Source organism: Silene latifolia, chromosome Y (assembly GCF_048544455.1).
Source record: "Silene latifolia isolate original U9 population chromosome Y, ASM4854445v1, whole genome shotgun sequence".
Taxonomy (NCBI): Eukaryota; Viridiplantae; Streptophyta; class Magnoliopsida; order Caryophyllales; family Caryophyllaceae; genus Silene; species Silene latifolia.
In genome coordinates, this window is record NC_133538.1 from 222,856,988 (window position 1) to 222,929,076 (window position 72,089).

At 39.2% G+C, this 72,089-nt stretch overlaps 2 non-coding genes across 2 annotated transcripts; both read right to left on the bottom strand.

Moving 5' to 3' along the window:
* Positions 1 to 14,050: 14,050 nt before the first annotated feature.
* On the bottom strand, positions 14,051 to 14,157 carry LOC141636210 (small nucleolar RNA R71). Its single transcript, XR_012540837.1, has one exon. It is a non-coding gene; the product is annotated as a small nucleolar RNA R71 (small nucleolar RNA).
* Positions 14,158 to 35,111: 20,954 nt separating this feature from the next.
* On the bottom strand, positions 35,112 to 35,218 carry LOC141634807 (small nucleolar RNA R71). Its single transcript, XR_012539528.1, has one exon. It is a non-coding gene; the product is annotated as a small nucleolar RNA R71 (small nucleolar RNA).
* Between the last annotated feature and the right edge of the window lie 36,871 nt (positions 35,219 to 72,089).

A 72,089-nucleotide genomic window follows, 5' to 3' on the forward strand; every position in this document is an offset into this window, starting at 1 on the left:
TATCATGAAGATGATGCAAGACTCAAATTGGTAACCCAAGATTAAACCTTAAATTTTGGAATGATGAACGCAAAGAGTTATCGAGTACTCTTGAAACCATTAGATTGTTAATGGTATATGCGTATCTTGTATTCAAAGCAAGATATCTCGTACCTTTTGGTTGAAAAGGAGATCGAGGTTATAAATCATCGATCCAAAATAGGTTGATCATCATCTTTTACCAACGATTTAAGTTGACACTAGTGTGTTCACTTAATAAGTTAAATAGAGAAATCTTTGAAGAAGTTCAAGAGTTCAAAGAATCACGATTTAGTCGTGATGGGATTATCAAAGTGAAGACTTTGATATAAGCCAAAGGAAATGTGGTATAGTATCACAAGTTAATCTCTCTTAGCACGCATTATGAAATAATGTGTGGATGGATAAGAAATCAAACGCTATTCGATATGGTTTGGACTTCAATCAAGTTACTTTGAGTTACTTGATCCTTTTGGGGATTTTATCATTTTTGTCTAAATTATTTTTCCACTAAATCGAATCATATGAGATATGAAATGGTAAGGGTACCATGGTTGTAAGTTTTCACAAGAAACAAATGCTCATTTTTCCCTTTTCAATTATCACGAGCACGACGGGTTTGCGGCTCATGAAGCTGTCTTTCTAAAATACAAGTTTATTTCTAGAAGACAGAGTGGGAGAAATTATTCAAGAGCCACAGAGAATGTTATGTCGCAAGAAACTGGTCTTTCTTGGCTACATGAAACGTTTTGTGTAAGACATTGTTTCTTCAAAACCTAGGAGGTTAAATTCGTCACTTGTTAAAAATGATGAATTCATGCTACTTTTAAGAAACTAAAGAGCTTATAACTTACAAAAGAAATTGTTTGATTCAAGTTGATTACTTCTAGAAAGTAATGAACATATGACTTACATAAGAGTGTTTAAGTCACAACTCAATACAAGGCTTAGAGCCATGAAAATCCGAAACAAAAGGGCTTGATTAGTGACAAAGGGTTTTGCACTAATAAAGATATATTTCAAAGCAAGATTGGTTTCAAAGGGTTTTGCACTAATTGAAATGATTAAGTCTTTGGATCTTCTTAGGGATTGTGTTTCATTATGAGTATATGCATACAGCAAGTGAAACTAAAACCCACTTCTTCAATAGAAGGAATGTATTCAATACATGTCATGAGTTTTATAGATTCTTGCAATCCTAAGATAATGTGAAACTTAAGAGAGGATCTTAAGTAGGACATCAATGAGTTAGAATCAACATTTTGATCATGTGATAAAACATTTCTCGATAAGTCGAGAAGTTGTGTTTATACATGGAGTTTAGTGGGAGTTACGGAATTTTTAATTAGTCCGATATGTGGATGACATATTGATCATTGAGAATGATTTAAGACTTTTGGAGTATTATAATACATCTTGAATATCCGGATTTATGAAGATAAATCCACATGATATTAGCGTCAGTAAGAAGTTTTATGTTGATAAGATTCATGACTAGTTCAATTAAATTGAACATATTTGATTGATTTCATTTTCTTCCGCTGCCGAATCAATTAAAAAGAAATGATGTATAACACTTAATATGCTTTGAGTATGATGAATTGTTTTCAAAATCGAATTTAAGTAATCTTTACCAAGTAAGCCATAAAGATTACCCTTAAGTGCTTGCAGAAGCATTAAGGCTATGATGCAATTTTGTGTAAGGGTGTTACACAAGTGACAATTGACAATTGAGATTGCGCATGGTTTCCGACAAAACCATAATCAAAACACATTAGGATGGTTAAGATACCATTGTGGCAATGTTAATTAAGAAGTAGATTTTGTAGAATCGTTCTAGGCAATAAAGAACAATGAGAGATATTTATAACGGAAATTGAGTACACTTGCAATCATGAGATGTGCAAGAAGGATGAGTCCCGCACACTGTGAAAACAGTGGGAGCTATTCTTAGGCTAGAGGGCCTATGTCTTGATTGGATCTCGACACGTTCTCAGAAAGTTTTGTAATGCAAATGTAAACATTACGAAGGAAAACGAGTATGTAGTAAGGTTGAGTAAGGTACAACAAATTGATAAAACCTACTAACCAAAGCCTTCTCAAAGGCTAAACATGATGAGTCATGTCATTTCAATTGAATTGAAATGAACAACTACGTACAAGATCAAATTAGATTATAGAACATGAAATAGTAATCAGGCATTGACTATTTATATGTGATAATCGCATTTGTCGTTCGAGTTTTACTTTAAAACTCTTTTATTATACTTTGTTACATCCAAACGGGTTGTAGAGACAACGTTGAACCCCGTTAAAGTGAACCCGGATTAACATAGTATTAGCGCATAGTCGCTTGTATGAGGTGACGTCTCGAAGTGACTAGAGTGTGATGCGATTGATGGCAAGTTCAAGTGCCATAGAGTCATGTGAGATGACTAGTCGATCACATAGGCAGACTGTTAGGAACACTTTGTCGGGCCTTATGACTGCTTATAGAGTTCTGGCAATTTATATAGCCTGGTCGTGGCGAGACCTGCTATAGTATTCTAATGAGTCGATTCTTTTGACTAAATACTGTTCGCCTAAGATGACACAGTTTCAGATTAACTTTGATTTGTGTTACTACGACCTTCGTAAATGGGGTCAAATAGGCATATTTTGGGTTATTATGGTTGTTGCTAGTCGAAGGGAATAAGTGCGATAGGAATTGTCCACCCCCTTGTCAGGGTTAAAACAATATCTCAGGGCCACTCGAGGAGTAATAAACTGGAAATGCGTGGCCACGCTCGGAAGGTATCTATGATAGATAAATCCGGTCAATCAATTATTCTCCAGATCGAGGAAACCACTCTCGATATGATCACTTGCAAGTACAACCCGAAAGACACCTTGCATTGAGTGGGAGATAGTAATAGGACAAGTGAATTGGTGACGCACACTTGTCGAGGATAAGTGGGAGATTGTTGGGAAATGTGTCCTCAACAATAGTGCGATCACATGATTTAAATATCATTATTAAATCTCATTTTAAGAATACATGTGGGATGTAATATTTTACAGTCAACTGGTCCACACATATCGGTAATGATTGTTTGACTAGAGTTTGACATTATTGTCGACGACGGTGGTGATCAGTTGATCCCCTTAGGTCATACCTATAGGGAAATACTCTTAATTGATTATTTAATTAATTTTATACCGATACGAGTTAATTAAATTGCTTAAATTTGACGGATGATTTTGTGAGTATAATTTACGTATCTTATTGTAAATATGATTAAATGAGACACAGTCTAAGTAATCGAATTATTTTATTACTTAGATGAAATTATTGTTTAAAGAAACAATTGAAACGGTATGAATAAATTATAATAAATACAGAATGTTGTAGTTTATAATTCGGGAACACTTTTGGCACAAGTAATTATGAATTACTAGTCGATTTTGTAAATGACATATTTTATGAGTATGTTGATTTTTAATATGATAAAAATACATTGCATTGTTACATGTCATGTAACATGTAACACATAACAAAATTGACAAATGACAAAGTTAATATGGACTACCATTTTATATGGTAACCGAAAATTAGAAGGGCGTTAAGGGTTTGTATTGTTTAAATTTATTTTATTCAAAACACAATGATAACCCTAGAGTTGCATGCCTAACCTCTTGTAAAGAGCAAAAATGAAATGCATTGGGCATACTACCCAATGCATTTTTCGGCCATCCCACAAGAAAAGATAGAAGTACTTTTCTCTTACATAATTTTTATTCATTCTTTTCACCATATAATTTTCTAGTGTAAGAAAATGTATAATCTCTACAATATGTGATTTTTCTAGAGAAATAAAATCTCACAAATACTCCCTCTTGACCGAGTTTTTCAAGAGTAAAAATACAATTTATTTTGTGTCAATTTTATAGTAAAACTAATATTATTACTAGATCTAAATAATATTGGTTATTATGAGTTTTCTTGGGTATATGCTTTTGGGAGAGGTTCTAATTTGAACCTTGTTCATGCAATATTTGGAAGCTCAAGAACAAGTGAGTAGGTGAACTCACTTGTGCCCATAAATCCAAAAATCACAATGTAAGATGATGGTTTCTTCTTTATATTTTTTTTTTTGGTGAAATGTGAGTATGTATTATATATAAGTATCAAAAGACTTCCCCAATTACATCCATATCAAAAGTATCAACGAAAGAAAACCGGACTACATCAACAAGCATCAGGTATTTTCGAACCATCAAAGGAAACCCAAACAATTCCTGAGTTCCACTTCGTTCATTCCAGCTTTACCCGGTTTCTTCTTTATATTGTTTATTAGTTTGCATGCATAAGATCACTTATTAATTTTATGACAAATTAAATTAAAACATATATGAATATGTTAGTATATAGATCTACTTTTCCTTCAATGACAACATCTACCCTAATCCACTCATGACCTATTAAGCATACAAATTAAATACGGAAAAGTAATGGTCCACTAAGGGACATGGAGTGACCCGTTTTGTGCCTATATAGGGCACTTTGGTTGCTCATTTTTCTTTGTTCCAATTTTGCATGCTTCTCTCTAAAGTCTCACACAACCATATAATATTATTATTGTATTACTAGAGTAGTAATAAAAATAATATTAAGGGATTATAATTTCTAATAATATCTAGTTAATATCATTAGAAATATTTGGGCAAAATCTTGGGTGCAATTGATAGGAGAGTTTCTACTTTAAAACTTTGGAGGATCATCCTATTATTCATAGCTCATGAACAAGGTTGGAAGGAGTTCAACCTTGTGCCCATTTCCGTTTCATTATAATGTAAGGAAAATTCGTTTTCTCCTTTTACTTTTTCTTTTATATGTTTGCATGTAACTAGATCCACAACATCTAATTTAATTAGTAACTTAGATCTTTATTAGATGAGTCTAATAAGAGGATTTATGAACCTAACACCGCTGAGGAAAAAGACAGGACTTTCCGAGAACCGCTGAGGGAAAAGGCAGGACTTTCTGAGAACCGCAAAGTAGAAGGCAGGAATTTCCGAGAACCGCTAAGTAGAAGGCAAGACTTTCCGAGAACTGCTGAGTAGAATGGTAGGACTTTCCGAGAACCGCTTGAAGAAACTTGACTTTATAGAAGCCGAGACTTTCTGAGAACCACCGAAAGAAACTTGACTTTATAGAAGGCGAGACTTTCTGAGAACCGTTGGAAGAAACTTTACTTAATAGAAGGAGAGATATTCTGAGAACCGCTAGTAGGAAGGCGAGACTTTATGAGAACTGCTGATAATAATCAATTTGGTCGAAGGCGGGACTTTCTGAGAACCATTGAAAAATAATATGTTTGCGTCATCTCAAGCGCGTTTGTATTTTGATCGAGAAATATACAGGCTGTATACCAGCAATGAACTCTCGCTGGGGAACCCATCGATGATTAGGAATATCCTGATCGTCATGGAAGAAACCTTGAGCACCACTGCGAAAACTACTAGGGAATATCTTTACTGTCGCTGGGAAGAATGAAGACTCGGGCGAAGCCCCCAGCTGGAGCGAGCACTACTTCTTATACGCACTGGCATGGTAAGTAGCAACACAAGAACATAATCTAACAGGCAAATAGCACATAGCACATGAGGAAACACAAATTTTGATAGCTCTTCTCTATAAAATTGTTTAAAACATGAAATTTGAAATTTCTAATGCGTTATGCATATTCAATGCGTTTTAGTGACATGACTTGACACGACATCGACTCACTAGGTTGCAAGACAACAGACTAACGCAACACTGACTTAGATTTGGCGCGACACAGGGATGACTTGACAGACATTGCTTAAGTATGCGCAACCCCTAGCCAAGTGTGGGTGATAACGCGTATCAGTTCCAAAGGTAGAAGAATTTCAAGAATGATGGGGACATATAAAGGCAAGGCATAAGCCATAGATCAGCTGTCTACTGGATGTCTTTCGCCACCGTTTGATGTAAAACAGAACCCTCTTGAGGCACAATAACTTGGAGAATTGATCTAAGATCTTGTCATCGTCCGGACCGAGCACTAGCTTGAGTCAAATGAGACTTCAGAGTAAAAGGGAGGAATAAAGGAAAGGTGCCGCCTTGGAAGAGAAGCCCCTAGGATGAGAACATGACTCGGGAATTTGGTGAAAAGGGAGACTGGGCAACGAGAAGGAGCCCCCAGTAAAGAGGTAAAAATGGAAATTGTGGTTGGAAGGTTGAAATTGAGGTTAAAGGTTGATGGTTGGGGTGGTTGTATCCTTGAGGACTGCCTACGTATTCACGTGTAGTGAAATCAAAGATCATAGTTCTGAGCTGGCTTTGAGAATTTGAGGTCGGAAGTTGATAATTAGGATGGTTGTGCCCTTGAGGACTGCCTACGTATTCACGTGAAGTGAAATCAAACCAGATCATAGTTCTGAGTGTGTGCCTAATCTATGCTGTTAGGGCCTTAAACTGAACGGATCAGGAGGGTATATTCCTTTAGCGACTCAAAGAACCGATTTGAGAAAACTCTTCTCCCTGATCATAGACCAAAGAGGTATAATTAAGTTTATAAAAATTTCCTTATCGTGTGAGCACGGTTAATGGACCCTAAGGATGAATTGGGTATGTCTCGTTCTGGGTATCAATGTATTTGAAGACTCCATGTCTGGGTCAAGGTAAAACTGGATTGGATATTTGGAATGTGGAGCTCGGAAATAAGAGGCTTTGATGAATAAATATCTAGAGCTTGATTTTGTGGAGTTAAGGCTCGATGGGATTATGGCTTGGAAATGGAGTCTCCTGGCTTAATGTAGCCCGAGCACATAAAGGTAGGTTAATTGATGCAGGATCAAGTTTTATGTCTTGGCCCTAAAGGATGGGTATAATTGACAAGCTTGAGAGGATTCTCAAAATTCTTAACTATCTCCCTGTGACGGTCTCGAGAAGGACTTGGTGTGTGTGATGTGTGAAAGGCTAAATGAGGGTGCTAGCTGACCATCTTCATCTGTCTTGATTCTATATATACTTCAGCATTATTCTGTTCAGTATTTTATTTCAGGCTTGTTCTTGATTCAGATTCAGATTCTTGGTCTGGAATATATCTCGGCTTCTTTCTCAGATTCTTGATTCAGGTTTTTGAAGATAACTTTGACTATGGATATTGACATTGACTTGCTTAATTGAGCTTTCTTCTTTTGACTCTTTTGTCTTGAATTATGGGCATAACTGCGGCCTCGGATAAAGGCACCAGTTTCTCTTGATTGAGCCTTTGTCTTTGATCATGGCTTGTATTGTCTTGGATTTGCTTGCTACCATGTTTTTGGGTCAGACTAGCACCTTTGATATAAAACGGGTTGGTCTTTTGTAAACAGGTTGTTTATTATGGGGAATGGGCTTGCCTTCCGTCATGGATCGTTAACAAGGGAGATGGTCTAGATTCGTCCTAGAATCTCTTTTTGTGATAGGCTCGTCCTAAATTGGGTTGTGGCGAGAGAGTTACTATTGCCAGACATGGAATAGGTAAGACAAATGGACACGGAACCTCGGGTCCTTTACAAACTCAGAACGGAACATCGTTTAAGTGTACTCACATTGACTTGGCATGCAATGTTGTTCATTTTAAAATATCTCAAACCAATTCTTGTTGTCACGGGAAATGGTAAAGGAAGAGATAGGATAGAATGATATGTGGATTGATAATTGTACTTTTATTGAAATGATTAATGAATGTTTTTAACATAGACTTGAGAAGACATGACTTGTGGGACAACCCCCAGGTTGTCACCAGGAATAGAAATGAAAACTAAAACAGATACTGGAATAATTATGGGAAAGAAAGCGTAAGACTCGGACATAGACAAATTCTGACTCTATCTTAGATCTAGACTCGTAATCATCGGCCCATGCTTGAACGTTTACTCTTCCAGCAACTGGCTTCGGCATCTGGCTTTGAGCATTCATCCATTGGGCACCTCGTCCTCTTTGTTTGGGATGATGGGTAGAGAACAATCAAGAAGGGTTTCCTGACTAGTGGTATATCCATGAGGATTGTCTAGACTGCTTTGTGGGTTAAAAGTTGAGAGAGACAATTTCCCACTTTCACTCATATCTTGGATCATATGCTTCAAACATAAGCATGTTTCTGTATCATGTCCCCTACCACAATGATATTGGCAATATGCATTACTGTTCCATCTAGGTAGTATGTTTTCAGGGTCTGGAGTCGGACCGAGCAGGTGTAATTTGCCTTGTGATACTAGCATTTGCAACGCTGTTGTATAAGTGATGCCAAGGTTAGCGAATGCTCTAAGAGCCTGTCCCGTTCTTCTGGGTAGAGCTTCCATGAGTTTAGCTCTATCACACTTAATGTCAGTTTCAGCAAAGGTCAATACATGATACTTGACGCTCTCAATATTATCTTGGATAATATTTTTTAGTTTGTAGCAACTCTCGGTGTCATGCCCCCTTCCTCTATGGTATAGACAATACGAATTGCCATCCCAAAACTTAGATTTGTTTTATGGGTTTGGGGTTGGACCGATAGATTTGAGAAGACCTAGGAAAGATAATTTATTCAAAGCTAGGGCATAAGGTACGCCTATATTTGTGAATGACCTTGAAGAGTTGTTACATTTCCTTGACGAAGGCTCCATGAGGCTGCCTTTGTTGATTTTGATTCCTGGACGAGAGAGCTAGGAATAGGTTGCTCACTTGTTGCTTTCTCCTTAGGACTGTCAGGTTGAGGGTTTGTCTGGACACTTTTCATCTTGAGAAGTTGGGCCTCAAGCTTTTTACACATTTCATCAAACTGGTTCTTTTATGTTAGAATGCCAAGAGTTTAGGTTATCAATGGCTCTCTCTTACTTGGAAAATTTATTATTGAAGGCAATGAAAATCATGAGCATTCCACTTTGGATATCGTCTTCCTCAAGCACGTTGATATCTTCGTCGTCACAAGGATCGAGGAGATGAAAACAGTCTAGGGAGGATTCTTCATCATGTTTAGTGCTCCTAGACCCAAGAGGGTCGATCCTCTCGAATTGATCGACAGAAGGCAGCACTGGAAGCTTGCCCTCGTCGATCATATCTTGGATGGTGTGTTTCAAGAGAAACACCCTTCAATATCCTGACCAATACCTTGGTGATATAGTCAGTACTTGTTGCCCTTCCAGAGGTTCACCTACTTCTCTGAAGGTGGATTCGAAGTCGGTCCTATCGGATGTAACTTGCCTTGGGCAGAGAGTCACTTCAAAGCATCGGCATAAGACATGCCTAAATCAGAAAGCACCCTTTGATGCCTCCTAGGTTTCCTTTCGGCAGTTTTGGGCTTTCTAGGACGACGGTTATTGCAAGATGTAGGATTTGGACGACCTTGACCAGTGGTTTCTCGAGGTGGCGTGTTCTTTTTCACCAAATCATTCTAAAGGGTGAGGACGCAAATGCTCAAATTTTCCATTGTAGCTTGAAGTTGTAGGACCATGGCATAAACGTCTTGGAGAGACACGGTGATTGTGGCTTGAGCTGCTTCATGACTTAGTTGACTGGTGGAATTTGCGGGATTCCTACTCGAGAGAAATAATGCGCGTTACAACTAGATTCGACATGGGATCACGCATACTAAGGCGATTGATGTGACCATAATTGGCGCATATTTAGCCCCCGAATTACCATTGTTTTCATGCTTTTTAGTGCCTATTTGGGTCATTTCTTATCTTTAGTTCTTTGTTTTGCATATTCTTTGAGATTTTGATCCCTTGGTAGGAAAGGAGTAAGAATCTTGCATTTTCATGGCAAAACAAGGCTAAATTGATCATATTCAATGACCAAGCATCAAGGAGAGACAAGACTAGAAGGCCTTTGTACATAGCATAGTAGAAGAGCAACGTTGAGAAAAGGATCCTTGAGTCCCCAAGGAAATCCCCAAGGAATTCATGAAGAAAAGGGAAGAAAAGAAGAAGAAGAAAAGATGCTACCAGACAATCCGAACGGATTGTACACAATCCGTCCGTCCGCCCAAGCCCAATCCGAGCGTCCCTCAAAGGAATCCGCTCGGATTCCCCCTCGCCAATCCGAGCGTCTTGCCCAAGGATCCGCTCGGATTCTCCAGCCCAGATCCGGCCGTCCCAACTCCCATCCGCACGGATTTGATGACAAAGACGTTTTCATTCTTCAAGCCACGATAAGAGAAGCCCTTCTCTCGGAGAATACCGGAGTCTCCTTGCTCAACTTAAAAAGTGTAATTACTAGTTTAGCCCTTAGTTAACCCTAATGCATCCTCCCTAATTTTCACTATAAATACCCCATTAGTCTAATTAGAGGAGCATGTTCTTCTTATCAATAATTAGTGTAGTTAATATTAATCAAATCTCTCTTCAATATTGTAATCAAATATTAATCAAGTTTTAATCCAAGTTTTAGTTCTTTAATCTCTCTTGTTCTTACTTTATTTTGGGTAATTGAAGATTATTTGGGTTATTATTGGGAGATTGACAACCTCTCAATCTAGGATTCAAGTACTTCTATTATTCTTGCTTTATTATTGGAATCATTAGTAGGTATAATCTCTTAATCCCTTTTTAATTATTGCTAATTACTTTCATTTATTCATCATGTTTCATTATGTTAGTATGATTGACAACCTTTCTAGCATGATCAATATGATAATGAGTGAGTAGTCTCTTAGCTAGGGTTTAATGGGTGATTAGGGGAAACCAACATGGGGAATGATTCATGCTTAAATTAATATGCTTTCATATCTTATTTGCTTGCTTGTTTTGATCTTAATACATGCACATGTTATATTTGATGAAATGCTAAGCCTATGAATCCTTGCATTTACTATCATCTTCTATCCTTTCAACTTGACTTGTAAGACATAACCCAACTCGAGTCTTGTTAGACCATGCATGTGTTGAGTAGGAAAGATTAAGTCGACTTGTAGGTGTTGTACAATCTAATCGATTCGGCTCCGGACCCAAACTTTCCTAGGATTGTAAGATATAACCCAACTCAATCCATCACAACAATAATTGCTTGCTTATAATTTGAGAACATGTTTGTATGATCATATCCCATGATTCCCCTATGAACCCATGACACCCTAGTGCCTTTAATCAATTGTTTACACCCCTTATTTTATTCATCTTGCTAGTTTATTTTCATTGCTATTTTAGTTTAGTAACCTTCTACATCAACCCAATTTGTGACACCCCTTAGACACTACTAGTTACAATAGAATTCTCATTTCAATACCCGTCCCTTGGGATCCGACCTTTACTTGCCTCTTTACTAATTGTAGAGTTGTTTGTGAAGTATAAATTGTGTTTTGTATCGACCATTGACCAACGACCACATATGCTTAATTTGTGAAACGAAATGGACTCGATCAGCGATAAGAAAAAACTAGTACATTGTAATACCCCCATACACCAAGGTGCCTTACCAAAACCACCCTAGCACATGAAGATGCTACCATCTCGGTCGCCCGAGGTATAGTAATCAAAAGTGACCATTCCAAAACATACTTAAGTTCAAAAGTTAAAAGTGCGTACAACTTAAACCAAAACTGAAAATATAATACAACTTTGTCAAACAAATATTCAAACTGAAATAAAAGACTGTCATAAAGTGATGACTCTATCCCCAGCAAGATCCCGCGCGCAATCCAAGGCATAACTGCTAATCAACTGCTCACCATTCCCCAAATAGATCACCACAGTTTTTAAAAGATTTAAACGAGGTCAGTTACTGAATAATCAAAATAAGCAATACAGCAACATCTAATTACATAAGCACATTCCTCCAACTCCAATTCATCACCAATCACCTGACTACACACTAAAGTGTGTAAACCTACCACAGTACCCATCGCAACAGATATTCCACTCCGCCAGTGGGGACCGCACCCTTACCACCAAAGCCCCGCTCAAAATTGTAGAGCGAATAATCAATAACCATTAATGTGCACATCCCCCTTGTGACGGGAACCACAAGGGGCAAATTAAAGGCGTGAAGCCATTCCCGAAAATGACTCCACTCAGCCGAGGGCGCACCTCGCGAACCACATACAATTACAACCAAAAACCACAATACTGATAATCATGCCAATACTAAGAAATATAATTATGAACACAATGATAACCATGTAACTCATCCATCACATTAACTTAAATCATTTATTCAGTAACCGAGTAGGGCAAACCCTACTTGAAATGGAATCACCAACAACAACAACAGCAGATCAAAAAGGCTCTTCTACGAAATCACCTCCTATAACAATAATGCATACAATTTACGATCCACAATAAAAATTACACCAAAAACCCTCAAAATACCCAAATTAGGGTTTAGACAAATCTATTATACTGACATAAAAACAACATAGAAATCTTACCCAATTGATGACGATGCAACGGTATGAAAATCCCCAAAATTTAAGAACTCTAGCCCCTTATTTGATAGCAAAGAGGAGAGAATCGAACGTTGTAAATGTTTTTCTTTGAGAAAGCTCTGGGAATGAAAAGTAAAATAAAAAGAACTAACGACTCAAGCTTATAAATACCTCTCCTTCCTTTATTATCAAACCGGATGAAAAACCCCTAAGAACACATGCACTCGATCGAGTAACTAACGTACTCGATCAAGTACTGCCTACTCGATCAAGTTACCACTACTCGATCGAGTACACCCTGAGCAGAATGTACTCCAAAATTTGGATACAACTTACTCGACAGAGTATTCCTAACTCGATAGAGTACTCAAATATATGAATACCTGAGGTATTACTGATGTGACCATAATTGGCGCATATTTAGCCCCCGAATTAGCCTTGTTCCCATGCTTTTTAGTGCTTATTTGGGTCATTTCTTATCTTTAGTTCTTTGTTTTGCATATTCTTTGAGATTTTGATCCCTTGGTAGGAAAGGAGTGAGAATCTTGCATTTTCATGGCAAAACGAGACTAAATTGATCGAATTCAATGACCAAGCATCAAGGAGAGACAAGATTAGAAGGCCTTTTTACATATCATAGTAGATGAGCAATGTTGAGAAAGGATCCTTGAGTCCCCAAGGAAATCCCCAAGGAATTTATGAAGAAAAGGGAAGAAAAGAAGAAGATTTGTTGCTGACTGACAATCCGAACGGATTTTCACCAATCCGTCCGTCCCGCAGCAGCACAATCCGAGCGGCTTTGCCACAATCCTCTCGGATTCCCCCTCCACAATCCGCCCGGATTCCCCTCAATCCGCTCGGATTCCAACGCCAGAATCCGCCCGTCCCGACCCTATTCCGCCTGGATTCTAGCACAGCACGGATTGTCTTCTCCAAGCCGGGGACGGTGTTTAATTGATTTAAGATTTCTTTTATTGTTTTTAGTTGTGTCTTTTTCACCTTGGGGAAGTAAAACTCCTCAAGGTTTGTTCTAATTGTTTTCGAGTTGTTTGATATTTTGCATGTCTAGAAGGTTACAAAGAGATTTGTTACCTTTTGACCGTGAAATCGAAAGAACCTTGACGAATAATAGGAGACTTGTTAGGAGGAATTTGGGAGGTGTTGGTGAAGTTGTTTAACCCACTAGTGAGTTTGTCAATCCTTTCGCAATAGAAGGAGAAGAAAACCCATTAAACAATACCACACAAAATCCACCTACAATGCCTAAATTCTCGTCACACTCTATACCCACCGAGGAGGATTTACCAAATGGTACTCCTACCCCACAACATCTTACCGGAAACTTTATTGCCAAGTCCGCCTTCATTCAACTAGTTGAGAGGAGCCAATTCGGGGGAATGCCTAGTGAGGACCCTCATTCTCATATGGAAACCTTTTGCGATTATTGTGAAGCTATCTCTCAAACGGGCGTGACTCAAGACCAAATAAGATAGGTCTTATTTCCTTTTTCGTTAATCGGCACCGCAAAGCAATGGTTGAAGGGCCTTAATAAGGCCACCCTTGGAATAGATTCTTGGAAGAAGCTAGCTCTAGATTTCTACAAAAAATTCTACCCACCGGAAAAGACCAATATGCTAAGAACTCAAATTACGGGTTTTAAGCAAAGGGATGAAGAATCTTTGTATGAAGCTTGGGAGCGGTTCAAAGGTATTTGTCGCTCATGTCCTCACCATGGACTTAGCGAATGGTTTTTAGTGCAACAATTTTGGAATGGTTTATATGAAGATTCAAGGAACATTCTCAATATGGGATCAAATGGAATGTTCACCGAAGTTGATGACAATCAAACATGGAACAAGATTGAGGAAATGGCGGTCCATAATTCACAATATAGTAGGCCTCGCAAGGCTACTAGAGGAGGAAAGTATGAAGTGGACACCGTTACTCAATTGGGTGCTTAACTTAGTGCTCACATTGACACAATCAACTTGAAGTTTGAACAAGCTATGGCTAGACTTGAGGAAAACTCAAAATCATCGAAGCATCATGTCAATGCCATGACGGCATCCCCATCAATCCCAAGCGGGATATGTGAGAATTGTGGAACCTTGGGTCATGACTCAAGTGAATGTAGGGGAACAACCGAACAAGTTAATGCTTTCCAAGCTTACAAAAGTGGTACCCCTTATTCAAATTTTTACAATGAAAACACCAAGTTCCATCCAAATCTCTCATACAAAAGCCAAAATGTTCAAAACCCTCAAACAACATACACTCCACCACCCATGAGAAATCAAAATCAAAGACCCTTTTACAATCAAAACCAAGGCTACCAAAATCAAAATCCATACAATCACCAAAATGACCAAGGTTTTGATGTCCAAAAAGCGGTCCTCCAAATGCAAAAGAATCAACAAGAATTTTTCACCCAAATGCAAAAAGATAGCCAAGCAAAAGACACCACCATCAACAACATTCTAGCTCACACCAAGATGTTGGAAACACAATTGACCCAACTAGCATCTTCAAGCTCACAAAGACAAAAGGGGCAATTACCACCTCAAAGTAATCCCCCTAGACATGAAACGGTTAGTGCCATTCACTTGAGAAGTGGTACAAGATATGAGGCACCGAAGAAGCAAGTGTGGGTTAATATCCGTATACTACCCTTTAATTGTAGGACTATAACGCAAATTTCATATGTAATTTATAGTCATAAAACAAAATAACAAGGAAACGATAAAGATTAGAAATAACCTCGGGTCCTTTATAGTGCGGCGTAAAGAACAGAAATCAACAAAGATTTCCTCCTAATTGTTGCACCCAAGACTTGTCCGAGATATGCCCTTGTGCTAGATGATGTTCTCCGATTGCCTTGCAATATTGGGAGAACTGATGTGAGTTTTCTTGAGATGTGAGATCTCGGTTTCTACAGAGAAGAATGCTCTTCGAAACCCTAATTATTTTTCACTAATGATGATTAGGTTAGAAGGGAGGAGAAGCTCTCCCTTTTGTTCTCCTAATCTCGGCTAAACCGAGTCCATGGGGAGGTAATGGGCTTTTCCATTTCCTCTTCATTTTAACTCGTAGTCCGTACCCAAATGACTAAATGTATATGACGCGGTTTTTATAAATCGTCATCGGTTATCGGCTATTAAAACATCAACTAATAACACGGGTTAGTTGAAGTATTAATACATGTCCGACAAAGACGATATTGTATAATTATATTCAATATACATTAATTAAATATAAATCGTTTATATTTAATTTTACGAATTAACTGGTTAATTCGCCTTAGCCCATGATATTTAATCCGTATTAAATATAATATCTCAACATCACATATTTGACTAATTACTAGTCAAATGACTCGGACTAACTGGTTAGTCAAAATTGGCATCTACATGACTGTATTTTCATACTGTCACGTCTCTCAAACGTATCCTATAGGTGTGACTTTTAGGGACCGATTGATCACCGCATCATCCGTATGACAATAACGTCAAACTTATCTAGCAAGCCAACCGTTATTGATAAACGTGGATCAACGGATAATAATACCAAAGTATGCCCTTTGATCCTTTTAGAGGTTTATAAGTCCTTGCACTAAGCGTTAAGGACACCAACCCCAACAAGCTCCCACTTGTCCGTACAAGTGCATGTGCAATGACGTTATCCGCACTAACTGGAGGACACAAGCTCCAACAAACTCCCACTTGTCCGTACAAGTGTATGTGCGATAACCGATTCTCATATTCATTTAAAATTTCTCCCACTCAATGTAAAACAATTTGCAGATCCGGATCCACAAAGGTCGTATTTTACAATCGATCTGTATCTAGAGTGGTTTCCCCGACTAGAGAGTAACTTAACTGATAAAACGAATCCGTATCCGAGCATGGCCATGCATTTGATTCTGACTCCTCGAGTGGCCCCGAGAAATATCGAGTACTGATAAAGGCTGAATATTTCCTTCAACTCGAACTCCTTCCGATCTAAGCACAGCATGAAATGACCCAGAAAAAATCTACTTGGCCCCCTGTTACGGATGACCGTGAGAAAGAAACCAAAGTCACCCAAAATCTGCCTTAGTCTCAAGAGACAGTCGATAGTCAAAAGAATCGACTCTTAGGATCACCATGGAGGTCCTATCCACGACCGGGCACCGAATATTATAAAACATTTAGGACTCCACGTCGATGTCACAATTGTGTCCTACGAAATATCCGTATAAATCGCCACTGTGATTGGTCAGTCAACCGGTTGACTTATGGCTCGTTGAACCCACCATCAACCAACGTCACAAAATAATTGCCAGAGTTATCAGCTCATGTGGGCAATTAAGGACTGAAAAAGATATAATGTTCGTTCAGTTCACTTTGTGGTGTTCAAAATTTGTCGTACAAATCCACATGAAAAACAAAATATATATATAAAATATCAAAACGATGATGTCGTCATGCAGTACAAGAGAGGATGAATCGATCCATAAAAGAGTACTACAACTTAGGAACACGTTTAATTCCCATGGAATTAACATGCCCTTCATGCTTATCTTGTCGTAATGCTTTAGTGAGAGGATCTGCTATGTTATCATCTGTAGCAATCTTTTCTATCACTACTGTCTTTTGCTCCACGTAATCCCGGATTAGATGAGCTTTCCGTTGTACATGTCTAGACTTGTTGCTAGACTTGGCTCCTTAGCTTGGAAGATGGCACCACTATTGTCGCAATAGATGGTGATCGGGTCATTCGAACTAGGCACTACGGAGAGCCCATGTAAGAATTGACGCATCCATATCGCTTCCTTTGTAGCTTCAGACGCGGCATAGTACTCGGACTCGGTCGTAGAATCTGCTTTATGTGATTTGTTTCGAACTCTTCCGGTGATGCAGCGCCATTAAGAGTAAAAACGAATCCAGACCGAGATTTCGAGTCATCTCGATCCGTTTGGAAGCTAGCATCTGCAGAATCGGTTGCGCATAGCTTTTGTTCGCCTCCATAAGTCAATGCCCAATCTTTAGTCCTCCGGAGGTACTTAAGAATGTTCTTGATGTGACCAACCAATGTGGTTCACCTGGTTCTTTGTTGGAATCGACTTGTCATACTCAATGCATATGCCACGCCGGGCGTGTGCATATCATGGCATACATGATTGATCCTATAGCCGAAGCATAAGGAATCCGTGTCATGCGCTCTTTCTCTTCCGGTGTCTCCGGTGCCTGAGACTTGCTCAAATGCACCCCTGGAGCCATAGGAAGGAACCCCTTCTTGGAGTTAGTCATGCTTAATCTCTCTAGGACTTTGTCTATGTAAGACTCGATCGAGAGATAGCATCCGTCGTGATCTATCTCGATAGATACGGATGCCTAGAATTCTTTGTGCCTCTCCCGGATCTTTCATCTGGAAATGGTTTTTCAACCATACTTTCACCGAGGTTAAGAGAGGTATGTCATTCCCAATCAGGAGTATGTCGTCAACATACAATATTAGGAAGACAATCTTGCTCCCACTCGACTTGATATATAGACATGGTTCCTCGACAGATCGAGTAAATCCATTTTCTTTTATCACTTGGTCGAAGCGATGATTTCAACTCCGAGATGCTTGCTTAAGTTCATAAATGGAACGCTTAAGTTTGCATACTTTCTTAGGATGTTTTGGATCGATGAAACCTTCGGGTTGTACCATGTACAACTCTTCCTCCAAAAAGCCGTTTAAGAAGGCGGTTTTCACGTCCATTTGCCAAATTTCATAGTCATGAAAAGCGGCGATCGCTAAGATAATCCGAATGGAACATAGCATGACTACGGGTGAAAAAATCTCATCGTAGTGCAAACCTGGCACTTGGGTGAAACCTTTAGCAACTAGTCGTGCTTTGTAGATATCTTGTTGACCTTCCACAGAATGCTTTATCTTGTAAAGCCATTTGCATTGAAGGGGACGAACCTTAGCAGGTAAGTCAACAAGATCCCACACGTTGTTCTCATACATGGAGTCCATCTCGGATTGCATGGCCTCAAGCCATAGCTTTGAGTCAGAACTAGTCATGGCACCTTTATAGGTTGCGGGTTCACTACTCGTTAAGAGCAGGACGTCATCTATGTCATGTTCCTCGACCATACCGATGTATCTGTCTGGAGGAATAGAGACTCTTCCCGACCTCCTAGGTTCCTCAGGAATATTCACCGCAGCCGGGATTGAAGGAACAGGTTCCTCCAATGGTTGCTCGGTGTTTGGTTCTGGAATCTCCGACAGGTCGAAGGTTCTATCACTCTTTGCATTCTCGAGAAATTCCTTCTCTAAGAATGTCGCACTAGCCGCAACAAAAACGCGTTGTTCGGTTGGCGAATAGAAGTAATGACCAAGTGTTCCTTTAGGATAACCTATAAAGTATGTCTTGACCGATCGCGGGCCGAGCTTATCTTCAGGTCTCCACTTGACATAAGCCTCGCAGCCCCAAACCCGTATAAAGGACAAGTTAGGGACCGTTCCCTTCCATAGTTCATATGGAGTCTTGTCAACAGCTTTAGACGGACTTCGGTTAAGTATTAGAGCAGCTGACATAAGAGCATAACCCCATAACGAGTCAGGCAACACGGTGTGACTCATCATGGATCGAACCATATCAAGTAATGTTCGATTTCTCCGTTCGGACACACCATTCAGCTGAGGTGTTCCAGGTGGAGTTAACTGTAGGGCAATCCCACAGTCTTTGAGGTGTTGATCAAACTCGTGAGAAAGATACTCGCCACCACGATCCGAACGTAGTGTTTTAATCTTTCTACCTAATAGGTTCTGTACCCTATTTTGGTATTCCTTGAATTTCTCAAAGGATTCACTTTTGTGCTTCATTAAGTAGACATAGCCATATCTACTTAAGTCGTCCGTGAAAGTGATGAAATACCTATAGCCTTCTCGTGCGGTGATTGACATAGGGCAACATACATCCGTGTGTATGAGTCTTAATAGGTCAGCAGCGCGCATTCCAACACCTTTGAAGGAAATACGAGTCATCTTACCGATGAGACATGATTCACACGTGCCAAATGATTGAAAATCAAAGGCTGAGATAGCTCCATGTTTGATGAGCTGTTTTACGCGTTTCTCATTAATGTGTCCCATACGGCAGTGCCATAGATACGTTTGATCTTTGTCACCAACCTTTAACTTTTTATTCATTACGTGTAATATTTCCGTGGTCTGATCTAAAACATAAATTCCGTTCATGGAGCGCGCCTTGTCAGTAAATCATATCGTGTAATGAGAAAATGCAAGAATTATTTTCTATTACAAATGAAAAACCAAGTTTATCAAGTGCGTAAACCGAAATAATGTTTTTCGAAAGACTAGGAACATAATAACAGTCATATAATGACAACTCAAATCCGCTAGGAAGTTGGATCACATATGTCCCCTTGGAGATGGCAGCTACTCTTGCTCCATTCCCAACACGCAGGTCCACCTCACCCTTTACGAGGGGTTCGATGTTTCGGAGCCCCTGCACATGATTACACAGATGAGAACCACAACCAGTATCAAGTACCCAAGTTCCGTAACTTGCGTGGTTAATCTCAATAATATGAATAAAAGTAGAAGAAGAGGAAGACATACCAACGGGTTTAACACGACCTGCCTTTAAGTCCTCATGATAAACAGGACATGTGCGTCTCCAATGCCCATTCTTGTGGCAATGATGGCATTCCATGTTATCATTCTTGCTCTTTGTCGCGCCTGATGAGGTGCTCGACTCACCAGGCCCACTCTTACCCGAACCCGACTTCTTGAACTTCGCCTTACCTCTCGCTAGGTTTGCCGAGCTTTGCCCTTACCTTTCCCTTTATTCGACACAACGAGAACATCCTGTTTCATGCTCCCACTGAACTTCATGTCCTTCTCGGTCCATGTACGAGGAGGAGTGCAGTTCATGCGGAGTTTTCTTCAAATCATTCATATAGTAATTCGCTCTAAATTGCGAATAACCATCGTGGAGTGAGTGAAGAATGCGGTCGATAACAATGTTCTCGCTGATGTTACAGTTAAAGGTCTCCGGTTTTTCGACATTCTCAATCATGCCGAGAATGTGTGGGCTAACCGGTTGGCCCTTCCGGAGTCTCGCATCAAAGAAGCGAGTGGTATGCTCATAGGTCACGATTCTCGGTGCTTTCGAGAATTCCTTAGTGAGCGTGGTGAAAATCTTGTTTGCACCATGGGCTATGAAGCGTTTCGGCAAATTGGGTTCCATTGCAAAAATGAGTACGTTTTTAATCGCACCCGCTTCCATACAGAAATCATTAAACTTGGTGATTTCAAAAGCGGCTCTCTAGCCGTGGGACTGGGTTTGCCGGGATGGGCTCTAATAGATATTTGAGCTTCCGTCGCCAGCAGCAGACATTCCGTAATGCCGCTTCCCGTCCGCGAAGTTGGATCCATCATTCTTGATCGAGTAGACCGATTCATCCGATTCATGAAGATCCGAAGCCGGGACTCACGGTCCAATGTGGCACTTGGCATTGGGTTTTCGTAGAACCACCATTTGTTGTTTAGCGAGTTTAAAATCGTGATCTACACTGAAAAAGAAAGGAAAAACAAAACGAAATAAGCAACTCATCGAGGTGATTTAAGTCTATTTTAAAAATCATTTTAAACATGTAGACTCTCGCACTTGCATAATTGATCTACCTCAAGAAAGATACAAGTGATCCCAAGACTCAATTTCTGTAAATTGATAAGCCAACTGTTTAGCTAATTCTTCCGGAAGAACTCTTGGTCGACAGATTTCCATAAATCCTATCTATAGTCCACCATAATCACAGGATCGTACGAGTGACCATAGTGTTGAGATAAAATAGGTCAATCGGTTCCAACTTACCCGACGTATAAGGGGTCATATTATGCCTACCGACGAAGAAGGGACTCATTGGAGTTTGACCTATAAAGACCGTTCTCAATTTTAGTTTATACGAGGAAGATCCCATCAACAAAATTATAATTCATTTTAAGTGAACGAATAACTAGCGTCCGTCGTGAATGAATTTATTTGGATGATGGCTTTAAAACGTGTGACATGAGAATGTCAATGAAAACTAACTCGTGACCTCTATATGTGTCAGTTTTCATGCAATAAATAGGTGGTTTGGTTTTAGGCGGAATATGATGCATATTATCGTTACGAAAAATAAATAAATGAATGCAATACGTAAATAAAATTCCTAGTGTGGCCTATCCTAGTATAAGAACATAATACAACTTTGGAATCCACCGTTGGACCCGAAAAGCTTGTCTTGATGTTCCATCTTGATCCAAGTAGCGGGAGTGAGCATCTGGTCTCCATCTTTGGTCTTCTCAAAAAATTACAATTAAAATTACAAAATATAAACCTATTTACATTCTAATTAAAACTGTAATTACAAGTGAAAAATCCCAAAACGGAGATACGAGATCTCAAAATACAACCAAGACCGTGTTCCATCATTACGGTAACACGTTCTACTAAGGCCACACTAAGTTACAACCGTTTGTAAATTAAAATAAATACGTAATAAAAGGGCATTCACGGCATTCAAGATAAACGATAAATAAAAATGCATCAACTAAAAAAATTCATTCGTGACATAATTCCGTAATTATGTTAAATTTATCCAAACCACCTTTTAATGATTAAAATTCATGTGATAAAACCGCTTCTATCATTTAATTTTAATCCATTACAATCCGTTACTTTAAATACGCTTTAAAATAACTTAATGGTACGTGTGTGAACCGTTTCACAATCATAGCGAGTGTACAATATCCGTATAAAGTACATATTAAGGCCAAAAGAAAATTTAAAGCAAAAAGAATAAATTTTCAAAGCTATCAAAACAGAAATCCTTCGATCCAGGGACATAAGTGCTCGATCGAGGGACAAAAAGGGCTCGATCGATCAACGCAAGTCGATCGAGAGGGTTGCCAAACGAGAAAGTGCTCGATCGACTAAACTGGTGGTCGATCGAGTACCTTTATCGCCGAATCTACTCGATCGAGTACGAGGACAACTCGATCGAGCGGAGAGGGGTTTTGAAAGGGTCGATCGAGTACAACAGGGACTCGATCGAACAAAAACAAGACAGAAATAGCACTCGATCGAGTAGAAATACGCTCGATCGAATGCAAACATGGTTGAAACTTCAAAACCCTCGTGAAAACAGTTTGTCGAGACAAAATCAATTGCAATTTTGATCAAAACGCATCAAAACAAATTTAACAATTGACAAAAACTTGACATGTTGCTATAATCTCCGTATAAAATAACAACATGTAAAAACAATATGAAAATTGAAACAAAACAGCCGTGTAAAACATGAAACGGCACGGTTTTCAAGACAAAACAACAACAAGAGCAACCGTGTAAACAGGACACGGTTCCCAATGCAACCAAAAACGCAGCAACAACGAGAAAAAAATTTCGCCGTGTAAAAATTGGTGCCGAGACAAAATTTTTAAACAAAAAATCATCGATTCATTTCGTTTAATGAAAATTACATAGAAAAAAATACGTGGCCTCGCTCTGATACCACTTGTGGGTTAATATCCGTATACTACCCTTTAATTGTAGGACTATAACGCAAATTTCATATGTAATTTATAGTCATAAAACAAAATAACAAGGAAACGATAAAGATTAGAAATAACCTCGGGTCCTTTATAGTGCGGCGTAAAAGAAAGAAATCAACAGAGATTTCCTCCTAATTGTTGCACCCAAGACTTGTCCGAGATATGCCCTTGTGCTAGATGATGTTCTCCGATTGCCTTGCAATATTGGGAGAAGCGATGTGAGTTTTCTTGAGATGTGAGATCTCGGTTTCTGAGAGAAGAATGCTCTTGAAACCCTAATTATTTTTCACTAATGATGATTAGGTTAGAAGGGAGGAGAAGCTCTCCCTTTTGTTCTCCTAATCTCGACCAAACCGAGTCCATGGGGAGGTAATGGGCTTTTCCATTTCCTCTTCATTTTAACTCGTAGTCCGTACCCAAATGACTAAATGTATATGACGCGGTTTTTATAAATCGTCATCGGTTATCGGCTATTAAAACATCAACTAATAACACGGGTTAGTTGAAGTATTAATACATGTCCGACAAAGACGATATTGTATAATTATATTCAATATACATTAATTAAATATAAATCGTTTATATTTAATTTTACGAATTAACTGGTTAATTCGCCTTAGCCCATGATATTTAATCCGTATTAAATATAATATCTCAACATCACATATTTGACTAATTACTAGTCAAATGACTCGGACTAACTGGTTAGTCAAAATTGGCATCTACATGACCGTATTTTCATCTTTGTCACGTCTCTCAAACGTATCCTATAGGTGTGACTTTTAGGGACCAGTTGATCACCGCCATCTGTATGACAATAACGTCAAACTTATCTAGCAAGCCAACCGTTATTGATAAACGTGGATCAACTGATAATAATACCAAAGTATGCCCTTTGATCCTTTTAGAGGTTTATAAGTCCTTGCACTAACTGTTAAGGACACCAACCCCAACAGCAAGTTGAGGATGAAGTTGTGAGAGCTAGTGAAAAGGAAGAAATTTTGCAAAGCCCCAAAGAAGAGGAATCATCAAAGGAAGAAAGTTCAAAGAAAAATGAAGACAAAGCCAAAGAGAAGGAGCCCATTGTGATTAGACTTCCTTTTCCAAGTCGTCAAGCCAAGCCCAAATTTGATGATCAACTTGGAAAGTTCATGGAAATTGTGAAGAACTTAGAAGTCTCAATTCCTTTCACGGAATTAATCAATCACGTTCCGGCCTATGCAAAGTACATGAAAGATATTCTCACAAAGAAGAAGTCGATCCGGAAACTTGAGACTATCGCCTTCACTAAGGTGAGTAGTGCAATACTTCAAGGGAGTTCACCTCCAAAGTTAAAGGATCCGGGAAGCTTCTCAATACCGTGTACCATTGGCGACACAACGATCAACAAAGCCTTATGTGATCTAGGGCTAGTGTGAGTGTCATGCCGTACTCGGTGAGTAAAAGGTTGGGAATGGGAGAGCTTAAATGCACCAATATCACTCTTCAAATGGCCGATAGATCGACGAAGACACCATTAGGGATATGGGAAGATGTCCCCGTGCGAATTGGGAAGTTTTTCATCCCGGTGGACTTTGTCATTGTTGATATGGAGGAAGATTCCAACATTCCAATCATCTTAGGAAGACCTTTCCTACACACCGCGGGTGCGGTGATTGATGTGAAACATGGAGAGCTCAGTCTAGAAGTGGGAGATAAAAGCATAACTTTTAATCTTGACAAAACCATGAGAGCTCCTCGTTTGCATGAGCCATGTTTCATGATTGATCATTATAGCCGGAAAGATGAAAGGAAGAAATCGGAACTCCAATGGAAGAAGAAAATTGAAGATGCTCCATTCAAAGAGCAAGTGAATTGTGACAAGGAGAGCTTGCAAAGCTCATCAAAATCAACCAAGGAAGAAGATGATGGCCTCATTGGCCAAGAGAAGAAATTGGGAGAGTTGTCTCCATCTAAGCAAGAGATTTTCAATGATCAACTCAATGAAGTTTGTGGTCTTTGGGACGACGAATTTGAAGGGATCTTTAATCCCTACATTGGGCATGCCATCGATCATGATCAACAACAAGGGCCACGGTCTATTGAGGACCTCTACCATAACAATGAACAAGCTTTTGATTACTTCTTCAAGGTGTTGAGCAACATCAACAACACCTTGAACATGCCCCCTTGACATCTCATCAAGAATGAGAGTTTGGTGGAGTCCTCCCTAAACCACCACTTGTAAATATTTCTAACTCCCTAACTTACATTTCAATTTTTGTATTGCATTTTTGTCATTTTTGGATTTATTTTTACTTTGATCAAAATAATTGTCATATAAGAGAGAAATGAGGGAGGGACTAATAATTTTAATTGATGTGTAGTGCTTTACCTTAGTGTGGGGATGGCAATTGCCTAGGCTATTCATGCCTTAGTAGTGCCCCCACAACGAAGAACACAAGATTTGAAAGAAAGAAAGAAAGAATGATAAGGGAATGCGTTTGTGCACGGATGGAACTGAATCCGTGTACACAAGGACCAATCCGAGCGGATTCCTGAGAATCCGCCCGTCTGAAGAAGATCCGAGCGTCCTGCTAAGAAGACGCCCGTCTTGGGCTGTGTTGAAATTGCAAATTTCTTGACTGTCAAAGAATCCGAGCGGATTTCTGGAAAGACGCCCGTCTCACAGAATCCGTCCGTCTTTTGAAAAAGACGCCCGTCTCAAAGCTGAAGAAAAACAAAGAAAAATCTCTGGACTGAAATCCGTCCGTCCTGCACGAAATCCGCCCGTCCCATCTCAGAAGAATCCGAGCGGATTCCCCAGAATCCGCCCGTCTCTAGGCGGGATTTTGAAAATTTTGAAGCTGTAGAATCCGCACGGATTGCGCCCAATCCGCACGGATTGTCCCTGCGTCCTAAAATTGCCGAATTCTTTAAATACCCATCCCACCTTCATTCATTCATTCATTCATTCATAAACACTACCCATAACATCAAAACCCTCATCCTCTCCATCTCAAAAACAAAAACCCTCAACAAAATCCACCAAAATCAAATCAAACCATCTTTCAAACAACAAATCAATCACTCCATCTTCATTAACAATCAAAACCAAGAACAAATTCTTCAACCTTTGAATCGATTTTTGTTTCTATAAAGGCAAAGCCTTTCACCTTCAAATCGATTTGGGCATTCTACAAATTGAAGATTTTTGACTCTTTACTTGGTTAGTTCATCAAATGGCAAGAACAAAGGGAGCAACAAGGGCAACAAAGGCACCAAAAGCAAAGGCTCTCTCTCAAAGGCAAAAAGCTCTACAAGCAAAGAAAGCTTTGGCAATGGTGGTATCAACACCAAACTTGGTAGTGCAACAACAACAACAAATTCCTATGGAAGCATCACCTTCTACTCCGGTAATCGATCAACTCTTGCATTTTCCGGAGGTAACATTCATTTCCGATACCCATAGAAATACATTTGTCAAGTTTGCTATGAAACAAATCCAATCCACCAAATTTATTTGTCAAGATGCCTTAGAGAAGTTGGGTGTTCTTGAACAAACAAGAGTCTTTTTCAATGCCATGGGTTTGAAGAAATTGTTTGAAATGAAGGAAGTAACATACCCCTCCCTTGTCTTGGAATTCTTAAGTTCTTTAAAAGTGATAAAAGTTGAGAATAGGGAAAATATTGAGTTTCGTCTAGCTAACACTAGTAGACGCATTACCTTTCCGGAATTGGGTGAAATTTTGGGTCTTAGCGATGAACATAAATTTTATAAGCAATATGGGAAGTATGATCCCGAGCCTCTTTGGGAGGCAATCTCCGGGAAGAAATTTGAAGATTTTCATGCTTGTCGTGCTCTTTTGGTCCATCATCCGGGCATAAGAATATGGCACAAAGTTGTGGGAAATACCATAATTGCTAGGAAAGACACCAATCATTTCACGGGACTCGATTTTATTCTCCTTGAATCAACTTTGAATATTGGAAGAATTCATACCAAGCCTTACAATTCTTTGAGGCTATTGGTTGATAGATGGCTCCATGTAGATAGTGGGAAGAAGGGTCAAACCGTTCTTGTTAATGGCGGCCTTGTCACGGTCCTAGCCAAGCACTTTGATCCTAATTTCAATAAGGATAGCAAGTACAAGGCTAAGGATGGTGGCCATCTTATTGATATGTCCATCTTGATTAACAAGTTTAAGTGGGTTGCTCACAATCCCCTTGATACCAAGTATGGGTGGCTTACTAGTGAGGCTCGATCATTCACTTTACCCGCAAAGATTTGCCGTCTTAGTGTCCACCGGACCAACTATTTACTTCCCCTATCCGAAGAAGCCGAGTACATCATTCAACAACAAAAGGGTGATCATGAAACTCCCTCCTCTTCCATTGTTATACCACCTTACCCCTTTGTGTATGAAGAGTTCAAACCGCAAGGAGTTGAAATTGGAAAAGACTATGTCACTCTTCTTATGCAACCCATGCACAATCAAGCTTATGAAGATCGGAAGAATGCATATTTGGCTCAATATCCTGCCCTCCTACATCTAGCTAGGCAAGGACTCCTTGATCCATCTTGTCCTTTGCCTAGTTGGGCGGATAGAGAAGCCTTATTTCCGGGTGCATCTAGGGACGTGGTGGAAGACAATGAGGTTGTTGGAAATGGTGAAGAAATTGATGATAATATTGAGGAAGAAGCAAGTGGAGATGAAGAAAGAGATGGTGAAGATAATGATGAGCAAGATGATGGAGAAAGTGATGAAGAAAGTGCCAAGGAAAGTGGCAATGTGACCGCTTCTCATGAGGGAAGTGGTGATGATAATAGCATGATGGAAGACTAGCCTTGGAGACTCCTACACTCCCATGGTTTGTCTATATCTCTTTTTATTTTATTTCATTTTGATCATTGTTAGTTTAGTCCTAGCAACACCAAAGGACTCACACCTCGGTTCCATTGAGGTGTTCTTTATTGTTCCCATTTTTGAAAATCCAAAATGACAATCTAGTTTCATGCATAGCATAGTGTGTGCATGAACTATACCCATGCTTTGACATTAGCAATAGTGTCTTATTCGGTTTGGGGAAGTTAATGCATACACAACGGGAGGTAATCTAAATTATCCTCTCCGTCATAACAAAAACCATGCATCATGTAGTATAGCTTAGTGTAGAATTGCATTTAGTATAGAAATCATGCATCATCTTTGCATAATTTCCATCATTTTGGCCATTGAGGACAATGCCCATATTAGTGTGGGGATGGGAATTCTAACACTTAACTTTTATTCAAAAACCATAAAAATTGAAAAATTTCAAAAAAAAATCATAAAAATTTAAAAATTGAAAAAACCAAAAACAAGTTCATTTCCTTTGTATATATTGTCTTGTATATATTGTGTTTGTTTATCCTTGTTCACTTTGATTGACTACGCCACATCCGAGACATGAGGATATTGAAGACCGCATGGTATGATCTTTCCAATCTCCTTTTTCCTCTTTATGTTAATGACTATGTGGCTTTATTTTTATTGATGCGGTAAAAACAATGTGAACTTAGGATTGCATTTAGTTTATATGTCATATTAGTTGGTAGAATCATTTGCATTAGGATGTTTATATGTTAGTTGCATCATGGCATGTAGTTGCATGGTTAGGAAAATTTTACGAAACCGTCTATTTGGGAAGCTTGACAAGTGTATTTAGGCCCTAGTAGATGCTTTTTATTCTTAAGACTTTGCTTATTAGAATACTTGTAAAACACCCTAGGATGTGTCATGCTAGTATCCTTTGACCCATGGTTTAAGGCCTAGTCAAGAGTACCTTGTGGTGTGATAACTCCTTGGCTACCGTTTATTCCAAGGTGACCCTTGAAACCATGCATACTTCTATCATTCATCCATGTTCTACCACATTTTTGTCATCAAAGGGAATGGGCACAAAAAGAAATCAATTTGAGTCCAATGAAATGAAAAATGAAAGAAAGTTTGCAAAAATACATCAAAAGAAAAGAGGAGCAAAATAGAACTCCTAAAGCTTCAAATACAAGGCACCCTCGTTACTAATTGGGGTGACTTTGAAAATGTTCAAAAAGAAATGCAAAAAAAGTTGTCAAGTATTGAAATGCCAAAAATCAAAAGAAATGGCAAGAAAGTGTTCTCAAATGTCAAATGCCAATGAAATTGGGGGGAAAACAAAAACAAAGCAAACTCCCAAAGTGAAACTCAAATATCTATCGATCCCTTTATCCATCATATCCATTTTTGTGCATGGTAGAGAGGGGACGACCCTTCTTCTTGTCTAGGCAAGAGGGGGAATTACGCGATCCTCCAGTGTTTCTAACACCATAGGGAGTCTACTCTTGACAAAAGCATTTAACGATTGAGGACAAAGGTATCCTAGCTTGACACATTTTGGAGGTGATTTATTGGTATCCTTCTAGGCTTAGTAGTTTGAAGAAATTGTATCTATGAAGGAGTGTGTACCCTTGAATTGCTTCCCTTGTAGATAATTTCCGCCACTTAGATGAGGAAAGTGGCTATTCTTTTGTAGATGCATCCATTATTTGATTTTGTGTGCTTAATGTTTGGATGTGTCGCCATTTTGGTAAGACCCACCTTGCCTTGCAAGAAGGCATCCTACCTCATGGTTGTCTTGTTGTGAGTTGAAGGGGCGGAGTGAGACCCGCTAATTGTCTCATATCGGCTATTATTATTAGGTTAGGTTAGTATTGGTCCTAGTCTTTGTCACCTCTTTACTCGGGACGAGCAAAGGTTCGGTTTGGGGATATTTGATGTGACCATAATTGGCGCATATTTAGCCCCCGAATTACCATTGTTTTCATGCTTTTTAGTGCCTATTTGGGTCATTTCTTATCTTTAGTTCTTTGTTTTGCATATTCTTTGAGATTTTGATCCCTTGGTAGGAAAGGAGTAAGAATCTTGCATTTTCATGGCAAAACAAGGCTAAATTGATCATATTCAATGACCAAGCATTAAGGAGAGACAAGACTAGAAGGCCTTTGTACATAGCATAGTAGAAGAGCAACGTTGAGAAAAGGATCCTTGAGTCCCCAAGGAAATCCCCAAGGAATTCATGAATAAAAGGGAAGAAAAGATGAAGAAAAGATGCTGCCAGACAATCCGAACGGATTGTACACAATCCGTCCGTCCGCCGAAGCCCAATCCGAGCGTCCCTCAAAGGAATCCGCTCAGATTCCCCCTCGCCAATCCGAGCGTCTTGCCCAAGGATCCGCTCGGATTCTCCAGCCCAGATCCGGCCGTCCCGACTCCCATCCGCACGGATTTCAGATGACAAAGACGTTTTCATTCTTCAAGCCACGATAAGAGAAGCCCTTCTCTCGGAGAATACCGGAGTCTCCTTGCTCAACTTAAAAAGTGTAATTACTAGTTTAGCCCTTAGTTAACCCTAATGCATCCTCCCTAATTTTCACTATAAATACCCCATTAGTCTAATTAGAGGAGCATGTTCTTCTTATCAATAATTAGTGTAGTTAATATTAATCAAATCTCTCTTCAATATTGTAATCAAATATTAATCAAGTTTTAATCCAAGTTTTAGTTCTTTAATCTCTCTCTTGTTCTTACTTTATTTTGGGTAATTGAAGATTATTTGGGTTATTATTGGGAGATTGACAACCTCTCAATCTAGGATTCAAGTACTTCTATTATTCTTGCTTTATTATTGGAATCATTAGTAGGTATAATCTCTTAATCCCTTTTTAATTATTGCTAATTACTTTCATTTATTCATCATGTTTCATTATGTTAGTATGATTGACAACCTTTCTAGCATGATCAATATGATAATGAGTGAGTAGTCTCTTAGCTAGGGTTTAATGGGTGATTAGGGAAACCAACATGGGGAATGATTCATGCTTAAATTAATATGCTTTCATATCTTATTTGCTTGCTTGTTTTGATCTTAATACATGCACATGTTATATTTGATGAAATGCTAAGCCTATGAATCCTTGCATTTACTATCATCTTCTATCCTTTCAACTTGACTTGTAAGACATAACCCAACTCGAGTCTTGTTAGACCATGCATGTGTTGAGTAGGAAAGATTAAGTCGACTTGTAGGTGTTGTACAATCTAATCGATTCGGCTCCGGGACCCAAACTTTCCTAGGATTGTAAGATATAACCCAACTCAATCCATCACAACAATAATTGCTTGCTTATAATTTGAGAACATGTTTGTATGATCATATCCCATGATTCCCCTATGAACCCATGACACCCTAGTGCCTTTAATCAATTGTTTACACCCCTTATTTTATTCATTTTGCTAGTTTATTTTCATTGCTATTTTAGTTTAGTAACCTTCTACATCAACCCAATTTGTGACACCCCTTAGACACTACTAGTTACAATAGAATTCTCATTTCAATACCCGTCCCTTGGGATCCGACCTTTACTTGCCTCTTTACTAATTGTAGAGTTGTTTGTGAAGTATAAATTGTGTTTTGTATCGACCATTGACCAACGACCACATATGCTTAATTTGTGAAACGAAATGGACTCGATCAGCGATAAGAAAAAACTAGTACATTGTAATACCCCCATACACCAAGGTGCCTTACCAAAACCACCCTAGCACATGAAGATGCTACCATCTCGGTCGCCCGAGGTATAGTAATCAAAAGTGACCATTCCAAAACATACTTAAGTTCAAAAGTTAAAAGTGCGTACAACTTAAACCAAAACTGAAAATATAATACAACTTTGTCAAACAAATATTCAAACTGAAATAAAAGACTGTCATAAAGTGATGACTCTATCCCCAAAGCAAGATCCCCGCGCAATCCAAGGCATAGCGCTAATCAATTGCTCACCATTCCCCAAATAGATCACCACAGTTTTTAAAAGATTTAAACGAGGTCAGTTACTGAATAATCAAAATAAGCAATACAGCAACATCTAATTACATAAGCACATTCCTCCAACTCCAATTCATCACCAATCACCTGACTACACACTAAAGTGTGTAAACCTACCACAGTACCCATCGCAACAGATATTCCACTCCGCCAGTGGGGACCGCACCCTTACCACCAAAGCCCCGCTCAAAATTGTAGAGCGAATAATCAATAACCATTAATGTGCACATCCCCCTTGTGACGGGAACCACAAGGGGCAAATTAAAGGCGTGAAGCCATTCCCGAAAATGACTCCACTCAGCCGAGGGCGCACCTCGCGAACCACATACAATTACAACCAAAAACCACAATACTGATAATCATGCCAATACTAAGAAATATAATTATGAACACAATGATAACCATGTAACTCATCCATCACATTAACTTAAATCATTTATTCAGTAACCGAGTAGGGCAAACCCTACTTGAAATGGAATCACCAACAACAACAACAGCAGATCAAAAAGGCTCTTCTACGAAATCACCTCCTATAACAATAATGCATACAATTTACGATCCACAATAAAAATTACACCAAAAACCCTCAAAATACCCAAATTAGGGTTTAGACAAATCTATTATACTGACATAAAAACAACATAGAAATCTTACCCAATTGATGACGATGCAACGGTATGAAAATCCCCAAAATTTAAGAAATCTAGCCCCTTATTTGATAGCAAAGAGGAGAGAATCGAACGTCGTAAATGTTTTTCTTTGAGAAAGCTTTGGGAATGAAAAGTAAAATAAAAAGAACTGACGACTCAAGCTTATAAATACCTCTCCTTCCTTTATTATCAAACCGGATGAAAAACCCCTAAGAACACATGCACTCGATCGAGTAACTAACGTACTCGATCAAGTACTGCCTACTCGATCAAGTTACCACTACTCGATCGAGTACACCCTGAGCAGAATGTACTCCAAAATTTGGATACAACTTACTCGACAGAGTATTCCTAACTCGATAGAGTACTCAAATATATGAATACCTGAGGTATTACTGATGTGACCATAATTGGCGCATATTTAGCCCCCGAATTAGCCTTGTTCCCATGCTTTTTAGTGCTTATTTGGGTCATTTCTTATCTTTAGTTCTTTGTTTTGCATATTCTTTGAGATTTTGATCCCTTGGTAGGAAAGGAGTAAGAATCTTGCATTTTCATGGCAAAACGAGACTAAATTGATCGAATTCAATGACCAAGCATCAAGGAGAGACAAGATTAGAAGGCCTTTTTACATATCATAGTAGATGAGCAATGTTGAGAAAGGATCCTTGAGTCCCCAAGGAAATCCCCAAGGAATTTATGAAGAAAAGGGAAGAAAAGAAGAAGATTTGTTGCTGACTAACAATCCGAACGGATTGTCACCAATCCGTCCGTCCCGCAGCAGCACAATCCGAGCGGCTTTGCCACAATCCTCTCGGATTCCCCCTCCACAATCCGCCCGGATTCCCCTCAATCCGCTCGGATTCCAACGCCAGAATCCGCCCGTCCCGACCCTATTCCGCCCGGATTCTAGCACAGCACGGATTGTCTTCTCCAAGCTACGAAGAAAGAAGCTCTTCTCTCAGAAAATACCGGCTCCTCCTTGCTCAACATAAAAAGTGTAATTACTAGTTTAGCCCTTATTTAACCCTAATGCATCCTCCCTAATTACCACTATAAATACCCCATTAGTCTAATTAGAGGAGCATCTTCTTCTTATCAATAATTAGTGTAGTTAATATCAATAAAATCTCTCTTTAATATTGTAATCAAGTATTAATCAAGTTTAATCCAAGTTTTAGTTCTTTAATCTCTCTTTTGTTCATCCTTTATTTTGGGTAATTGAAGATTATTTGGGTTATTGTTGGGAGATTGACAACCTCTCAATCAAGCATTCAAGTACTTCTATTATTCTTGCTTTGTTATTGGAATCATTAGTAGGTATAATCTCTTAATCCCTTTTTTTAATTATTGTTAATTACTTTCATTTATTCATCATGTTTCATATTGTTGGTATGATTGACAACCTTGCTAGCATGATCAACATGATAATGAGTGAGTAGTCTCTTAGCTAGGGTTAATGGGTGATTAGGGGAAACCAACATGGGGAATGATTCATGCTTATAATTTGAGAACATGTTTGTATGATCATATCCCATGATTCCCCTATGATCCCATGACACCCTAGTTCCTTTAATCAATTGTTTACACCCCTTTAATTCATCTTGCTTGTTTATTTTCATTGCTATTTTAGTTTAGTAACCTTCTACATCAACACAATTTGCGACACCACTTAGACACCACTAGTTACAATAGAAATCTCATTTCAACTCCCGTCCCTTGGGATCCGACCTTTACTTGCCTCTTTACTAATTGTAGAGTTATTTGTGGAGCTATAAATTGTGTTTTGATTCGACCGTGACCAACGACCACATCTTAATTTCTGAACACTTAGCGGGATAGCATCAAAAATGGCGCCGTTGCCGGGGACGGTGTTTGTTTGATTTAGATTTCTTTTTATTGTCATTAGTTGTGTCTTTCTTCGCCTTGAGGAAGTAAAACTCCTCAAGGTTTGTTCTAATCATTTTCGAGTTGTTTGATATTTTGCATGTCTAGAAGGTTACAAGGTGATTTGTTACCTTTTGACCGTGAAATCGAAAGAACCTTGACGAACAATAGGAGAGTTGTTAGGAGGAATTTAAGAGGTATTAGTGAAGTTGTTCAACCCACTAGTGAGTTTGTCAATCCTTTCGCAATAGAAGGAGAAGAAAATCCATTACACAATACCCCACAAAATCCACCTACAATGCCAAAATTCTCGTCACACTCCGTACCCACCGAGGAGAATCTACCAAATGGTACTCCTACACCGCAACATCTAACCGGAAATTTTATTGCCAAGTCCGCCTTCATCCAATTAGTTGAGAGGAGCCAATTTGGGGGGATGCCTAGTGAGGACCCTCATTCTCATATGGAAACCTTTTGCGACTATTGTGATGCTATCTCTCAAACGGGCGTGACTCAAGACCAAATTAGATGGGTCTTATTTCCTTTTTCCTTAATCGGCACCGCGAAGCAATGGTTGAAGGGCCTTGATAAGGCCACCCTTGGAATAGATTCTTGGAAGAAGTTGGCTCTAACTTTCTACAAAAAATTCTACCCACCGGAAAAGACTAACATGCTAAGAGCTCAAATTACGGGTTTTAAGCAAAGGGATTAAGAGTCTTTGTATGAAGCTTGGGAGCGGTTCAAGGGAATTTGTCGCTCATGTCCTCACCATGGACTTAGCGAATGGTTTTTGGTGCAACAATTTTGGAATGGCTTATATGAAGATTCTAGGAACATTCTCAATATGGGATCAAATGTAATGTTCACCGAAGTTGATGACAATCAAACATGGAACAAGATTGAGGAAATGGCGGTCCATAACTCATAATATAGTAGACCTCGCAAGGCTACTAGAGGAGGAAAGCATGAAGTAGACTCCGTTACTCAATTGGGTGCTCAACTTAGTGCTCACATTGACACAATCAACTTGAAGTTTGAACAAGCTATGGCTAGACTTGAGGAAAACTCAAAATCATCGAAGCATCATGTTAATGCCATGACGGCATCCTCATCAATCCCAAGTGGGATATGTGAGAATTGTGGAACTTTGGGACATGACCAAGGTGAATGTAGGGGAACAAATGAACAAGTGAATGCTTTCCAAGCATACAAGAGTGGTACCCCTTATTCCAACTTTTACAATGAAAACACCAAATTCCATCCAAATCTCTCATACAAAAGCCAAAATGTTCAAAACCCTCAAACAACATACACTCCACCACCCATGAGAAACCAAAATCAAAGACCCTTTTACAATCAAAACCAAGGTTACCAAAATCAAAATCCATACAATCACCAAAATGACCAAGGTTTTGATGTCCAAAAAGCGGTCCTCCAAATGCAAAAGAATCAACAAGAAGTTTTCACTCAAATGCAAAAAGATAGCCAAGCAAAGGAAACCACCATCAACAACATTCTAGCTCACACCAAGATGTTGGAAACACAATTGACTCAACTAGCATCTTCAAGCTCACAAAGACAAAAGGGGCAATTACCACCTCAAAGTAATCCCCTAGACATGAAACGGTTAGTGCCATTCACTTGAGAAGTGGTACAAGGTATGAAGCATCGAAGAAGCAAGTTGAGGATGAAATTGTGGAAGCTAGTGAAAAGGAAGAAATTGTGCAAAACTCCAAAGATGGAGAATCGTCAAAAGAAGAAAGTTCAAAGAAAAATGAAGACAAGGCCAAGGAGAAGGAGCCTATTGTGATTAGACTTCCTTTTCCAAGTCGTCAAGCCAAGCCCAAATTTGATGATCAACTTGGAAAATTCATGGAAATTGTGAAGAATTTAGAAGTCTCAATTCCTTTCACGGAATTAATCAATCACGTGCCGGCCTATGCGAAATACATGAAAGATATCCTCACAAAGAAGAAGTCGATCCGGAAGCTTGAGACTATCGCCTTCACTAAGGTGAGTAGTGCAATACTTCAAGGGAGTTCACCTCCAAAGTTAAAGGATCCGGGAAGCTTCTCAATACCGTGTACCATTGGCGACACAACGATCAACAAAGCCTTATGTGATCTAGGGGCTAGTGTGAGTGTCATGCCGTACTCGATGAGTAAAAGGTTGGGGATGGGAGAGCTTAAATGCACCAATATCACACTCCAAATGGCCGATAGATCGACGAAGACACCGTTAGGGATATAGGAAGATGTCCCCGTGCGAATTGGGAAGTTTTTCATCCCGGTGGACTTTGTCATTGTTGATATGGAGGAAGATTCCAACATTCCAATCATCCTAGGAAGACCTTTCCTACACACCGCCGGTGCGGTGATTGATGTGAAACATGGTGAGCTCACTCTAGAAGTAGGAGATGAAAGCATAACTTTTAATCTTGACAAGACCATGAGAGCTCCTAGTTTGCATGAACCATGTTTCATGATTGATTTTTTATAGCCGAAAGGATGAAAGGAAGAAATCGGAACTCCAATGGAAGAAGAAAATTGAAGATGCTCCATTCAAAGAGCAAGTGAATTGTGACAAGGAGAGCTTGCAAAGCTCATCAAAATCAACCAAGGAAGAAGAGGATGGCCTCATTGGCCAAGAGAAGAAATTGGGAGAATTGTCTCCATCTAAGCAAGAAATTTTCAATGATCAACTCAATGAAGTTTGTGGTCTTTGGGACGACGAATTTGAAGGGATTTTTAATCCCTACATTGGTAATGCCATCGATCAAGACCAACAACAAGGGCCAAGGTCTATTGAGAACCTATACCATGATAATGAACAATGGACATGCCCCTTTGACATCTCATCAAGAACGAGAGTTTGGTGGAGTCCTCCCTAAACCACCACTTGTAAATATTTCTAACTCCCTAACTTACATTTCAATTCTTGTATTGCATTTTTGTCATCTTTGGATTTTTATTTACTTTGATCAAAATAATTGTCATGTTTGAGAGAAAGTGAGGGAGGGACTAACGATTTCAATTGATGTGTAGTGCTTTTAGCTTAGTGTGGGGATGGCAATTGCCTAGGCTATCCATGCCTTAGTAGTGCCCCTACAATGACGAACAGAAGACTTGAAGAAAGAATGAAAGAACGGTATGGGAAATGCAGTGTGCACGGATGGAACTGAATCCGTGTACACATGGGAAGAATCCAAGCGGATTCCTGAGAATCCGCCCGTCTGAAAGAATCCGAGCGTATTGCAGAAAAGACGCCCGTCCTGAACTGAGCTGAATTTTGAAAATTTCTTGATCGTGGATCGAATCCAAGGCGTCTGTGAAAAATCCGCCCGTCTTGAAGAATCCGTCCGTCCTGTAAGAAAGACGTCCGTCTTTGCAGCTGAGGAAAACAACCAAAATTTTCTGGACTGAAATCCGTCCGTCTTCAAGCAAATCCACCCGTCCCGTGTTCAGCAAATCCGAGCGGATTGTCACAAATCCGCCCGTCTTTAGGCGAGTTTTGCAAAGTCCAGAAGGAGCAGAATCCGCACGGATTGGGCAGAATCCGCACGGATTGCCCCTGCAGATTCGAAAATTTCGGCCTCTTTAAAACCCCTCCCACCTTCATTCATTCATTCATTCATTCATAAAGACTACCCACAACATCAAAACCCTCATCCTCTCCATCACAAAAACAAAAACCCTCAACAACATTCACCAAAATCAAATCAAACCATCCTTCCAACAACAAATTAATCACTCCTTCCTCAACAAAAATCAAAACCAAGCACAAAAATCTTCAACCTTTGAGTCGATTTTTGTTTTCATAAAGGCAAAGCCTTTCACCTTCAAATCGATTTGGGCATACTACAAACTGAAGATTTTTCATTCTTTTCTTGGTTAGTTCATCAATGGCAAGGACTAAGGGAGCAACAAAGGCAACAAAGGAACCAAAGGCTAAGGCACTCTCACAAAGGCAAAAGGCTCTTCAAACAAAGAAAGCATTGGCTATGGTGGTAGCAACACCAAACTTGGAAGTGCAACAACAACAACAAACTTCTATGGGAGCAACAACACCTTCCACTCCGGTAATTGATCAACTTTTGCATTATTCGGAGGTAACTTTTATTTCCGATACCCATAGAAATACCTTTGTCAAGTTTGCTATGAAGTCATTACAATCCACCAAATTCATATGTGAAGATACCTTAGAAAAATTGGGTGTTCTTGAGCAAACAAAAGCCTTTTTCAATGCCATGGGGTTGAAGAAATTGTTTGAAACAAGGGAATTGACATACCCCTCCCTTACCTTGGAATTTTTAAGTTCTTTGAAAGTCACCAAAGTTGAGAATAGGGAGAATCTCGAGTTTCGTCTAGCTAATGTTAGTAGACGCATTACCTTTAGGGAATTGGGTGAAATTTTGGGTCTTACTGATGAACCGAGTTATTTTAAGAGTTATGGAAAGTATGACCCCGAACCTCTTTGGGAGGCAATCTCCGGGAAGAAATTTGAGGATTTTCATGCAAGTCGTGCTCTTTTGGTTCACCATCCGGGCATAAGAGTCTGGCACAAGGTCGTGGGTAACACCATAATTGCTAGGAAAGATACCAACCATTTCACAAGACTTGATTTTATTCTCCTTGAATCGGCTTTGAATATCGGAAGAGTACACTCCAAGCCTTACAATTCTTTGAGGCTCTTGGTAGATAGATGGCTCAACATTGATTGTGGGAAGAAGGGCACGACCGTTATTGTCAATGGCGGCCTAGTCACACTCCTAGCTAAGCACTTTGATCCTAACTTCAATAAGGAGAACAAGTACAAATCAAAGGAGGGTGGCCATCTTGGTGATATGCATACTATGATTTACAAGTTCAAGTTGGTTGCCCATAACCCCCTTGACACTAAGTATGAATGGCTCACTAGTGAAGCTAGATCGTTCACCTTGCCTTCGAAGATTTGCCGTCTAAGCGTCCACCGGACCAATTATCTACTTCCCCTTTCCAAAGAGGCCGAGTATATCATTCAACAACAAAGGGTGATCGTGAAATGCCCTCCTCTTCCATTGTCATACCACCTTACCCCTTTAAGTATGAAGAGTTCAAACCGGAAGGAGTTGAAGTTCGGAAAGACTATGTGACTCTTCTCATGCAAGCAATGCACAAGCAAGCCTATGAAGATCGGAAAAATGCCTACTTGGCTCAATATCCACCCCTCCTACATTTAGCTAGGCAAGGACTACTTGATCCATCATGTCCTTTGCCTAGTTGGACGGATAGAGAAGCCTTATTTCCGGGTGCATCTAGGGTCGTTTTGGGTGACAATGAGGTTGTTGGAAATGATGAAGAAGTTGATGATAATATTGAGGAAGAAGCAAGTGAAGAAGAAAAGGATGGTGAAGATGATGATGAGGAAGATGAGGAAGAAAGTGAAGAAGCAAATGACAAGGAAAGTGGTAATGTGACCACTTCTCATGAGGGAAGTGATGGTGATAGCATGATGGAAGATTAGCAAGCCTTGGAGACTCCTACCCTCTCATGGTTTGTCTATTTCTCTCTTTGTATTTTATTTCATTTTGATCATTGTTGAAGTAGTCCTAGCCCCATTAGAGGACTCACACCTCGGTACCATTGAGGTGTTCTCATTCTATTGTTCCCGTTTTCAAAATCCAAAATGACAAATTAGTTTCATGCATAGCATAGTGTGTGCATGAACTATACCCATCCTTGGACATTAGCAATAGTGTCTCACTCGGTTTGGGGAAGTTAATGCATACACAACGGGAGGTAATCTAAATTATCCTCTCCGTCATAACAAAAACCATGCATCATGTAGTGTAGCTTAGTATAGATTGCATTTAGTATAGAAATCATGCATCATCTTTGCATAATTTCCATCATTTTGGCCAGTGAGGACAATGCCCATATTAGTGTGGGGATGGGAATTCTAACATTTAACTCTTATTCAAAAATCCAAAAAAATTGAAAAATTTCAAAAATCATAAAAATTTGAAATTTGAAAACCCAAAAACATGTTTATTTCCTTTTGTAGTCTTGTATATATTGTCTTGTATATATTGTGTTTGTTCTATCCTTGTTCACATTGATTGACTACGCCACATCCGAGACATGAGGATATTGAAGACCGCATGGTATGATCTTTCCAATCTCCTTTTTCCTCTTTATGTTAATGACTATGTGGCTTTATTTTGATTGATGCGGTATAAAAATAAGAATTTAGGACTTGCAATTAGTTTATATGTCATATTAGTTGATATAATCACTTGCATTAAGATGTTTATATTAGTTGCATCATGGCATGTAGTTGCATGTTAGAAATGTTTTGAAAAATGCCTACTTAGGAACTTTGACAAGAGCAACTAAGCCATTAGAAATACTTGTTCAACTTAAGACTTTGCCTACTAGAATGGTTGTAAAGTACCCTAGATAGTGTCATACTAGTGTCTTTTGACCCATGACCCAAGGCCTAGTCAAGGGTTTGCATGTGAGTCACCTATCCAACCCCGTGATGCGATGTGGACTTGGTTAACTTGTCTAGGTGACCTTTTTTGACCTTGTGGTAAGGCAACCCAAAAATATTTTCTATCAATAAGCTTGAAGTGCTCATTTCAAAGAAATTTTGTCATGTGGAAGTAATGTAATGCCAAGGAAACCTCAAATGTTATGAATTGTTGAAAGCTGAGAAAGTTAAGTTGTTTTGATGGAGGCGTACCACTTCGATGTGCTTTGGTGTGGGATCCATTGAATTGGGCCCCCATACGGTTGTGAATTTGGCCGCCCAGAGATAGAGTGACTATCACCCCGAAAAGTTATTGTCTAGAGGTTAACCGGTTGCCTAATAAGCGATTGGCGAAAGCAAAGGACACTAGCCCGGAAGGGACAAACCCCATCATAAATTTTTGAAATGTGAAAGTGAAATGAGGACAATTTTGAATACTAGTCATATCCACCCGTTGTGAATAAAGATTTGAGCATTTCATTCCCAAAAAGCCTTTTGTCAAGCCACTTGGTCGAGCTTGGGACGATCCATGACCTTTACTTTTGTAGAGAATTCGAGACTTGTCATATCATATGCTACTAGCATCATAGGGATCATCATTCCACCACCATCCGATCACTCTTGACGAAAGCATTTGGAAATTGAGGACAAAAGTAGTCTAGTTTAACACCATTTGGAGGTGATTTAATGCCATCCTCTTAGACTCAGTAATTTGTTGAACTAGTATTTGTGAAGGATTACATGCTCTTAAATTTGTTCCTCTTTAGTGCCTCCGCCACTTGATGAGGGAGTGGCTATTCTTTTTGTAGATGCATCCATTATGTGTTTTTGTGTGCTTAAAGTTTGGATGTGTCGCCATTTTGGCAAGACCCACCTTGCCTTGCAAGAAGGCATCCTACCTCATGGTTGTCTTGTTGTGAGTTGAAGGGGCGGAGTGAGACCCGCTAATTGTCTCATATCGGCTATATTATTAGGATAGGTTAGTATTAGTCCTAGTCTTTGTCACCTCTTTACTCGGGACGAGCAAAGGTTCGGTTTGGGGATATTTGATGTGACCATAATTGGCGCTTATTTAGCCCCCGAATTAGCCTTGTTCCCATGCTTTTTAGTGCTTATTTGGGTCATTTCTTATCTTTAGTTCTTTGTTTTGCATATTCTTTGAGATTTTGATCCCTTGGTAGGAAAGGAGTAAGAATCTTGCATTTTCATGGCAAAACGAGACTAAATTGATCGAATTCAATGACCAAGCATCAAGGAGAGACAAGATTAGAAAGCCTTTGTACATATCATAGTAGATGAGCAATGTTGAGAAAGGATCCTTGAGTCCCCAAGGAAATCCCCAAGGAATTTATGAAGAAAAGGGAAGAAAAGAAGAAGATTTATTACTGACTGACAATCCGGACGGATTGTCACCAATCCGTCCGTCCCGCAAATGCACAATCCGAGTGGCTTTGCCACAATCCGCTCGGATTCCCCCTCCACAATCCGCCCGGATTCCCCTCAATCCGCTCGGATTCCAACGCCAGAATCCGCCCGTCCCGACCCTATTCCGCCCGGATTCTAGCACAGCACGGATTGTCTTCTCCAAGCTACGAAGAAAGAAGCCCTTCTCTCAGAAAATACCGGCTCCTCCTTGCTCAACTTAAAAAGTGTAATTACTAGTTTAACCCTTAGTTAACCCTAATGCATCCTCCCTAATTTCCACTATAAATACCCCATTAGTCTAATTAGAGGAGCATGTTCTTCTTATCAATAATTAGTGTAGTTAATATCAATCAAATCTCTCTTTAATATTGTAATCAAGTATTAATCAAGTTTTAATCCAAGTTTTAGTTCTTTAATCTCTCTTTTGTTCATCCTTTATTTTGGGTAATTGAAGATTATTTGGGTTATTGTTGGGAGATTGACAACCTCTCAATCAAGCATTCAAGTACTTCTATTATTCTTGCTTTGTTATTGGAATCATTAGTAGGTATAATCTCTTAATCCCTTTTTTTAATTATTGTTAATTACTTTCATTTATTCATCATGTTTCATATTGTTGGTATGATTGACAACCTTGCTAGCATGATCAACATGATAATGAGTGAGTAGTCTCATAGCTAGGGTTAATGGGTGATTAGGGGAAACCAACATGGGGAATGATTCATGCTTAAATTAATATGCTTTCATGTTTTATTTGCTTGCTTGTTTTGATATCAACTCATGCACATGTTATATTTGATGAAATGCTAAGCCTATGAATCCTTGCATTTACTATCATCTCCTATCTTTTCAATGAGACTTGTAAGATATAACCCAACTCGAGTCTCATTAAACCATGCATGTTGTTGAGTAGGGAAGATTAAGTCGACTTGTAGGTGTTGTACAATCTAATCGATTCGGCTCCGGGACCCAAACTTTCCTAGGATTGTAAGATATAACCCAACTCAATCCATCAAAACAATAATTGCTTGCTTATAATTTGAGAACATGTTTGTATGATCATATCCCATGATTCCCCTATGATCCCATGACACCCTAGTGCCTTTAATCAATTGTTTACACCCCTTTAATTCATCTTGCTTGTTTATTTTTATTGCTATTTTAGTTTAGTAATCTTCTACATCAACCCAATTTGTGACACCCCTTAGACACCAGTAGTTACAATAGAAATCTCATTTCAACTCCCGTCCCTTGGGATCCGACCTTTACTTGCCTCTTTACTAATTGTAGAGTTGTTTGTGGAGCTATAAATTGTGTTTTGATTCGACCGTGACCAACGACCACATCTTAATTTGTGAACACTTAGCGGGATCGCATCAATTACATACATGAAGGGACAAGTATAAGGACAAGACGCGGATACTCGATTTGATTGTGAGTTCGTGAAACGTCGTGATTGACTTTTCGTGTTTGAACTCACGGTTAAACCTGGCAAACAGGCCGTGTTGTGTCATGTTCGTGTTTGTGTCAAATTTAACCGGGTCACTACTACCTCAACCCTAACCCTACCCAATTACATAAATGAGTCATTCGTCTCAACCCTAACCCGACCCATTTAAGTTTTCTATAACCCAACCCGACCTGTTTAAACCATTTATCTTTAAGCAGGTCACTTTTAATCCACTTAACCCGTTTAACCCAATAAATTAATGAAATAAACTATGTTTTATAGCCCTATTATCCCTTATCATTCTAATGAAACCATGAAAATAAACCGTAACAGACCGGGCACTCGATCGAGTACCGATGACACTCGACCGAGTACATCCTACTCGGCCGAGTACTTACCCAACTCGGTCGAGTGCCCCTAAATCAGTAGCCTGACCAACACACTCAACTAGCGCACTTGGTCGAGTACGGCCTACTCGACCGAGTACTCAACATCCAGAATCGAGGAGTATTACAAATTTACAGCAAGGCAGATAATTTTTGGGTCAAATGGGTGAATCAGGTTTATATAAAAGGGACTGACCGGAGTCTTACCAACCTAAATCTCACATGAGTTGGAAGACTATTTATAAGGTGAAAGACACTTTTTAGAATAGTCATTATCATCGTCTCTAGATGGCTAACCCAAAAAGGTATTTTGTCCATGAGGGCTGTAACTGGATTAGAGTGAAATATCAACGAGTTGGATGGTCTAAGCTAGTTTAGAGCAAGTGGTCTTTGCCTAAACATAGCTTCATGGTTTAGCTCTTGGTTAGGGATGATATAAATGTGAAAGATAAAACTTTTCATACATGACATTTGTAATGTTGATATATGCAGTATGCTGTCACTTTGGTAATGATAAAGAGACAAGTTTTCACCTGTTTCGGCCCTGTTCTTATTACAAATTGCTTCCGGGAGGAATGGTAGCAAGATTGAAGATCAACGTTCCTCCTATTATTTGGATTGGTTGGAGAAAATGTTCGTCTTAATAAGGGTATATGCTTGTGTGTCTTCATGGCAGTTTATTACAACATTTGAAGACAAAGCAACCAAACTAGATGGAAGCTATCATTTAGAAGCCTAAAGTTGTGCTGAACTTTATCAGCAGACTTATACAAATCAGAATCCAGTATTACAAAGTTAGGCTTACAAGAGATGATAGAGATTGGATCAATTCCATTGCCTTAGTGTAATATCATGGCGTTGTAATTTGATTTGTTTTGTATGAAAAAGAGTTAATGTAGCTTGTAATAGTCTTGGTTTGAGCTTAATGAAATCCTTACATTTCATGGAAAAAAAAAGAGGTGAGGGGAAAAATAATCAACTGAACAAAATTCCAAAATATAGGGGGTTATTTAATTAGAATAATTCAAAGTATGTCTCATCTTCTCAAATTAATCCCACCTATACTTTAACCCATATTAATCCGATCTTTACACTCATTTTTCTTATACTACACCAGCCTTATGTTTGAATGGTTATAACCGGTGAAGAGTGAATCTCTCTAGGTTTCTTTAAATCTTCATCTTCTTCAGTCTGTTTCTTCCTTCAATGACCTTTTTACCAGTAAACCCAGGAGAACCTAATCCTAATTTTTTTACCTCTTTATTTGCATGACTCGAATGATCTTAATCCTATCTGTCTTCTACTCCTTCCACTACTTTCACACACACACTCATATACTTCAAATATCTCATTGAAACATTAATTATTTCCCCCAAATTTCTCAATTCAATCAAAAACCCATTAATTATTTCTTCAAACACTAACTACCCATTACTCAATTTCCCCATAAAATCTAGGGTTGTAATAATTTGATTTTTCTTTAGATTTGTTACAGCCGTTTTACTTTAGTAATTTTCACATATCTACTCTTTATATGTTAGTGAATAGTCGAATGATCCACCCATGAGTCGGAAATATTTTATTCCGTAGTTTTCTATAGATCGTTTGGATCGTTTTGATAAACTGTGAGTGGCCCATTGTTTGGGACAACTGGACATGGTTTTGTAGAAAAACCATTTGAGACCCATGGTTTATAAGAAACCATGGTCTCTCTCCCATGGTTTTATTAGAGAAACCATTGGAGTACAAGATTTTCTTAGAGAAAAATAGTGTTCTCCTAGCCCTATAAATAGAAGGCTTTTGGGAGGCATTTAGATCATCCAAAAATCACACAACTAAAATATATCTTTCTCTTTCTCTACACAAGAGAAGGGAGGTTCTTGGATTGTGAAGCTATAGGTATTGGTCCTAGTGATTGATACCGTCGTAGAGCATCAAAAACTAAAATTTATAATCCAAACAACTACTATAGATAGTGGCAGTCAGGGTCGAACCACAAGGAGGCAAGCAATTTAAAGTTGTCCAATTTAAGTCTAAAGTAACAATTTTGGGGGGTTTTATTTGAATAATTCTATAATTAAAGGCAATAAAATTAAAACTAAACTAAAGCAAATAAATGAGCAATTAAAGAAAATAGATGAAATCAAATATTAAAAGGATGATAAGATGGTCGGTTCGCTGTAGTTTCGACGGCAGTATCCTAGGTAAGTCCGAAATAATCATGTAAGACGGGAGAATAAGAAGTCCTCTCGGTCCATTCTTAACAGGTAGCATCTTTCGATCTAGCTACGGGTCCCTAAGTATCACTAATACTGACTCTCGCCCTGAAAAGTGATTCTTAAAAGCCTAAATTTTTACCTATCTTTCGATCTAAGTATAATTTAGTCGTTTCAATTGGTAGTCTAGTTCTCTCCCCTATCTTTCGGTCTAATGGGTCGGTCAATTACTAAGTATTCAACTAGTCGCGTGCACTCGATTTGTCAAATTAAGCAATTTAATCAATTAAAACAGAGCTGATCTTACATGAAGCGGTCGATCGACCATCTAAGCCGGTCGATCGACCAACGGGCTCAGTCAGTCGACAATTGACATCAGTTGATCGTTTAAGACCCGAATCAGGTCTACGAAATCTACGCCGCCTACACTATAGGTCCCCTACATCTTAGCACGAAGGGTTTAGCTACTCATGTTAGAATTTATAACAACAACGAAATTAACAATTAATGAAATTGGATGCATGATTAAATAAATTAAGCAAATAAGATGCATAAACGAAATAAGGCTTTGGGAAACTACTCTATGCAATCCTAATCTATGAATGAATAAAAGCAAACTTAAATCAAGGAATCAGAATTACCGAATGAAAGCAGGAAGAAGAATCCGAAAGCACGAACTTTATTAACGAAAATAAAGCTAATTATATTGAACGTTTATTAACTAAATTCTAATCTATGAAATCTGATGCTAAAAACTCGATATTGAATCCTAAAAATTCGATATTTGTTCTGAAACATAGGTTCACGTTATATAGGAGTATAGCGTGACTCTTATTCCTAAAAACCTAATTACAATTGGGCTTCTAACTCTCGTCTTTAATTTGCGTCAGAGTCGTTGTATGGTCGATCGACCACTAGGCCCAGTCGATCGACCAAGCTTCGCTGAACAGTAGCTTCTGAATTGATTTAGGAATCGTGCTCTGGTCGATCGACTAAGGGCATCCGTCGATCGACTGCTTCAACAGGTACTTTGCTCCAAAAGCCTCGTAAATTTGTCTTTCAGGCTTCGATACGCGCACCAAGTTCGCTTCCCGAGTCTTTAATTCACGTCAGGTCCTATGCATAGTACTCGGGGACGGATTCAGCTCATTTTCCGCTGCATTCTTCCCATTTCTGCAATATTACAAAAAACACGAAAGTAGACCGAAATAGGGAAAATAGTAGCATATACTACATAATTGAGCTCTGAAATGCGTGTAAAATAGGGTGTAAAACATCATATTTAGGACACGCATCAAACTTCCCCAATCCAAATCCTTGCTTGTCCCCAAGCAAGAACTAGACTTGATCTTAAAACCTAATGGAACGCGTTCATTCTCAGAGCTAAATGAAAACTGCAAAGCCTAAACCAGTTTAATGCTAAAAATCAACAATCAATTAGTAATATGAATCATGCAAACGAGTTATGTAGTCGTTAAAAAATGCTGAACTTTAAACTATAGAGACTTATCATATTGGACTCTCACGGGTCGCTCAAATCACTCAATAAATACAGGCGAATATATGTATAGTTAGAAAGAAGTAATATTTGTAAAGACTCTCACCTAACTACAACTTATGAAAACATGTCTGCAGTCTAATATGAAAATAATCACTACAACCGTACATATGCATTCCAACCATTAAACACCATTGACACATGTCGAGGATACAATTTGGATATGTGAGACTATGGGTAAGAAGGGGCTAAGACGAATTTGGTAAAAACAGAGTTATAAGCCAAGCTAGTAACTAAGATAACCAAATTAATAAATCATTCCCACTTCTTGCTCAAGATTAAACGATAAAGCGGTGCTAATAGTAAGCACAAATCTCACATTCTCTATACAAACTTAATTCCCCAAATGATATTAATTGCAACATGGGAATATAAAATCACCAACTAATGAAGATTCAATCATGTGATTTTTTCTCTTTTTTTTCTCCTTTTTTTCTTTTTCTTTTCTTTCTTTCAACTTTTCCTTTCTCATCTTTCTAATATCATCTCAATAAGAGCATATGCAACCAAAAATGAAGTAACAATCCCAAAAACTAAAACTACTAGCTTGATAAGGGCATGCTAAATATAGGATGTAGTTAATAAGACAAAAAGGCTATTTTTGGCAGTGTGTGGCTTACGGGAAAAATGAATAAAGGGGTGGCCTCTTCCACATGTGTCAACTGACCACAAACCCGAATGCATACAAGTATTAAGCAGATTAAGTTCATATTTATGCATATTGATATAACATGTCTCATAAGGAGTACTACTCACATTCCTAAATAAACCGGTCATGAATGTCCCCAGTTATAAGGCTCTAAAACTCAGAATATAATGTAGTTTGCCAAAAATCTAAGTCAAGTCTCAAGATTCAGCGAATAAATTAACGAAAACTCGTAGATATGCAATAAGACTCTACCAATAACATGTCATCATTGAACTACTACCGTTCCGACTCGACCTACATGCTAGAATAAACGTGCAAATTTTTTGAATTTTTGAAATATTTCAACTTTTTTGAATTTGGATTTTCTGTATATAAGAAGAAAATAAACAACAATGCAAGACAAAAATGTAAACGTGAATGCAAAATAGAATGAATGCAACGCAAAACCCTTCCCCAAACCAAATCACACAATGCCCTCATTGTGCAAAATCATATAAGAAAATAATCAAGGGAAATGGGAATTTGTGATAATATTAACTAAAAAGACATGAGGGAGACATGGGGAACTCACAAGAGTTTAAGCGCAGCAAAAGGAAACCTCCCCAAACCAGCGTGAGCTAGGAGGTTTCAGTAGCCATCAATGCTACCATAAGATACCTGAAAACACAAAAGTACCGCGCATAATTCCGAGAAAACAACTAAGGAACGAGAAATATGTGCAAAAGAATAAAAATAGAAGAAAACGGAATCAGCACAGGAGGTGGTCGATCGACCAAAGGTATCAATCGATCGACTAGAGCACCTTGGAACAGTGCCTCTGGAGTCCTCCGCATCAGTCGATCGACTATGGGGTCCAGTCGATCGACTGGCATAACTGACGATTCTCCCTCTTTTCTTCGAATTAACTCAATGAATTGAGTTAAGTTGGTCTAATAACTTGCAATTGCACATAAATACAGCGCCCAAAATTGCGCAAACCCAAAAGTAACAGTCTACAGTCTTATAAAATCCTATGGAAACCAAATAAAGCGAAGTTTCGCGCACACCAAAACAAAAAATAGTCTGACAAAAAATAGTAAATAAATTGTTTTAAAAAGATTTGATCAACTAATAGTTGATCAAGAATGGCCACGGAATGGCCCACTTGCTCGGCTTCTGGCTACAAGAAGTAGCCTCTATAGTGGTTATCCTCTCAGCTGCACTACTAACAATTCCAATATCCGCAGAACTCAACAGATCAATATCTCTAACATCTTCCCAATCAGTGACCTCGTCTAGCTCGTCAAAATCCAAATCGGACTCCGTCACTTTGACTGGCTCCTCATCCGTTACATAGCTCAGACACCCTAGACCGCTTCTCTGCATAATGAGCCCTCTCACAACTGGAGCAACATGCGGCTCTAAATTTCCCAAACCAGCTCTTGCAACAGTCAAAACAAAAGGACCTTCCTCCAATTTGCTCCCAATTTGGGGCGGAGGTGTTATAGCAGAATTAGGCATAGGGGCAGGCATATCAGGCAACACAACATAAGATGTAACTACATTGCAAGTTACTGGGTACATAGCATCCTTCTTCTTATAGGTCTGGGCAAAAACAATGCACTGTTTTCCTACCTTAAAGGTCAATGTCCCTGAGCCAACATCTACAACTACACCAGCAGTGTGCAGAAATGGTCTACCGAAAATGATAGGAATGTAAGCATCCTCGAGTATATCTAGCACAATGAAGTCAATTGGGAAAAAGAACTTTCCTATTTGCACATGAATGTCCTCTAAGACTCCTAGAGGCTGGACCGTAGAACGATCAGCCATCTGCACTGTCATGTTTGTAATTTAAAACCTAGTCAATCTCAATTTCTTAGCAAGACTTAAAGGCATAACACTAATACTGGCTCCTAGGTCACACAATGCCTTCTCAATAGAAAAGGTGCCAATATTACATGGAACTGAAAAACTACCAGGGTCTTCTAGCTTATGAGGTGCAGTATGAGTCAAATAGAAAGATGACTCCTTAGTTAATGCGACAGATTGCACAGTATCAAGTGACTTCTTTTTAGACAACAGCTGCTTCATAAATTTCATATAGGCAGGCACTTGATTAAATAATTCTAGGAAAGGAACTTGCACATTTAAACTACGAATAACATCTTTAAACTTGTTAAACGATACCTGTTCCTTTGTCGGCACCAATCTCTCCGGATAAGGGGTTGTAAGAAGCAACTTAGCCCTCTCCTCTAGGTATCTCATACCAACATCAGTGGACTTAGGCTGAAAATTCACTACTTTGTCCTTGTTGTAGCTCGAACCTTCTTCAGACCGTCTTAGGAATGAACCATGCATTAACCGTCGTAGAGTCATACTTTGGAACCGGAACTGACCCATCAGCATTTGGGTCTTGTCTCAATAACGTCGGAGTCGTCGTACCCCGAAATAAGTAGTCCCTCAAGTTATCTGGCATTGGAGGACGAAAAGGTTCACAATCAGACATATCTTCAGTCGATCGACCAAAGTGGTCAGTCGATCGACCAACTGCACTGTTGCTCAAAGTTTCTGTTTTGTAACTGACTCGCCACTGTTCACCAGATGCGGTCGATCGACCAGGTGTGTAAGTCGATCGACTGATGCACCTGGTTATCGTCTTTTTCTTGCTACTGTTCATTTCAGCCTTTTTCTTACTCGGTTCCGCCTCATCTTTTTCAGTAACATCTTCGACCATTGTGGGCCCATCAAGGGTAGACCCACTCCTCAAAGTCATCGCATTTAGAGTCTCTTTTTGATCCGGCTGCGACGGTAATTGCCCCGGAGCTCTAGTTGCACTTTTTCTTTCTAATTGGGCAATTTGGCTCTCCAACATTTTTGTAGAAGTCTCTCTAGCTAGAGACTCCTTTTGCAGCAAACCCGACAAAATCTGAACCATGTTTTTTAATTCGAAATATCAGAACTTTGAAATTGCTGCTGCTGAGGTACATAAGGAGGCTTTTGATACTGCTGCTGCTTATGAGGGGGCACATAGTTATGCTGCTGCTGCTGCTGTGGTGGACCTAGATTAAGAACATTCTGGTTAGTCCACCTCAAATTGGGGTGGACATTAGAGGGATCGGGATAAGCACCAGTCGGCCTAAAATGTTGACAGGTAGCACATGTTTCATTCGAACTGGAACAAAACTCCGAAACATGTCCCTCTCCTCCACATCTTTTGCATGTAAAGGGACCGTCTAAAACTGCATTAACTTTATATATCCCACCTTTTTGGGATCCCCAAAAATCTAACTTGTCGAATCTCACAGTAAGGGCCTCTATTGCAGCTGTAGTAGGAGATTCAGCTGCTCTTCTCTGATTCCCTCTAGAATTCCCATGCTCAGCTTTATGGGTGGCCATATCTTCAATAATCTTCCCCCCCTTAGTCTCTCCACTATTTTCATGGAATCTGCCATTAGCTGCAGCATCCAGGATAGCCCTCTGATCATCATAAAGCCTATTATAGAATTGATTACATAGGAACCATTACTCGAACCCATGGTGCGGAATAGATGGCACCGATCTCTTGAAACGGACCCATGCCTCATGAAAATCCTCATCAGAACCCTGTTTAACGCTTGTGATCTGAGCTCTAATCGCATTGGTCTTCGTTGCAGAGAAATATTTTCTTATAAAATGCTAGGGCCAGCGAATTCCAATCAATAATCCCATTAACAGCTAGATCCAGATCTCGGTACCACTCCCTAGTAGCATTACGGAGCGAGAGTATGAACATCATCTCTTTTATCTGGTCCTGGGTCACACCTACTGGTGGGGTATGGAACAGCAGTAGTCAATGAATATCTCCATATGTTTAGCTGCATCTTCATTTGTAGCTCCCCCAAATTGGTTTCTCTCAACCAAGTTAATGTAGGACAGTTTCGCTTAGAATTTTCTATCCGTCCCAGCTGGCATCGCGAATCCCTTATAGAGATTCTCAGATTTTGGCTCGGAGTGACTGGCTATACTTGCTTCTTCAGCCATATCTGGAGATGTAACGGTCTCAGCTGAAGAAGTAGAAATAGGAGATGAAGGTGGATCCTCCTCAAATAACTCGTTCTCGTAATAACTGGACAGAGTACTCAGCTCTTCCTCTGTCGGCAATACTCTAGATGATCGTCTCAACTCACGCAAAGTCTTCTCGATCTCAGGATCTAATGGTAGTAATTCACCACCCTGTGACCTGCGCATAAGAGGAAACTACAAGTAGAATATGAGAACGGTTTAAGGAACAGATGTCCCTTAAACTAAGAAAAAAGACTAAAATAAAAACAACTAAAAATTAAACCATTGCCTCCCCGGCAACGGCGCCAAAATTTGATACCGTCGTAGAGTATCAAAAATAAAATTTATAATCCATACTACTACTAAAGATAGTGGAAGTCAGGGTCGAACCACAAGGAGGCAAACAATTTAAAGTTGTCCAATTTAAGTCTAAAGTAACAATTTTGGGGGGTTTTATTTGAATAATTCTATAACTAAAGCCAATAAAATTAAAACTAAACTAAAGCAAATAAATGAGCAATTAAAGAAAATAGATGAAATCAAATATTAAAAGGATGCTAAGATGGTCGGTTCACTGTAGTTTCGACGACAGTGTCCTAGGTAAGTCCGAAAGAATCACGTAAGACGGTAAAATAAGAAGTCCTCTCGGTCCATTCTTAACAGGTAGCATCTTTTGATCTAGCTACGGGTTCCTAAGTATTACTAGTACTGACCCTCGCCCTGAAAAGTGATTCTTAAAAGCCTAAATTTTTACCTATCTTTCGATCACAGTATAATTTAGTCTTTTAAATTGGTAGTCTAATTCCCTCCCCTATCTTTCGATCTAATGGGTCGCTCAATTTCTAAGTATTCAACTAGTCGCGCGCACCCGATTTGTCAAATTAAGCAATGTAATCAATTAAAACGGAGCTGATCTTACGTGAAGCGGTCGATCGACCATCTAAGCCGGTCGATTGACCAACGGGTTCAGTCGGCCGACTATTGACATCAGTCGATCGACCAAGACCCGAATCAGGCCTACGAAATCTACGCCACCTACACTACAGGTCCCCTACATCTTTGCACGAAGGGTTTAGGTACTCATGTTAGAATTTATAACAACAACGAAATTAATAATCAATGAAATTGGATGCATGATTAAATAAACTAAGCAAATAAGATGCATAAACGAAATAAGGCTTTGGGAAACTACTCTATGCAATCCTATCGGTCTGGGTCACACTGCTGGTGGGGGGGTATGGAACAACAAATAGTCAATGAATATCTCCATATGTGTAGCTGCATCTTCATTTGCAGCTCCCCCAAATTGGTTTCTCTCAACCAAGTTAATGTAGGACGGTTTCGCTTCGAATTTTCTATCCGTCCCAGCTGGCATCGCAAATCCCTTATAGATATTCTCAGATTTTGGCTCGGAGTGACTGGCTATACTTGCTTCTTCAGCCATATCTGGAGATGTAACGGTCTCAGCTGAATAAGTAGAAATAGGAGATGAAGGTGGATCCTCCTCAAATAACTCGTTCTCGTAATAACTGGACAGAGTACTTAGCTCTTCCTCTGTCGGCAATACTCTAGATGATCGTCTCAACTCACGCAAAGTCTTCTCGATCTCAAGATCTAATGGTAGTAATTCACCATCCTGTGACCTGCGCATAAGAGGAAACTATAAGTAGAATATGAGAACGGTTTAAGGAACAGATGTCCCGTAAACTAAGAAAAAAGACTAAAATAAAAACAACTAAAAATTAAACAATTGCCTCCCCGGCAACGGCGCCAAAATTTGATATCGTCGTAGAGTATCAAAAATAAAATTTATAATCTATACTTTGACTATAGATAGTGGAAGTCAGGGTCGAACCACAAGGAGGCACGCAATTTAAAGTTGTCCAATTTAAGTCTAAAGAAACAATTTTGGGGGGTTTTATTTGAATAATTCTATAACTAAAGGCAATAAAATTAAAACTAAACTAAAGCAAATAAATGAGCAATTAAAGAAAATAGATGAAATCAAATATTAAAAGGATGCTAAGATGGTCGGTTCACTGTAGTTTCGACGACAGTGTCCTAGGTAAGTCCGAAATAATCACGTAAGACGGTAAAATAAGAAGTCCTCTCGGTCCATTCTTAACAGGTAGCAACTTTCGATCTAGCTACGGGTTCCTAAGTATTACTAGTTGTAACACCCCGTAATTTCGGACCGTTATTATATTGCGGAAGTAATTTATTAATCAAGTTGAATTTAATAATAATGTATTTGAAGTAATAATAATTCAATGAAATATAATTCTATTATATTTTGAAGTAAAGTATTTATTTTGATAGTTTCGAAATGTTTAAAAATAGTTTAAACCATGTAAAAACCTTTTATTTCGAAATAAGGGCATATCGGGGAAAATGGCAATTCTTGTGAAAATTGGGCAAACGATTTTGGAAATGGGTCATATGAGTACTCAATCTTCTTGTAATCTCGTGTTTAAGGACTTTGACATTGTCGGAATTGGCATTTGACGAACGGTTCTAATTATCGTCGAAACGAGCCAAAACCGACTAATGAAATTCCGCCAAAAATCCCGCTCCTCTCCTCCTTTTGGGCGGCACCTCTTCCCCCTCCTTCCCTTTTGATTTTTCTTTTCCCACATCATTCTCCTTGAACATTCTAAAATATTCTAAACCTAAAACGCCATTTTTATACTTAATCCTAAGCTTTCTAAGCTAATTTTCATCATAATTAACTCATTTATACTCCAAATTTCATAAGAAATTACATATTTGGAATCCTATCTTCATTTACAACATCCTAGTATGTTTTAAATTCAATTGCCCTAAATTTATTTTATCCACCATTTTTAGGGTTTTGTTTATAGTGCTTATAATTGTGTTTTTATTGTTTATTTAGGTGAGGATTTAGAAGACGAGTTTGGAGACTCGTACATAGTTGAAGATAGTGGCTAGCTTGCATATTAGGGTTTGGTGTTGAAGGTGCTAATTGCTCATTCTTAGCTAAAGGTAACATATTTCGAGTTACTCGACGAATAAATGTCACATTATTTGTTTTCTTGTATGATTTTGTGAATGTTATTTGAGTGGTTTATTTCACATGAAAATATGGGTTAAATTCATGTCTTTTATAAGTATAAGTTCACATATTAGTATGGAAATGAAATGGGAATGATTAATTGATGCTTAAAACGGTGTTAAAACGAACAAAAACGGAGAAACGGAGGATTTGGGGTGGCGGCCCAATTGGCCCGGCAGGCCCGTGCAGGCCCACGGCAGCCCTGGGTTGGCCCGGGTCGGCCCGTTGCTTGTTTTCGCGATTTTTCATCCGTTGTTCGTCGTTTCGGGTTTATTAATGTTATATTTAGTATAAGTAACATATGGGTAATCTTTTGAAATGAATAATGTTAGAAGTAAATATAATGTTGATGGTAAAATCATGCTTATATTGGTAGTTTGCACATGTTAGGATAGGTTATGAGATGAAATTGTAATGAATATGCTTGAAATGAATTTTATAGCGATAATTGCAATGTTTGGATGATTATGCCGAAAACTGAGTCCTTAGTCCCTTTGACTGAATCGATGTCAGTCAATTGTGTGATTGGTCAGCCGCGATTGAACCCGTACCTGTCGCAGGGCTGGGGTTGCGGGTAAAAATTCGGTTGGATGAAATTATTGTGTGAATTGGATAATCGGCCTTATTCTTATTTTAGGCCATTTACTATGTTTTTATTTCACATGTGTTGTTGGTTGATTTGAATGGTTTCTTATATTGTAGAAACGGCCCTAGATTCCCTGAAACCTTTAATATTGTTAATATTGCTTGAAATGGAATTGGTATTGAACACTTCTTGCAGGTTGTTGTGTTTGTCATAGATAGGTCTTTATAGTCTTTGACGAGTGTATGTTCACTGCTTAATAGCCTTTGTGTTCCTGACTTGGTGGGTTTATGTCCAAGTTGGGGCATGACCTCGTTACTTATTTTGAGAGTAAGTGGTCAGCTTAAGTACTAGCCAACCCTTTGGTGGACTCCTTAGGGTACTCACATGGTTTTATAAAATTGTGGGTCTTGGGTGCGGTGGTGTGTATCCGCATGTCTAGGTCTGCGCAGATTTAGGACTAGGGTTGTGTTGTGTCTTGGCCATGTTTTTGTAGAACCTCTGAGCCAGGATACCGGTTCGATTACCTTCCCTACCTCGTGGTATAGACTCGAGTTACAAAGTGACTATTGACCGTGCTAAGAACTTATGTCTGTCTTTAATATATTGTCCTTTCTTGTATGGTGATTTTATGAATTGTAATAGGTGAGATGCAAGCCGGTTACAATTGATAAAGTTTGGATTACCGTTTGTTATATATTTCACATGATAGCTTAAATAGGTCAGTTTAGTGTTCATATGTTAGAATACTCGAAAATTAAATTATTTATGATGTTGTTACATGTTACATTAAATATGACATTTCGTGGCTAGGAGGACTCGAAGTTACTCCCCACTGAATTGTGGCTTTCGTGTTTGTATAAAATGCGATTGACAGGTTGATGATGTTTAGATGGGGTACATGGACGAGCTAGCGAGCAAAAGAACCTTGGACTTAGTTTGGTTATATTTTGTAGTAAACCTTTAACCATATGGTTGTGTTATATTTTGGAGGGACATATGTCTCCCTCTTTTACTTTGGTTTGTATCACTTTATTCTCGCGTCTTTAGCAATGTTATGTAAATTAGTTTTTTAGTATTTGCAGGTTTTGGCACTCTTCATTTGGAAATGTTTGTGAATGGTTTAGAAAAGTTTTTAAAATTACAGGTTTTATCTAGTTGAACCAATTACAAACATATCCTGTCAGTTTTTCTGTAGAATTTACGTGTTTATTTAACGCTAAAAATGAGGGTGTCACAGTTGGTATCAGAGCTTGTTGCTCCCGACGCACGTTTGTGCACCCCACTTAAAATCACTTGACCTCCAAATAATGAACTTGAGAGATGGGTAGGATGGGTAGATTTAGGATTTGATGTGGTAGTCTGTTTGTGATTGCTAATTGTTAGGTACTAATTAAATTCTATGTTTTGCAAGATGGCTCCGCCAAGAAGAGTTGATGATGCTATTTTACAAGCTCTTACTCAAATCCTCCAAAACCAACAAAATCAGCAGAATCGACAAGCTCCTCATCCTCCCCCGCCTCCTGAGGGTACTCCAGGCACCTATACTTGGGTGGCTAACCAATTAACCCGAATCAACACTCCCACTTATGGTGGAGAAATTGATCCAGTTGCTCTTACGGGGTGGTTTAGAGAGTTAGAGAAAAGCTTTACGTTGTATGATGTTAAGAAGGAACATAAAGTGAAGCTGGCATCTCACTTCCTAGTACGAGAAGCAGATCGATGGTGGTCTATGACTGGGCCTACCGTTTTATCTGAACCGGGTTTTGACTGGGAACGTTTCAAGGAATTAGTGGAGGCCTGATTCTATCCGCAAGAACTTCAACAGCAGAAGTTGAAAGAATTCATGGAATTAAAGCAAAGAAGCCTTCTTGTTCAGGCCTTCACTGATAAATTCAACGAGTTGGCTCATTATGCTACTAGATTGGTGAAGGATGACAACGAAAAAGCTTTCTTTTATCTTGAAAAGCTCTCTCCTAAAATCAAAAGCATGGTCCGCCGGGACTCCACCAGCTTTGTTTCAATTTACAATGATGCTTTATGGGTGAGAATGCCTTTGAAAGACATCGAAAATGAAGCTCGTGCAACCAGTTCCAGTCTTGGCAAGAGGCCTTTATATCCACCTTCTAGGCCCTATACTCCTTCACCCAGGTTCACCTCTTCTCCCTCTTACCCAAACAAGAGGAGATTTGATCCTACTGTGCAAGCTAACCGGGGTGGTCAATCTTCGGCTTTTAACAACAATAAAAGTGCTAAAGACCGAGTGTGCTATAACTGGAAGAAACCAGTACATCCTGGTAAATGCTTCGTTGATCCTATCATATGCTTTTATTGCAACAAACCGGGCCACAAGGCCAATGTTTGCCCGGAGAAGAAGGTGACGGCTCCTACTACTCCTGCTGCCCAGAGAGGCCGAAAGGCCGGATTTTTGTCATGAGCCGAGCAGAAGCAGAGGCACACCCTGATATCATTACGGGTACATTTTCTATTTTTGATGTTCCTTGTTTGGTACTATTTGATACGGGTGCTTCTTTATCTTTTATTTCAATGAAACTCTCCGATAAGGTATCACTTGAATCATCACATGGAGAAAGCACATTTATATCCTTACCCTCTGGTGATGTCTTTTCCTGTTCAAAAATCTATCCGGGAGTTCCTATCTCTATTGCGGGATCTATATTTCCAGCAAATCTTTTCCGATTTCCGCTTGAAGAATTTGATGTCATTTTGGCATGGATTGGTTACATACTTATCATGCTCGATTTGAATGTCGGGACCAGAAAATAATTCTTACAAGCCCTTCAGGTCAGCGTGTGTCTTATCAAGTGGTTAAAAGACAAACCGGTGCTAAATTAATTTCTGCTATGAAGCTTGTCAACGCGATGAAAAAGGGTCATCAAGCCTTCTTGTGTATGGTGACTACTTGATTCTTCCCTCTCGCCTCCTAAAGAGAACGTTCCGGTGGTATGTGAATTTCCGATGTTTTTCCGATGAGTTACCGGGAATTCCTCCTGAAAGGGAAGTTGAATTTACTATTGATCTTATTCCTGGTACCGGCCCTATTGCTAAAGCTCCTTATAGACTGGCACCGTCTGAAATGAAAGAGCTGAAGGCTCAGCTGGATGATTTGATTGCCAAAGGTTTTATCCGACCTAGCTCTTCACCTTGGGGAGCTCCTGTTCTCTTTGTAAGGAAGAAGGATGGATCTATGCGGCTATGCATAGATTATCGTGAACTTAACCGGGTTACTATCAAGAATAAATATCCTCTTCCTAGAATTGATGATCTTTTCGACCAACTCCGAGGTGCTTCCACTTTTTCTAAAATTGACCTTCGTTCGGGCAATCATCGATTCATCCGAGAAGCCGACATTCCTAAAACCGCCTTGATCGAGATATGGTCATTTCGAGTTTACAAAGTGATGCCATTCGGATTGACCAATGCTCCAGCAGTATTCATGGATCAGATGAACCGTACTTTCAGAGAACACCTTGACAAATGCGTTGTAGTGTTCATTGATGACATCCTGATCTATTCTAAATCTGAAGAAGAACATGCCAAAAAACTTCGTGCTATTTTGGAGACTCTGCGCCGTGAAAAATGGTATGCTTGATTCTCTAAATGTGAATTCTGGTTACCTAAAGTGACCTTCCTTGGGCACGTCTTTTCGAAAGAGGGCGTTACGGTAGATCCTGCCAAAATCGAAGCTGTTGTTAATTGGAAAAGTCCGACCAATGTTTCTGAAATCCGTAGTTTCCTTGGCTTGGCGGGTTACTATCGGCGGTTTGTGAAGGATTTTTCAAAGATTGCTAGGCCGATGACTCGATTCTTTGAAGAAAGAGTCTAAATTTGTGTGGTCCGAGGAGTGTGAAAATGCCTTTCAGGAATTGAAAAAGAGGTTGACTACCGCTCCGGTGTTGACCTTACCTGAAGAAGGAGTGGACTTTGATGTTTACTGTGATGCTTCTAAGCATGGTATAGGTTGTGTCTTGATGCAAAAAGGGAAAGTCATTGCTTATGCCTCTCGACAGCTTAGAGTTCATGAAGTTAACTACCCGACTCATGATCTTGAATTAGCTGCGGTGGTGCATGCTTTGAAGATTTGGAGACACTACCTCATTGGAGTCCATTGCAAAATTTACACCGACCACAAAAGCCTGAAATACCTCTTTACCTAAAAAGATCTGAACATGAGGCAAAGAAGATGGTTGGAATTGGTGAATGACTATGATGCCGACCTAATTTATCACGAAGGAAAAGCTAATGTGGTGGCCGATGCTCTTAGCAGAAAATCCTGTCATTCTTTGAATTCTTTTCGGGAATTACCTCCTGAACTTGCTTTAGAACTTCAAAAATTGGGAATAAGCCTTGTAAAAAGGGGCTCTAATCATCTTAATGCCATGTCAGTCGAACCTGACTTCTACCGTGAGATCCGTGCTTGCCTTCCCGATGATCCTACTTTCAAATCCATTCGAGCTAAAATTCAACTTGGGCAAGCTAAGGATTGTAAGATTGATGATGATGGGTATCTTCGTTATCAAGGTAGAATCTATGTTCCGGGGGCAGCTAATTTGAGAAAAAGAATTCTTGATGAAGCACACCTCTCTCCTTACTCCGTTCATCCGGGAGGTACCAAAATGTACAAAGATTTGAGATTACAATTCTGGTGGCCTAGGATGAAGATTGAAGTTATGGAGTATGTCAGTAAATGCCTCACCGGAAAGTAAAGATAGAGCATCAAAAGCCCGGGGGTTTGCTTCAACCCTTGGATGTTCCTCTTTGGAAATGGGAGTCTATTTCCATGGATTTTGTGATGGCTTTACCCAGGACTTCCACTGGGAAGAATGCTGTTTGGGTGGTTGTGGACCGATTGACTAAGTGTGCTCGGTTTATTCCCATCAAAGAGACCTAGAGATTAGAAGTTCTAGCTCGTGTCTATGTGGATGAGGTAGTGCGCTATCATGGGGTTCCTTAAGATATAGTTTCAGATCAGGACCCTCGATTTTGTTCTCGTTTCTGGACTGCATTACAGGAGGCCTTGGGCAGTAAACTATTGATGAGCACTACTTTTCACGCCGCCACTGATGGTCAAACCGAGAGAACAATTCAAACTTTAGAGGATCTTCTTCGAGCCTGTGCCTTCGATTTCCAAACTTCCTGGGAGAAATGTTTACCTCTGGTTGAGTTCTCTTACAACAACAGTTATCAAGCCTCCATTAAAATGGCACCATATGAAGCTCTGTACGGTAGAAAATGCCGTACTCCAGTCTGTTGGGATCAAACCCAAAATATTCCAATGTTAGGACCTGATTTGGTGACCGAGTCCATTGAACAAGTTAAAATCATTCGGGAGCGGATGAAAGCCGCTCAGGACCGTCAAAAATCATATGCTGATGTCCGTCGTCGACCACTTTCTTTTGAGGTTGATGATCAAGTATTCCTTAAAGTGTCACCTATGAAAGGGGTGAAACGGTTTGGCGTAAAGGGAAGCGAGCCCTAAATATATTGGACCTTTAGGGTGATTGAAAAGATTGGTCCTCGCTTACCGTTTAGAATTGCCCCCAAATCTGAGCAAGGTTCACAATGTCTTCCATGTTTCTCAGTTGAGGAAGTACATTAGTGACCCTAGCCATATCATTCAAGAAGAGATTCCTGAATTGGAGCCTAACTTGGCGGTTGAAGAAAGGCCAATCCGGATTCTCGAAAAAGCCAACAAGCAACTTAGGAGCAAAGTTGTACCACTAGTCCGTGTTCTTTGGCGTTGTGGAAATGTCGAAGAAGAGACTTGGGAGACTGAAGCTTCTATGTTAGCTAAATATCCTGAATTATTCTCGTAAGGTATTCCTTTTTCTTACTCTTTTTCCGCGTTACTAAGCCATATTTAATCATAATTAGTAAAGATATTATTCTTATTATAGAAGTTTAAACTAAAATTTTGAAAATGCTTTTATGATTTTTAATGGTTTTAACATTAATGAGTGTTAAATCTCGTTATTGGAGACGTCCCAATAATGGGTTTTCTCATTTATTGGTGTAGAAATATTTTTATATTTTCATATGAAATGTGGATGTTCTTGTCTGATCAACAAGAGTATCACCGTTTCATTGAAAAGATACTTATATTTTTCTTATAATTATATTATTAAGTTGTTGTTTACTATAATTTCTCCTTCTAAGTTTCGAGGACGAAACTTTTTAAAAGGAGGGGTGATTGTAACACCCCGTAATTTCGGACCGTTATTATATTGCGGAAATAATTTATTAATCAAGTTGAATTTAATATTAATGTATTTGAAGTAATAATAATTCAATGAAATATAATTCTATTATATTTTGAAGTAAAGTATTTATTTTGATAGTTTCGAAATGTTTAAAAATAGTTTAAACCATGTAAAAACCTTTTATTTCGAAATAAAGGCATATCGGGGAAAATGGCAATTCTTGTGAAATTTGGGCAAACGATTTTGGAAATGGGTCATATGAGTACTCAATCTTCTTGTAATCTCGTGTTTAAGGAATTTGGCATTGTCGGAATTGGCATTTGACGAACAGTTCTAATTATCGTCGAAACGAGCCAAAACCGACTAATGAAATTCCGCCAAAAATTCCGCTCCTCTCCTCCTTTTGGGCGGCACCTCTTCCCCCTCCTTCCTTTTGATTTTTCTTTTCCCACATCATTCTCCTTGAACATTCTAAAATATTCTAAACCTAAAACACCATTTTTATACTTAAACCTAAGCTTTCTATGCTAATTTTCATCATAATTAACTCATTTCTACTCCAAATTTCATAAGGATTACATATTTGGAATCCTCTCTTCATTTCCAACATCCTAGTATGTTTTAAATTCAATTGCCCTAAATTTATTTTATCCACCATTTTTAGTGTTTTGATTATAGTGCTTATAATTGTGTTTTTATTGTTTATTTAGGTGAGGATTTAGAAGACGAGTTTGGAGACTCGTACATAGTTGAAGATAGTGGCTAGCTTGCATATTAGGGTTTGGTGTTCAAGGTGCTAATTGCTCATTCTTAGCTAAAGGTAACATATTTCGAGTTACTCGACGAATAAATGTCACATTATTTGTTTTCTTGTATGATTTTGTGAATGTTATTTGAGTGGTTTATTTCACATGAAAATATGGGTTAAATTCATGTCTTTTATAAGTATAAGTTCACATATTAGTATGGAAATGAAATGAGAATGATTAATTGATGCTTAAAACGGTGTTAAAACGAACAAAAACGGAGAAACGGAGGATTTGGGGTGGCGGCCCAATTGGCCCGGCAGGCCCTTGCAGGCCCACGGCAGCCCTGGGTTGGCCCGGGTTGGCCCGTTGCTTGTTTTCGCGATTTTTCATCCGTTGTTCGTCGTTTCGGGTTTATTAATGTTATATTTAGTATAAGTAACATATGGGTAATCTTTTGAAATGAATAATGTTAGTAGTAAATATAATGTTGATGTTAAAATCATGCTTATATTGGTAGTTTGCACATGTTAGGATAGGTTATGAGATGAAATTGTAATGAATATGCTTGAAATGAATTTTATAGCGATAATTGCAATGTTTGGATGATTATGCCAAAATCGAGTCCTTAGTCCCTTTGATCGAATCGATGTCGATCAATTGTGTGATTGGTCAGCCGCGATTGAACCCGTACCTGTCGCAGGGCTGGGGTTGCGGGTAAAAATTCGGTTGGATGAAATTATTTTGTGAATTGGATAATCGGCCTTATTCTTGTTTTAGGCCATTTATTATGTTTTTATTTCACATGTGTTGTTGGTTTATTTGAATGGTTTCTTATATTGTAGAAACGGCCCTAGATTCCCTGAAACCTTTAATATTGTTAATATTGCTTGAAATGGAATTGGTATTGAACACTTCTTACAGGTTGTTGTGTTTGTCATAGATAGGTCTTTATAGTCTTTGACGAGTGTATGTTTACTGCTTAATAGCCTTTGTGTTCCTGACTTGGTGGGTTTATATCCAAGTTGGGGCATGACCTCGTTACTTATTTTGAGAGTAAGTGGTCAGCTTAAGTACTAGCCAACCCTTTCGTGGACTCCTTAGGGTACTCACATGGTTTTATAAAATTGTGGGTCTTGGGTGCGGTGGTGTGTATCCGCATGTCTAGGTCTCTGTGATTTAGGACTAGGGTTGTGTTGTGTCTTGGCCATGTTTTTGTATAGCCTCTGAGCCAGGATACCGGTTCGATTACCTTCCCTACCTCGTGGTATAGACTCGAGTTACAAAGTGACTATTGACCGTGCTAAGAACTTATGCCTGTCTTTAATATATTGTCCTTTCTTGAATGGTGATTTTATGAATTGTAATAGGTGAGATGCAAGCCGGTTACAACTGATAAAGTTTGGATTACCGTTTGTTATATATTTCACATGATAGCTTAAATAGGTCAGTTTAGTGTTCATATGTTAGAATACTCGAAAATTAAATTATTTATGATGTTGTTACATGTTACATTAAAAATGACATTTCGTGGCTAGGAGGACTCGAAGTTACTCCCCACTGAATTGTGGCTTTCGTGTTTGTATAAAATGTGATTGACAGGTTGATGATGTTTAGATGGGGTACATGGACGAGCTAGCGAGCAAAAGAACCTTGGACCTAGTTTGGTTATATTTTGTAGTAAACCTTTAAACATATGGTTGTGTTATATTTTGGAGGGACATATGTCTCCCTCTTTTACTTTGGTTTGTATCACTTTATTCTCGCGTCTTTAGCAATGTTATGTAAATGAGTTTGTTAGTATTTGCAGGTTTTGGCACTCTTCATTTGGAAATGTTTGTGAATGGTTTAGAAAAGTTTTTAAAATTACAGGTTTTATCTAGTTGAAAATATTACAAACATATCCTGTCAGTTTTTCTGTAGAATTTACGTGTTTATTTAACGCTAAAAATGAGGGTGTCACACTAGTACTGACCCTCGCCCTGAAAAGTGATTCTTAAAAGCCTAAATTATTACCTATCTTTCGATCTCAGTATAATTTAGTCTTTTCAATTGGTAGTCTAATTCCCTCCCCTATCTTTCGATCTAATAGGTCGCTCAATTTCTAAGTATTCAACTAGTCGCGCGCACCCGATTTGTCAAATTAAGCAATTTAATCAATTAAAACGGAGCTGATCTTACCTGAAGCGGTCGATCGACCATCAAAGCCGGTCGATCGACCAACGGGCTCAGTCAGTCGACTATTGACATCAGTCGATCGACCAAGACCCGAATCAGGTCTACGAAATCTACGCCACCTACACTACAGGTCCCCTACATCTTAGCACGAAGGGTTTAGCTACTCATGTTAGAATTTATAAAAACAACGAAATTAATAATTAATGAAATTGGATGCATGATTAAATAAACTAAGCAAATAAGATGCATAAACGAAATAAGGCTTTGGGAAACTACTCTATGCAATCCTATCTGGTCCTGGGTCACACCTGCTGGTGGGGGTATGGAACAACAGTAGTCAATGAATATCTCCACATGTTTAGCTGCATCTTCATTTGTAGCTCCCCCAAATTGGTTTCTCTCAACCAAGTTAATGTAGGACGGTTTCGCTTCGAATTTTCTATCCGTCCCAGCTGGCATCGCGAATCCCTTATAGAGATTCTCAGATTTTGGCTCGGAGTGACTGGCTATACTTGCTTCTTCAGCCATATCTGGAGATGTAACGGTCTCAGCTGAAGAAGTAGAAATAGGAGATGAAGGTGGATCCTCCTAAAATAACTCGTTCTCGTAATAACTGGACAGAGTACTTAGCTCTTCCTCTGTCGGCAATACTCTAGATGATCGTCTCAACTCACGCAAAGTCTTCTCGATCTCAGGATCTAATGGTAGTAATTCGCCACCCTGTGACCTGCGCATAAGAGGAAACTACAAGTAGAATATGAGAACGGTTTAAGGAATAGATGTCCCTTAAACTAAGAAAAAAGACTAAAATAAAAACAACTAAAAATTAAACCATTGCCTCCCCGGCAACGGCGCCAAAATTTGATACCGTCGTAGAGTATCAAAAATAAAATTTATAATCCATACTACTACTAAAGATAGTGGCAGTCAGGGTCGAACCACAAGGAGGCGAACAATTTAAAGTTGTCCAATTTAAGTCTAAAGTAACAATTTTGGGGGGTTTTATTTGAATAATTCTATAACTAAAGGCAATAAAATTAAAACTTAACTAAAGCAAATAAATGAGCAATTAAAGAAAATAGATGAAATTAAATATTAAAAGGATGCTAAGATGCTCGGTTCACTGTAGTTTCGACGACAGTGTCCTAGGTAAGTCCGAAATAATCACGTAAGACGGTAAAATAAGAAGTCCTCTCGGTCCATTCTTAACAGGTAGCATCTTTTGATCTAGCTACGGGTTCCTAAGTATTACTAGTACTGACCCTCGCCCTAAAAAGTGATTCTTAAAAGCCTAAATTTTTACCTATCTTTCGATCTCAGTATAATTTAGTCTTTTCTAATTCCCTCCCCTATCTTTCGATCTAATGGGTCGCTCAATTTCTAAGTATTCAACTAGTCGCGCGCACCCGATTTGTCAAATTAAGCAATTTAATCAATTAAAACAGAGCTGATCTTACGTGAAGCGGTCGATCGACCATCTAAGCCGGTCGATCGACCAATGGGCTCAGTCAGTCGACTATTGACATCAGTCGATCGACCAAGACCCGAATCAGGTCTACGAAATCTACGCCACCTACACTACAGGTCCCCTACATCTTAGCACGAAGGGTTTAGCTACTCATGTTAGAATTTATAACAACAACGAAATTAATAATTAATGAAATTGGATGCATGATTAAATAAACTAAGCAAATAAGATGCATAAACGAAATAAGGCTTTGGGAAACTACTCTATGCAATCCTATCTGGTCCTGGGTCACACCTGCTGGTGGGGGTATGGAACAACAGTAGTCAATGAATATCTCCATATGTTTAGCTGCATCTTCATTTGCAGCTCCCCCAAATTGGTTTCTCTCAACCAAGTTAATGTAGGACGGTTTCGCTTCGAATTTTCTATCCGTCCCAGCTGGCATCGCGAATCCCTTATAGAGATTCTCAAATTTTGGCTCGGAGTGACTGGCTATACTTGCTTCTTCAGCCATATCTGGAGATGTAACGGTCACAGCTGAAGAAGTAGAAATAGGAGATGAAGGTGGATTCTCCTCAAATAACTCGTTCTCGTAATAACTGGACAAAGTACTTAGCTCTTCCTCTGTCGGCAATACTCTAGATGATCGTCTCAACTCACGCAAAGTCTTCTCGATCTCAGGATCTAAAGGTAGTAATTCACCACCCTGTGACCTGCACATAAGAGGAAACTACAAGTAGAATATGAGAACGGTTTAAGGAACAGATGTCCCATAAACTAAGAAAAAAGACTAAAATAAAAACAAGTAAAAATTAAACGATTGCCTCCCTGGCAACGGCGCCAAAATTTGATACCGTCGTAGAGTATCAAAAATAAAATTTATAATCCATACTACAACTATAGATAGTGGAAGTCAGGGTCGAACCACAAGGAGGCAAGCAATTTAAAGTTGTCCAATTTAAGTCTAAAGTAACAATTTTGGGGGGTTTTATTTGAATAATTCTATAACTAAAGGCAATAAAATTAAAACTAAACTAAAGCAAATAAATGAGAAATTAAAGAAAATAGATGAAATCAAATATTAAAAGGATGCTAAGATGGTCGGTTCACTGTAGTTTCGACGACAATGTCCTAGGTAAGTCCGAAATAATGTAAGACGGTAAAATAAGAAGTCCTCTCGGTCCATTATTAACAGGTAGCATCTTTCGATCTAGCTACGGGTTCCTAAGTATTACTAGTACTGACCCTCGCCGTGAAAAGTGATTCTTAAAAGCTTAAATTTGTACCTATCTTTCGATCTCAGTATAATTTAGTATTTTCAATTGTTAGTCTAATTCCCTCCCCTATCTTTCAATCTAATGGGTCGATCAATTTCTAAGTATTCAACTAGTCACGCGCACCCGATTTGTCAAATTAGGCAATTTAATCAATTAAAACGGAGCTGATCTTACGTGAAGCGGTCGATCAACCATCTAAGCCGGTCGATCGACCAACGGGCTCAGTCGGTCGACTATTGACATCAGTCGATCGACCAAGACCCGAATCAGGTCTACGAAATCTACGCCACCTACACTACAGGTCCCCTACATCTTAGCACGAAGGGTTTATCTACTCATGTTATAATTTATAACAACAACGAAATTAATAATTAATGAAATTGGTTGCATGATTAAATAAACTAAGCAAATAAGATGCATAAACGAAATAAGGCTTTGGGAAACTACTCTATGCAATCCTAATCTATGAATGAATAAAAGCAAACTTAAATCAAAGAATCAGAATTACCGAATGAAAGCAGGAAGAAGAATCCGAAAGCACGAACTTTATTAACGAAAATAAAGCTAATTATAATGAACGTTTATTAACTAAATTCTAATCTATGAAATATGATGCTAAAAACTCTATATTGAATCCTAAAAATTCGATATTTGTTCTGAAACATATTTATTCCTAAAAACCTAATTACAATTGGGCTTCTAACTCTCGTCTTTAATTTGCATCAGAGTCGCTGTATGGTCGATCGACCACTAGGCCCAGTCGATCGACCAAGCTTCTCTGAACAGTAGCTTCTGACTTTGCTCCAAAAGCCTCGTAAATTTGTCTTTCAGGCCTCGATACACGCACCAAGTTTGCTTCCCGAGTCTTTACTTAACGTCAGGTCCTATGCCTAGTACTCGGGGACGGATTCAGCTCATTTTCCGCTGCATTCTTCCTATTTCTGCAATATTACACAAAAACACGAAAGTAGATGAAAATAGGGAAAATAGTAGCATATACTACATAATTGAGCTCTGAAATGCATGTAAAATAGGGTGTAAAACATCATATTTAGGACACGCATCAATGATCAAAATCTGATTGACGGATTCGTGATACTAGTTTAAAATTAAAGTCGTCCTGGAGCAATTACCTGGAAGATTCCCCAAGTTCGAGATAGATATTCTACTCTCCTGATTTAGCAAGGTGAGTGACTAAACACCTTGTTAATATCATCTTATATATCGTAATTATTTTTCTACATTGGTATCGGAGCTAGTATAAACTAGCATCCGAGTCCTAATTCATTAAAGTACTAAACTGATATGAGCACTTATACGAGTAGCACATGTTAATTGTGTAATACTACGGATTTTTTAGGGTGGTACTCGACCGAGTATGGCCTACTCGGTCTAGTAGTGTGTGTTGTGTAGTCTGTTTGGCTACTGCCGAGGAACACTCGGCCGAGTATACTGAATACTCGACCGAGTAGAGGATACTCGGCTGAGTATACTATATACTCGACCGAGAATCCGGTCTGGCAATTAATATTTCAGCGGTTTGATTCGGGAGTAATTAGGGCGTTATATAATTTCATTAATCAGTTCCCTAAACACTATTTACAAAACCTAATCATCGTACGACGCTCTAATCACTCCAAATCTCTCTTCTGTGTGTGTGTGTGGATAATCGTAGCAATCACATTCAATCCTTTATTCCTCTGTCGGTAAGTCTTTATCCCCTTGATTGTTGGTGATTATTTTCTAGGGTTGTCTTTGATCATTTATTGGGGGAAATGGGGTTTTGCAATTAGTAATTGTGTTATGTGATTATTTTTTAGGCGAAGACTTCTTAGAGGAGCCGTTCTAGTTGCTTGATTCTCTTCACTGCTGTTGTTGCTAAGGTAGGGTTTCTGTACTCAGTTACTCTTAATTGATTTAAGATGTGATTGTATTGTGTATGCCCGTTTCTGCTGATCATCGGAGTGTTGGTGTTGTGGTGGTGGTTGTGATGTTGTTGTGTTGGTTGTGGTGTAGTTACTTGCAGGAGTGGCTTCACACCCTAGTTCGGCCTCCGTGGAACCCGTCACGGGAGGGGATGAGCACATTAAGGGACAGGGTTATCGCTCATTGATGAGCGGGATTTTGGTGGGGATTAGCTGCGGTCCCCCCATTGGCGGCGTGAACTACCTGTTGCGATTGGTAGTCTGGCAGGGCTACACACTTCGGTATGTAGTCGATTACTGTGTGAGATCGGGTGACTGGGGATGGAGAATGATCAGCTGGTTACTTGTGCCTTGCGCCTTGTCTTATTTTAAATGAGCAGTACTGACCCTGTTGTTAGTTTGTAAAATCTGCGGTGATCCATTCGAGGATGATGATCAGGCTGTGATAGGTAATGCATTTGGTGAGCTAGGGGCGGTCATGGGAGAGTCGTCACGCCAGATTTAGTATCACCATCATGAGTCTTAGCATTTGTTTTGTATTTGAGAGCATTTGGAGTTACTTTTTTGGATTTTGGAACATTGTAACTTTTAATACCTTAACGTATCTTAATAAATGTGTTTGGGACTGTTGCTTTTGATATGTACTAACCTCGGGCAACCGAGATGGTAACAGCCTTTCATGCTCGGGTAGTCCTGGTAAGGAACCTTGTTATGAGGGGGTGTTACAAAGTGGTATCAGAGCCGATGATTCTGGCACCTAAAACAAATAAACCCAATGAACTTAGGGAGTCTAAAGAAAATGAACTCGGGAAGAGTTGTTTGGGGCTACCGCAAAGACTCGGGAGACGTCCCGGATTCGCATTATGGCCCTCAAGAACTCAAGCCGGTCACGGGGGGAATGTGTTGTGTGTTTGTTTAGTATATGTGTGTGGTGTGCTGAATCGAATGCTTGGAACATGTGGTAGGAGGTGTAATGTGTGGAATTTAGGAAGGACATTGAGAATTGGTAGAAAGGCATGATGGAATTGTTATGCGAATTTAATTGAAAAGGTTTCGGCATGAAAGTGATTGGCACGTTACGTGTTTATTTTGTGGTATTCAGATTCATGACGTAATGTGTTTTATTTTGGGTAGAAAGCATGATACATAGGATGCATTTTCGTACTGTTTGTAGCTCGTTTTGGCATGGCTCGGCCGAGCAGGTGGAGTACTCGACCGAGTAGGGGGTACTCAGCCGAGTAACCAGGCACTCGACCGAGTGTTGTTTGGCATTGAGTAGCAATGGCTACCAGATGTGTTTACTCGACCGAGTACTTAGGTGTACTCGACCGAGTAGGGCATACTCGGCCGTGTATGGCGTATATTCGACCGAGTATGTTTCTTTTGTATTTGACGTTGGATACTGGAGTCGACTACTCGACCGAGTGTCAGTGATACTCGATCGAGTAGTCCTTACTCGACCGAGTATTGCTATATGCTCGGCCGAGTACTTCTTTGGCGGAGGGTCAACTACATTTTGAGCCGTAGGCTTTTGTGCTTACGTTTATTTACTTCTTATCAGCTCAAAATGCCGCAAAAAAGAACTGCCGTGCAAATTCAAGCTTCTGAGATGACCATAGATGAGATTGCTCGTATGATCGAGCAATAAGAGGCTCTTCTTGAGGCTCTCAAGAAGGTGGGAAAGGGGGTGGAGAAACCTGTGGATGCTACCCAACTTAGCATCATCATCGCCCGCTTTAACCCACCAACCTATGAGGGCGTTGGGGAACCTAAGTTGCTCAAGAACTGGCATTGTGAGATGGAAAGTCTCATGGAATTGGTCAAGTGTCCGCAAGATATGATAGTTGAGCAGGTAGTGTACTACCTGAGGGGCGAGGCCGCTATGTGGTGGCAAAATGTCAAAGAGGACGCCAGAGCGTACTACCAGGCTGAGGGTTTAGGGGCTATACAATGGTCGGGT